The sequence below is a fragment of the Python bivittatus genome, unplaced genomic scaffold, assembly GCF_059951505.1.
Source record: "Python bivittatus isolate LINGU-HERP-01145 unplaced genomic scaffold, Pbiv_v1 ctg000450_np1212, whole genome shotgun sequence".
In the NCBI taxonomy this organism is placed as follows: Eukaryota; Metazoa; Chordata; class Lepidosauria; order Squamata; family Pythonidae; genus Python; species Python bivittatus.
This window is the reverse complement of record NW_028277072.1, coordinates 234-72,322: the sequence shown is the minus strand read 5'-3', so window position 1 is coordinate 72,322 and position 72,089 is coordinate 234. Positions and strand designations below refer to the sequence as shown.

General features: G+C 40.1%; 7 protein-coding genes across 8 annotated transcripts; 5 read left to right on the top strand and 2 right to left on the bottom strand.

Moving 5' to 3' along the window:
* Positions 1-3,192: 3,192 nt before the first annotated feature.
* On the top strand, positions 3,193-4,107 carry LOC112541860 (olfactory receptor 14A2-like). Its single transcript, XM_088144245.1, has one exon. It carries the CDS (start codon positions 3,193-3,195, stop codon positions 4,105-4,107), a length of 915 nt encoding a protein of 304 aa, XP_088000371.1.
* Positions 4,108-12,878: 8,771 nt separating this feature from the next.
* LOC148215189 (olfactory receptor 14C36-like) lies at positions 12,879-13,709 on the bottom strand. The gene has a single exon (XM_088144247.1). The coding sequence runs from the start codon at positions 13,707-13,709 to the stop codon at positions 12,879-12,881; it is 831 nt and encodes a 276-aa protein (XP_088000373.1).
* A 14,335-nt stretch (positions 13,710-28,044) lies between these two features.
* LOC148215188 (olfactory receptor 14A2-like) lies at positions 28,045-31,914 on the top strand. 2 transcript variants are annotated; one of them, XM_088144244.1, is made up of 2 exons: positions 28,045-28,057; positions 30,998-31,914. In XM_088144244.1, exon 2 carries the CDS (start codon positions 31,000-31,002, stop codon positions 31,912-31,914), a length of 915 nt encoding a protein of 304 aa, XP_088000370.1. In that variant the 5' UTR covers positions 28,045-28,057; positions 30,998-30,999. The 2 variants fall into 2 exon arrangements, with proteins under 2 accessions (XP_088000370.1, XP_088000369.1); XM_088144243.1 differs by lacking the exon at positions 28,045-28,057 and having other exon boundaries at positions 30,982-31,914.
* A 6,128-nt stretch (positions 31,915-38,042) lies between these two features.
* Positions 38,043-38,957, top strand: LOC103054452 (olfactory receptor 14J1-like). The gene has a single exon (XM_007441890.2). The coding sequence runs from the start codon at positions 38,043-38,045 to the stop codon at positions 38,955-38,957; it is 915 nt and encodes a 304-aa protein (XP_007441952.2).
* Positions 38,958-44,178: 5,221 nt separating this feature from the next.
* Positions 44,179-45,006, bottom strand: LOC148215187 (olfactory receptor 14C36-like). Its single transcript, XM_088144240.1, has one exon. It carries the CDS (start codon positions 45,004-45,006, stop codon positions 44,179-44,181), a length of 828 nt encoding a protein of 275 aa, XP_088000366.1.
* An 8,330-nt stretch (positions 45,007-53,336) lies between these two features.
* Positions 53,337-54,251, top strand: LOC148215186 (olfactory receptor 14J1-like). The gene has a single exon (XM_088144242.1). It carries the CDS (start codon positions 53,337-53,339, stop codon positions 54,249-54,251), a length of 915 nt encoding a protein of 304 aa, XP_088000368.1.
* A 15,560-nt stretch (positions 54,252-69,811) lies between these two features.
* LOC148215185 (olfactory receptor 14C36-like) lies at positions 69,812-70,726 on the top strand. The gene has a single exon (XM_088144241.1). It carries the CDS (start codon positions 69,812-69,814, stop codon positions 70,724-70,726), a length of 915 nt encoding a protein of 304 aa, XP_088000367.1.
* Positions 70,727-72,089: the final 1,363 nt, after the last annotated feature.

Below are 72,089 nucleotides of genomic sequence, written 5' to 3'. Positions count from 1 at the left end.
ATAGTACAGTTCCCCACTCAGTGCATAGACTTAAATTATTGTATCTTTGGCAGATGGCTGTCCAGACTCTTCATGAAAACAGCCAGTAAAGACAAATCCTCACGGTTTTTGGTTAGTGGTTCCCCATCAAGCTGTTCTTCCTTTTAGAAACTTTTTTTGACATTCAGTCTGGTGAAATGTTATGTGCAGAATTTTGATTCCTACTACTTTTATGACAAAGAAGCTGCTAATGTGTGGTGGGGTGGATAGGTTTGGCCACATAGATCAAAGTGTAGTGAGCTAAGAAGAAGCCACATAAAGAAGAAGGTAACGTCTGAATGGATGCTTTAGAAACTTTGCATGATGTTTGGAAAGACTGAAGACAGAGAGTGGGAGAAAGCCAACTTCATCCTAGCTGCACCTTCCATTAAGACTAAAGTTACTGTGACATGGAACAAGTCCCTTTTAATATTATTCTTATTTCCTGTAGCTACTAGGATTACAGTACACTGGGTTTCACTGAAGGGACCAGGGCTGGATTGAGGCCAACTGGTACCCTAAGCATAGCCCAGCAATGCTCTCCTTTGGTCCATCCATAAGAAATTAAGATTCCATAAGTGCTGAAAGTAAAATAATAGATTAAAAACTCAGTTTTCTTCCAGGCCAACCCCCAGGCTGGACCCCACAACTATATTAAATATAAACTTAAAAAGAATATTTAACACTAAATAGCAGTAAGTATCATAAGCAAACTATTTACTTATAACTAGGGCAATAGAAAAAATGCAAATTTTCAACACGATTTTATGCATTTTTCATAAAATTATTATCAGGAAAAAGTGTAATCTAATTGCAGTATTCATACGAAAGCAAAGTGTGACAGTGGAAGAGATTAGGGCAAGCTAGGGGAGAAAAACTGGTGCCTCTCTTCCCTTGGTGCCCAAAGCATGTCTTTATTTTAAATAATGGTTCATCCAGGGTAGGAAAGCACCCCACTTTTTTTCAAAGTGCGGTCTGTTCTGGGACTTCTAAATCTTAAGCACTACTATAGTATTTTATGAGTTTCATAGCTTTCTTTCCTGTCTTTCCTCCAGGTGATCAAGACACTACTTATAGTACCCCTTCCTCCAACTCCTCACCAACAACACAATCCTATCAAAGTGCTGAGAACCTGGACAGCCTAAATTCTCCCAGTGCAATTCCATGGCTAAAGATGGACCTGGCAAGCTCTTCCAAATTCTAAGTAACATTTTAACCACTGTAACAAGGAAAAGGACTAGGATGGGAGAAGGGGGAAAAAAGGAGGTTTCTGTTTGGTTCTTAGTAAGTGATGGATTGCAATATATAGATAGTGCTCTGATTGGACATGTTGTTTGTCCATTGTTGTCAATGAAGACCTTGACACCATGTTTTTTGTTTGTTTTTATCACATTAAGACTAGATGTGGTGTATCTGAAGATGACTAATCAGCCAATTTGGGTATAGAAAGTTCTCACACATGTTGGCAGATGTATATAGGCACTGTAGTTGTTGTACTAAAGGTTCTGGCCTTACCTAGCTCATGCTTATGTTGTGCTTCAGCAATGTACCTTGCTTCGTCAACTTGACAGCCCTTGTGGATGAGGTCACACCAGGAAGGGCAGTTTTGCACTAGTGTTTCTCAGGTGGTCATGTTTATCTCAAGCAACTTCAGGGAATCCTTTAGCGTGTCTTTGAAATGTTTCTTCTGCCCTCCATACAAGCATCTTCCAGAAGAGGGTTCCCTAAAAAGGAGCTGCTTAGGTATGCACTCTTCCAGCATATGAATGACATGAATGGCCCACTGGGTCTGTGCTCTCCTCAGCAGTGTGTGGACTGATAGTAGACATGCTCTTAATAAAGTTGTCAGGCACTTTGTCTTGTCATCTGATGCCTAATATCCTGTGAAGACAGGTCACATGGGAATGGTTTTGCTGGCTTGCATGCTTTCGATATGCAGTCTACATTTCACCATCTACAGAAGCATAATAAGTACCATGGCTCTGTAGATCTTCAGTTGTGTTACTGAGCTGATTCCTCAACATTCCCACACAGTGGAGCACAGTCTACCAAAAGCAGAACTTGTCTTTGCTATTCTTTTGCATCAATAGTCACTGCTCGGGAGAGGGTATTGCCAAGGTGATTAAATTGATCCACTGCCTGTCGTTTCTGCCCTTTGATTGTGATTTTGGGTTCTGTGTATGGTGCATGAGGAGCAGGCTGGTGCATGACTTTGGTCTTTGGGGGGTTGATAGTAACTCCAAAGTTGTCACAAGCTGTGGAGAATTTATCCATTCTGTCTTGCATCTCTGACTCTGAGCCAGCATTCAAAGCGCAGTCATCAGCAAAGAGTAAGTCTCTCAGAACAGTTTCCTTCACTTTGGTGATAGCTTGAAATTTCCTCAGGTTGAAGAACTGCCCATCCACTCTGTACCTGAGACTAATTCCAGGATCACTATCCTGGAAAGTATCATTCAGCATGACAGTAAACATCATGCTGAACAGTGTGGGTGCAAGCATACAACCCTGTTTGATGCCATTAGTGACTGGAAATGCCTTAGAAGATTCCCCACCATCCAGCACTCTGGCCATCATGCCATCATGGAATCGGTATACTATCTGAATGAATTTGGCAGGGCAGCCAAACTTCAACATGATCACCCACAGGCCCTGTTTGCTAACAGTGTCAAAGTCTTTCGTGAGATTAACAACAGTTGTGTAAAGTTCACAATTCTGCTCCTGATACTTCTCCTGAAGCTGGTGCATGGCATATATCATGTCAATAGCCCCACAGCCTTTATGGAAGCTGGACTGTGACTCTGGCAGCAGGCCCAACTCCAGATGAGTTAGCAAAAAACTTGAACAACTCAGCTAGTTTCTCTGTAGGTACAGGGCCAACAGCTTTGTAGATCTCTGCAGGTATGGCATCAGCCGCTAGAGCTTTATCTGGCTGGCAGCCTTTGTGACTTCAGCTACTACTGGAGGGTCATCCATGGCACTGTTGATGTCAACCTGATTGCACATAGACATTATTTCAATGGTGTACGCCTCTTCCTAACTGACATCATGTTTGTCTTATATTTTTCCTTTCTGTTCCTAGTATGTATCACCTCATAGTTTCACTGTTTTATCTAATAGTACCTCTTACCTCTGATTCCTCGTAGATGTAGCATTCATCATAGCCGTAACTTAAACATGGAGAATCAAACCACTGTGCCTTACTTCCTGCTCCTGGAATTCTCAAAAGATCGGCATCTGCAGCTTCTACATTTCTTCTTATTCTTCATATTATACCTGGCAACTGCAACAGCAAATCTGCTCATCATCTCTGTAGTAGCTTTTGACTGTCGACTACGCAGCCCCATGTACTTCTTTCTAGTGAATTTGGCAGTGCAGGACCTGGGCATTGTTTCAGTCATTCTCCCCAAATCCATGATGAATTCTCTCATGGACACCAGACACATCTCTTACTTTGGTTGTGTTGCTCAACTCTTTCTCTTCACCTCCTTCGAAGCTTCTGATTTCTTCCTCCTGACAGTCATGGCCTATGATCGATATGTTGCCATTTGCAATCCATTGCACTATGAGATGGTGATGAACTGGAAAGCCTGCACCAGAATAGTGATTCTGGTGTGGTTCACAAGTCTTCTCTATGGAATGTTGCATACCACTGGGACCTTTTCCACCCCTTTCTGTTCTAATGTTGTCAACCAGTTTTTCTGTGAAATTCCACAATTGCTAAAGCTATCCTGCTCTGGATTCAGTGAAACTGAAGTGGGATTTCTTGTGGCCAGTATTGCTGCAGAATTAGGTTGTTTTATTTTGATCATTATATCTTATACTATGATCTTCAAGGCAGTGTTGAGAATCCCTTCTGTCACAGGAAGGCAGAAGGCCTTCTCCACTTGTCTTCCCCACCTTATAGTTTTTTCCATGTTTTTGGTATCTGCATGCTTGGCTTATCTGAAACCTCCCTCTAAAACCTCGTCTTACTTAGATTTTGCATTAACTGTCCTATATTCTTTATTTCCACCCCTGTTCAATCCAATCATCTATAGCATAAGAAATAGGAGTATCAAATCTGTCCTGTCTAAATTATGGAGATTCTGATATTTTCTTTTGGTGATGTTTTCTATCCTGTTTTTCCTCACATTGAACGTACTGCATTTCTTGCCTTAGTGTTTCTGAGGAAATAAAAGATAGAAGAAATAGAAGTAGAGCCTTGCCACTCTGCACCAATGGCAGCACTTGAGAAGGTCCTGATCTACAATCCTGTATCCCTAGTTACTTATCCCGGTTTTTAAGATATTAGGAGTTGGTTTAGCAGCATGCTGGCTACCAAATTTTGACAAATGATGTTCCAGACTTCAGTTGATCTGGTGTCAGAATCAGATAAGACAATGAGCTCACAAGCCTAAAAATAAAAGTTAACATGAGCTCCTGGTTTCTGCTTAATGGAATCAGCCTGGCATTAAGAACAAAACTAAAGCAGAAATTTAGTTTGTGCAAATATCTGTAAGGATATATTTGTCATGCATTCCCAATGTCAAAGAATTTTAAGATCAAAAGGAGGGATTCAGTTTGGATATTGAATTACAGGAGTTTGTTTCATACATTACACTAAGCCATTGTTCATTTAACACCGGAGTGATGAATTAAGCACAGTTTCTAAGATATCAGTATATGAAAAGCCATGAATCAGGTTTATAAAAATATATTAAGTGGTCTAGCTAGTTCATCATCCGAACTGGACTGGCTGGATGGTTATCAGAACATGGTTCTGATAATAGAGCAAGGCTTTGATTACTTGTTCATTGTTAGAAGAATTGGAAAGCTATCTTTAATCATGATTTAAACCTGGTCTCAAAATTGTTAAAAGTAAAAAAAAGCAGACCTTCCTGCCAGACTTCATGCAGCATATGGCAATAAATTTTGACTCTTTAAACACTTAACCCCATGTCCAGAAACTTGCTTGTGGTTGAAGGTCACAGACATGAAGTGGGTAGATAATTGCCTTTTTGTAGACATTCATGTAAACACAGTCCATCTACCTTCTGCAGTACACCTAAAACTAACTTTACATAGACATCTATATTCCAAAGATGTAAGAGATAGAAGACGAGATGAGGCCATGCCATAGCTGTTGGGTGTTGTTTGGCTCTTTTTCACTCAATTTCCCCTGGGATAACAGTGGTTTAGGGAGTGGGAGGTGATCGGGTTCAGAGAAGGGAAGGGGCTGGTGGGTTGTACATAAAGTAGTGAGTGCTATATGCTAGTCCGAAGCTTCATGGTGCTCACTATCCAGTCTACTGTAAGTGTGCTAGGAGTGACTATGGATGAGGTGGGGGGTGAGATGGAAGAAGTTAAGTTTATTGGTTGGTTAGAGGGAGGCAGGAAAGTCACAGTTCTGATAGCCAATGGGAGGAATTCTGGGAGTCAAGGGCCAGGCCAGTCACAGAGAATGTGGGCCCAAAGTCATCATCCTCAATGCCCAGTCATCAAGCCTTTAGTGGTGTAATGGAATGTGAGAATGACCTCGAAAGTTGGAGGGAAGAGATGCTGCCCAGGGAATAATCAAATACAAGGGGGAGGTACCCTGAACTGAGTAACAGGCAGAGAAGGAAACTTAGAAAGGAACCTCCCTCACTGATCAGGTGGTAAATAGGGATGATGGGAGATTTGTATTTTGCAAGATTGTACTTGCAAGATTCTTTTAATGTAGCCTAACAATAAAGTAGAAGTAGATCTCATCATGTTTCCTGTCTGGTTTACCTGGGAGGGCTGACATCAATCTTGCAAGTCTCATACTCCCTTCCAAAGAAAGGAATTTCTATAATGGCATTCGATTCTCAAGGAACCCAACTATCTGCCAAGCATCTGGCAGCTGTGTTATTGAAGCACCAGCAGCAAGTAGATGCACAGATGATCAATTTCTAGAATGCCATTATACAATGAATGCAGCAACGGGGGGAGAATTTGCCTCAACTCACGGCAGCACAACAAATAGTGGCCCAACCCATGCTTCGCTGTTCCTATGGGAGCTTGCCATAGAAGGTTTGAGAGGACCAGGATCAATTCCAGACATTCATCACTCAGTGTCAAAAGTTTATGGCAGGCAGGCCAGTAGAGTTTCCTACTGATCACACCAAAGTGACTTTTGTGCTGAGTTTGCTCAAGGAAGCAGCAGCTAAGTAGGAGTATTATTCATTGAGGGAAACAATCTGGTGCTGAACAGCTATCAAGATGTTATGTGTAAACTCAAAGGACACTTTAGGAATTCCATACAGAGAATCACTGCTAGTCAAGAGATCTGGAAAGTCAAGTAGGGACAGAGGAGAGTAAGGTCATATATTTTCAACTTTAAATTGCTGGTGATGTAGCATAGAACAACTTAGCCCTGATTAACCAGTTCAGGGAATGACTGACTGATGACCTGAGCTGGTGAGACAAGGCACCCCAAGTACCCTGGAGGAACTATATCAGCATTGTGTAATTATAGGCGCCTGACTGGAAGAACTAAGGCAGGGAAGGAATGGGAAAGAAAAGAGATCCTACAGTCTATCTTCCCCCATACCACCCCTCCCAATGGCGTCCTCAGAATCCAGCACAGGAGAACCATGCAAATAAGAGCAGCCAAGAGTTTCCTGTCTTCAGGGGAAAAGCAAAGACAGGATCAGGGACTGTGCTTTTACTGTGGGGTCCCTGGACACATAGCCAGATCATGCCTGATAAAAGTACCAGCATCTGATAAAGCAATGAGATGAAGAACTTGGAAATCAACAGAGCACATAGCCAGCAAGTGCCCAGCTCGCTTCAACGTAGCACACCAGGGAAACTTCACAGGCCTCCCTCCCAGGAGCTCCAAAGAGGGGCCATCCACCATTTAAGGAGAGTTCAGGCAGCTGACAAAAGGCAAGCATACTTAATTACTTCTGTTATTGCTCCTTTAGATTCCAGGCAGAAGGTGGACCTTTCTCCTCTCATCAACTCTAGGGCAACTACTAATTTCATAGATGTAGAAACAGTACAGAAAGTAAAGTTGCCAGCCCAAGCTCTAGAAAATTGAATGATAGTCAAGTTTGACTATCAAGACTATTGATGGTCAGCCACTAAGGGCAGGACCGATTCTGCAGTGCATAGTACCTTTGCAACTGACAAAGATCACACCGTTCATAACACTCTATGTAAGTGCCTCCTTGCAAATGCCCATAATCTTGGGAATAGAATAGCTTCAGCTGCACAACCCAGTTATAAGTTGGGATCAAGGGTCACTCTCATTTCCTGGTCCTAAGTGCCAACAACATTGCTTACAAGAAGTGAAAGCTTGCCCAACCCCCACTCCATTGTAGGATAAGAGAGGATCAGCACTGCCAGAAAAATATGCAGATTATGCAGATGTGTTCAGGGAGAAAGAGGCAGCTGTCTTACCCCTGTACTGGGCGTGTGATTGCACCAACAATTTGAAGCCCGGGGCCCAAATCCTAGCAAAGAGACTGTATCCCATGTCTAGTTAGCCATCCTCAAGGAATATCTGGATGTCAACATCAAAAAAGGAATTACTTGCCCTTCACCCACATCAGCACTCATGTTCTTTGAGAAGAAGAAGAAGAAGAAGAAGAAGAAGAAGAAGAAGAAGAAGAAGAAGAAGAAGAAGAAGAAGAAGAAGAAGAAGAAGAAGAAGAAGAAGAAGAAGAAGAAACAGCAGCCATGCTGAAGACAAAGGGGGGAGCCCACATGTGTACTGTTCATGACTACAAAGACCTGAACAGAATGACAATGAGAGACCATTATCCACTCCTACTTATCTCCAATCTACTAGACTGGCTACAAAAGGCAAAAAATCTTTCCCAAACTAGACTTAAGGAGTGTATACAACCTAATCAGAATGAAAGAAGGGCATGAGCCTTTGATACAAGATATCAAAAGTGTGAATACACAGTGATACCTTTCGGCCTGGTTTAGTGTGGAGCTGTTTTTTCTAAACTCATGAACCAAATATTTGTGGACATTTTAGGTAAATATGTAGTCATATAGTTGGATGACGTATTAGTTTATTTGAAAGATCCCTCCTTGCATGTAACCCATGTCAAAAATGCATTGCAAAAAGTATAGGACAACAAGCTCTTTGCTAAACTAGAAAAATGCACATTTGATCTGTACCAACTGGACTATTTGGGTTACAGAATCTCCAAAGAAGGCATACAGATGAATCCAGCAAAGATACAGGCTATTCTGTCATGGTCCACACACACACACACCATAACTCAAAAGATGTGGAGTGCTTTCTGGGCTTTGCTAACTTCTACATCCCTAATTTTGCTGAGCTTGTGAAACTACTATTCCAGCTCCTAAGAAAGGGTTGGCAATGGTCAACCCAAGAGGAAGCGGTGTTTCAACAGTTAAAGCAGCTCTCTGCTTCTCAACCCCTCCTCTGCCACCTTGACCCCTCCCTCCCCTTTAAAATGCATACAGACACCTCAGATGTGGCAGTTGGAGTGGTTCAATTCCAGGCAGAGAAGTTGGGGGGCAGATTTACTCACATGTGCCCTTTACTCCAGAGTGCTCCTCCCAGCAGAAAGGAACTATGGCATTTTCAATAAAGAGTTACTAGAAGTAAAAAAATGCCTTTCAACAATGGAGACACACACTGGAAGGAGCAGCACACCCCATACAAGTACATGTAGACCACAACAATTTAGAGATTCTGCAAAACACCCGACCTCTCACCCCTCGGCAAATCAGGTGGGCACAATTTTTCTCCCACTTTTACATCTCATACATCCCAGGCTCCCAGAACAAGCTTTCGGAAACCTTCTCAAGCAAGTCAGAGTACAAGGTTCCCCAGTCACCCTGCCCCTACCCCCAAGCAACAATACTGCAGCCATGCAACTTTGAGTCACACTGAAAATCAGACCAACACAAAAGTCTGGGAGCAGGAAGACAAGCTGTTGATCGCTTTGATCAGCAGCAGAATGCATATACCACAGCCCAGATGAATGACCTTCAGGGAGCCCAACAAGATTCTGTTTCACCTTTCATAGTGGAGGGAAGGCAGCTGTTGCACAATGGACAATGTTTGTTTCTCTTCCCCTAAGGGAGGAAGTACTACAGCTATGCCATGACAACAAAACAGCAGGACACAGAGGAATACTTGGGGTTTTCAAGGTCCCTAATATCCATGGGATAGTTAAACAGATCATTTCCCAAAGTGATTAGAAAGTCAGTGCAGCTGGCTTAGTGTCCTTTTTAAGGGTTTTACCATGGCTGAGAGCAAGATGTCATCTCCCTCATCTCCTGGTGTTCAATCCCACAGAGGATCATTGTTCTATGATCCCTCGCAAGACGCTGCCCTTTGGAGTACTTGTGGGTAATCTCTCATCCTCTCCTTCTCCAGAGAGATTCCAAATGACTGGTCTACTTGCCAGTCCCTCATTCTTCACCACAATCATCATCTACCCTGTCTGCAGAGATGTCTTCGGTCCACCATAACTCACCCAGAAGCTCTTGCTCCATTTCAATTTCCTAAGCCATACAGTCCAAATACATTTTCCTTTTCCAGATTTCCAACTTTGACATTTCTGTCATCAATCACACGTAGCACATCTTGCTTGCATGTTCTGTTCATTTTGAATTGAACTTGATCCTAGAAGTCATCAACCTCCTCTTCTCCTGCATCAGTGGTTGGAACATAAACTTGAAGGATCCTCATATTAAATGGTTGTCTATTAAGTCTAATCGATATTATTCAGTCATTGACTGCAATGTAGCCAAGTCCTGTTCTTGCTATGCCCTTCCTAAATATAAAAGCAACAGCACCATTTCTTCTTTGGTTTTCATGTCCTGAGGAATAAACAGTCTTCTTAGTGAAAGTGTCCCATCCCAGTCCATCTCAGTTCGCTGATGCCTAAGATGTCCATTTGTGGTTGTTTCATTTCATATTTCACTGTGTTGAGCTTTCCTGTGTTCATACTTCTTATGTTCCATGCTCCTACTGTAATTCTATCTTTGCAGCTTCAGGTTTTCTTTTCTTGTAGGTAACATCAGCAACTAGATGCCCCAAAGGCTTTAATCTAGCCAGTGCTGAAGATGTTACCTAGCCAGGTAACGAAACATTTGCAAGAAAACAACCAAGCTCAGAGAACCCCAAGAACTTCACACCTCAGTGTTCTGGCTGTCTCAGCATCCCCATGGTCACATGATTGTGATCTTAGTGCTTGGCAACCCATTTGCACTTATGACCAATCAATCATGTTACCACCATTTGCAAAATTCTCTGCCAGCTTCCCTAGAAAATCAATGAGGAAGCCAGCAGGGAAGGTTGCAAGTTGCTTGGGTGAGTCTCCCCCACCTGTGCACTGTGTCCTTGTGCCGTGGCAGCTCCTTGAGCACCTCTGTGCACTCTCCCTGACCCACACTGCACCTCTCACACAAACCCTTGCAAATGTGCATACCCTCCCCAACCCTCCCTGACCAGCACCGAAACTCTCGTACACCACCTTGCACCCTCCTCACGCAGCTTCCTCAACATTCCCTGACCTATAGCATGCCACTTTGGCACCCTCATACACCCTCCCTGACCTGCACTGCACTTCTCCTGCACTACCTCACACCCTTGCAAACCATCCCCAAGCCATGCAGTACTTCTCATGACCACCTCGCACCCTTACGCACCCTCCCCAGCTCTCTCTGACCTGCACTGCACCTCTTAGACACCTTGATGCACTCATATACATTCCCTGCCCTCCCTGATCTGAACAGTGTCTCTCATGCACCCACTCACCAACCCTCATGCACACTCTCTGACTTATGCCAGGCCACTCACGCATTCCCTCATAACCTCGCGCACCCTCCCCAACCCTCCCTGACCTATGCTGCACCTCTCATATGCATTCCCTCACAATGCCTCACATCATCGCACATCCTCCCCAACCTGTGCAATGCCTCTTGCACAACTCCTTACACACTCTTACCCGCTCACACTGTCCCAACCATCCCTTGTAACCTCACACAGCTTTGTGCACCCTATCACACCACATTGAGCCTCTCAGGTACTCATGTACCCTCCTTGCCTCTCCCCCACCACCTCACACATCCCCCCACTTGCTCCCCAGACCTGCAGCAGCCATTTACCTCCCTGCAGGCCTGGGACTTGCAACTTCCTGTTGACTTCCCCACTGACTTTGGTTGACAGCATGAAGTTGCCTTACCTAATGACTGTGGGATTCTGGTCCCAACTGCCATCATAAGCCGAGGACTACCATAACTCAAGCCTGTCTTACTGTTAGAGACAAAACTGTTAATATCTTCACTGACTATAGGTATGCTTTTGATATTTCCCATGCTATTGGTTCCTTATGGAAACAGAGGAGGTTTTTGACCTTAGGAGCCAAGTTAAAGCATCATTATGAGAACAGCTACTTTAAGAACGATGGGATACCTTCATGCTTTAGTTAGAGGAACATGTTACTACTATGGTGGAAAGAAAATCAGAGTTAGTAAAGTTTATTTTCATTAACTAGGCAGATTTAACTTTACAAAGTACAGCAGCAACAACAACAACAACAACAACAAACATTCAGTAGATATAGATCAGAAATGTCTTGTTTTCTTCCAAGTTAATTTTGGGGATAGACAAAATAATTTAAATGCTACCATTCTAAAATGATAAACTGAGAATTCTGATAGTGAATGTTATCTTCTCTCTTAGCAGTTCTTCTCCAGCTAGCATGGGGATGGCATATCAATATATCCTGACACTCACTTATTCAGATATCATTATGAGCAATTAAAACTTTATTCTCCAACAATATTCTATGAACAATTAGTATAAGGTATAATTTCAAGGTACATCGACAAAACTCATGCTTATTCTCACAGTATTAGTTTAGTCTTTATGGACTACCAATGCTCAACTCTGCTCCTCTCCTCTCCTACTACTCTGCTCAGCTGTCACTGACTCACAAAACTTGACAGAAAGCCACAAAAGGGTCTACAAGACCCAAGAGGTCAAAAGAAGAGGTGAGGAATAATCAAGAGATAAGAGTTTCAACTTGCTGCCTATCTGGAGAAAAGAGAATGACCACTGTGTCAGACTGATGCTATGCTCTGAACAAGAAACCCAGCACTGTCAATCTTCCCTCTGAAGGTGAGAACTGGATACAGCAAGTTTATTCTGACATCCTCTGCTTGGATAGGACAGTACATACTCAGGCTGATCTAATAAGAATCAAAGTTTTCTTCTTCAGAAAGAAAGAATCTTTCTTCTTCTTTCTGAAGAGGAAAGACAAATTTCATGCTCAGTCTGTTTACAATAAAATAAAACTCATCTAAATGCTATCATCCAAATTCTGTCTGTGGAAGGAAAACATGATCTATGTGCCTTCTCCTAAAATCAAGAGCAAAAGAAACTGAAGAAATAACCCTTACTCACTTGTTACAGCTAACATCAAAATTGTCTTAATCCAACATCTTTCCAGAGGCTGATTAAGAGATTGTGTGAAGTAGCTCATCTATAATTTCTGAAACTGACTTCCAGTGTGAAGTGATCATTTGCCATTTAGAAGTAGCTGCTCTCCCCCTTTAATTAAAATACATGCATAAATCTGAAATGTATGAACTATGTCTGTGAAGCAAGCCCATTATTGAAATTCCTCACTGTAGCATATGGATACATAATAACTTGTAAACCCAATCTTCAATTCAGGTAGTTTTCCATAGAAAGCAGAATGCAAGAATCATAATTTAACTGCCCATTCTGGAACCATGTTTCATGTTGATAAAGCAGAATACGGCATCTAATCACAGATTTAATTCTGCATGTGAAACAAATCACAATTTAGAATAAATCGCATAAATAAGTTATACAGAAAAGCCCAATCTATCTATGAGTTGTCATTATGCTTAAATTCATAATTAGATGGAAGAATAAATTTACAGAGCTTTGGATTATTCTTCTTAAAATGCCCCCAGCGAAATAACTTCCAAAAAGCAGCTTTGACATCTTTGTTCTTCATGCTATAGATTATTGGATTCATCAGGGAAGGGACCAATGCATAGAGCACAGTAAACAATTCCTCCAGTTTGGGTGGAAAAGTTGGCATCAGGTAAGCCAAGTGAGCCAAGAGGCTATTGCCAACAAATAAGGAAACAACAATGAGGTGAGGGATGCATGTTGAAAAGGCCTTTTCCCTTCTCTCAACTGAGGGCATCCTCAGCACAGTGGTAAAGATCTGCACATAGGTCAAGAGAATGAATGAGAGGCAGCCAACCCCTAAGCATGAACCAAAGAGAAGAATCCAGGTTTCACTGAGGTAAGAATCAGAACAAACAAGCTTGATTAATTGTGGAAGTCCACAGAAGAACTGATTGATGATGTTTGAGCAGAAAGGCATTGAAAAAATATTCCCTGTGTGTAGCGCAGCGTGCAGAAATCCACCCACCCATGCCCCTCCAGCCATTTGGAGGCAAGTGGACCACTTCATTATGGATGCAAAGTGCAGTGGGTGACAGATGGCAATGTACCTGTCATAGGCCATGACAGTGAGAAGGAACAGGTTAGTTGTAAGGAAAAAAAGAATGAAAAACATTTGTGCTCCACATCCAGGGTATGATATCCATGTGGAGTTCATGAAGGTGTTAAGTACAGATTTTGGAATTATGATCGAGGTGGAACCAAGATCACCAATGGATAAGTTGATCAGAAAGAAATACATGGGGGTGTGCAGATCACTACTGAGCACTACCAAAAGAATAATCAGGAGATTCCCCACCAAAATAAAAAGATACATAATCAGAAAGACTATCATGTATAAAATCTGAACCTCTCGACTTCCAGAAAATCCAAGAAGTACAAAATCTCTTACATTTGTTCCATTAGAGAGGACTTTGTATTCTCTCCTGTGGGAAAATGAAATGCACATATTAATAATATAATGCAATATAATACAGTATAATATGATATAGTCTAATATTAATATAATGTCATATTGACAAATATCAGTATCAGTAGTTTACATTATTTGTAAACAGCATTCTGTGTCATTCTGATATGTTTAATATATGTGTTTTCTAAAAGTATGAAAAACACCTTTTACAAAACAATCTTTATAATTAATCAACATGTTTCTAAACTCTACCTAGAGAAACTTTATGTTCTCCTGTAAACAAAGTATATTATTTATCATTGAGTTCATCCCCCACCTTCATTTCCCACTTGATTCTTATTACACATCATACAGTTTCTAAATATACTTTTATACTAACACTAATCCTACCTTTCTTCACCTCTACTACCTGTCAGACCTTTCTTTTGACCCATCTCCCAAGTTCTCTTCTCAGTTCCCACCTTCCCATCTCTAAGGTGGATTCCACCTGAGAGGAGATCACATTACTATAGATTTGCTGTGCTGTACATTAGTGTTAAACATGCTTTAATAATGACACTGGAAATACAATGTCCCCTGATTATGGAGATACAGAAATGTTAAGTTTCTAAATTTTCAGTTTAAAGTGCCTTCTTTCTGCACAGTACTCTAGATGCTTTAGGGGCAGGAAAAAACTAGGTCTTACAACCACACCCAAAATTATTTCTTTTAAACAAGAATTTCTTTAAAATGCAGAATTAAGCTAAGCAATTCCAAATTTCTTGGAGAAGTATATGGCAGTAAACTATCATAATACAATAATAGAAAGATACATTTAATGAAATGTCAATGCATTAAATACATCTTTCCACTCATATATTTTAAGTGGACTTTAACTAAACACCTTAAAAGAAATATTGATGGAAAACAGTAGACACGGCAGCAGAAACCGCTGTGGAAATAACAAGTAGAAATGCCAATATTTGAGGATAACTGACTGAAAATAATGTAGCACCAATGCCCATAATTATATAAAGTAAAATTGAAAGAATTATTTATTTTTTAAAATTTGAAAGAAATCAATAGAAAGATTTAAAAAGCGGAACAGAGAACCAAAGGGGGGGAAATAAGGTTTGAAGATACAAATAGAATATTTACTGTTTGATTTTTCTCTAGATTGAATCAAGCTGATATGGACAGATCAATTTTGAGTTATCTGGCACAGTCTGAAGAGTTCCACATTATTCCCTTCAATCTTTAATAAAGTAGAAGTAAAATGTTACCTGATATCTTCCATTGCCTTTTTCTCTTCTCCAATCCTTTCTATTTCTTACACTTCTAACACATCCTCTCACCTTCTTCTTGCCGTGCTTGTGACTTCATAGGCACACCTGGAGAAGAAGCTGCTTTTGAGCAGAATGAGAGGAGAGGAACATAAAGTAGGAGGGAGATCTGGCTGACCTTGGCATCCAGAGATTTTCTATCGTTTCTCCAAGTGCCTCAGCACTAATAGGTTACAGTTAAAATCAAAAAAAGAGAAAAAGCTTGATTTTGCTCATTCTAATGCACCATATTGAAAATTTACATTTTATGATGACTTTCATGCCTAGATTTATTCTCTGTATTTATTATGTTGCAAAATTGGTGAGGCTCAGACACAGTTTCCTTAATGTTACCAAATCACTCTCATATGAAATAGCGAGGCATTCCTGAAGTCACCCATGCACAAGGGACTCATTGCACAATAGTAAGTTTTGAAGACTGATGCAATCTTTCAGTTTCATTCCTAATCATTTCCCCCATCATAATTAAGAAATTGTCATCGATGAACAAAAATAACTGAGAGTTGGCATCATGCAAGTGCATCAAAGATGTTTAAAACTATGCATATCTATATATTTCCAGAGTTTACCACATGGGATTGTAGCATCAGAATGAGGCTCTCATGGTCTGCCTTGTTTCTAATGTAATTTGCAGGTAGCTCTCAATTAGAATCATATTGTGGATTCATATCAGGAAGTGGAATTTTTGGTATTACAAACCAAGAAAATAATGCTTATTTTTTCATGAGGTGCTATCATAAAGAATTCAGAAATGCAAGCTATTCATTGGAACTCATTTGGCTGCAAGACAAAAGGGGATTGAACTACTTTTGTATTTTTGTTTAATTTGTCCAGCAATTTTGTTTGTCTCTGGATTCTGGGCTAAAGACGTTTCTTGGTCTGGAAACTCAGAAGTGGTTTTTGGTCCAGGAAGGAGTCACAGTCCTTTTATGTATGTTTAATATTTTACATATTTTTTAAAGATGGAAATAGGCCACTCTGGCTTGTGGGCAATTCCTGCACTGTTTTTCAAGATGCCTTTTCTTGAAATCCTTGTAGTAGCTCCTCCTCCCTCCATTTCCTTTATTGATTTTGTTCTATATTTTCTTATTGTTTCAAAAGTTTATCTCCGGCAAATTATTATTTTTCTATTTCCCTGATTAATGAAAATATTGGTTTTTCCATTTACTGTTTTTAAACTATATTGTTTTTAGTTGCTTCCTGGAATGTCAAAGGCTTTTGATGTACTATGACAGATTTTTACAGAATTAGCTAATAAAAAACCTGAATTTGTGGAGTTGTTTACAAGAAACTTATATTTGTCCATAATAAATGGGAATATTAAAAATGTATTAGTGGCAATTCAAAAACTGCTGGGGACATAGTAATCTTGATTAATAGGTCTTCAAAATTTGTACTGGCACAAGAAATGCAACTCAGAATTATCTATTTTTCTTTTCAATAAATGTGATTAGATGTTTTCATAACCACACTGCATTTATCCATTTCTATGGTTCCCCTAAGAATTATTCAGCTATTTTACATAGAAACTTTGAGCATCTTTTATTTTAGCAGTGGATCAGACATTTATGGGTAACTTAAACAAGTTTTATATTTTTTTTGTTAGATCATGAAAATTATCTTAGATCATGAAAATGATCTTAGAAAGTTACCCCACATCTAGAAAGTATTACAAGTTTGATGTGGTGGACATACAACAATTTGTAAGTCTATCATATAGAGTATACTTTCTCCCCCCCCCCCCCCACGCACCCCAGTTCTACAGCAGAGCTCTCCTCGATTATTTTGATAGTACCTTGATCTTCAGTTGCTAATATAGGGAATTGGCTGATCAGTTATTTTTTTAAAACATTCATTTAAGTGCATTTTTGAACTTTAGAAGTATTGATCCTCCATTGCTGGTCCCAATCTTTATTCCATTTGTCTTTTAGTTTTTATCTGTTTATGGAAAGCAAACTTTAAGGAGAGTAACAGCTATTCAGACTCACAACATTCTCCAAGTTAATTAAAACAAAAACTTACATACTAATTCACTTGTTATCTGATTGGGTCCTACTGCTCTCAAAGTCTGCCTCTGAATTTGACTTGAGCCTTGAATAAGCTTAATATTATTAAGCCAACTGTGATGGAATGTATCTATTGGGAGGAAAGTGATGTGGGAGATCAAGGCTATCAGGAAGGAGGGGGTGCATTCCAGCAGGGGCAAGGAGACAAAAGACAACACGGTCTGCTGGGGGAGTGTGGGAAGAGTAAGATGTTCAGGGTAGCCACTTCCTAGAATCTCCCAGGGTATATCCACTAGTTTCTGTACTATAGATTTAGTTTGGCAAGATTCTATCTTTGAGGTGTAAGCAAATAAAGGAACAATACTTGACTAGACCATTTCATCGTTGCTCTTGGACTGGGCCTGACATCAAGAAGTCAAAGATGCTAATTGCAGGAAACGGTTCCCTTCTATACTAAAACTGATACCTTCATACCAGGTATGACAAGTTAGACCCCAGATGTAGCAGAAATTACCCACATAAGGTAATATTGCCAGAGCCATGAACTCTTCATAAGCCATTCTTTCGTTAGTCAAAACAACAGGCATATGCTTTTCTGTGATTCATCTGGTCTTCCTTGGACCTCTTTTGTTAATCAGAAGAAATAGCCTGGGAAATGTTTTCAGAACCATCAATCATTTAATATTCCCCCTTTTTCTCTTTTAATAAGTTTTTTTTTCCCTTGTGAGTTTTATTTCTTTTGATCCCCATTTTTCTAAGGTGAACCTACCTGGACTAGCAATATTTTTGCTTCAGGACAGAAATCTCCTCTAAAAGGCATGTTCTTTAGAATGAAAAAGGTAAGAAATGCCCACTTCATGTCATTCTCTCCATCAAAACTTGAAATCACCCAGGGGAACTGTGTATAATGGCAGCCCGTTCTGATTGCACCAACACACACATACTCACATTTGCCAGTCTTTTGTTTAACTGTGAAAGAAACTTCCTTGAGCTGTCTGCAGTCAGAACTCCCACATGGAATGATCTTGATGTCAGTCAGTTCAACCACCAAGTGACAAGTCCTGTCACAGCAATATACTGGGCCTTATCCTAACCCTAACTCTGACCTTCCTCCTTCCCCACGCCCAGGTATATTGCCTTCCTAGGGATCAGAATCACAGTTTTCCTGGGTCCCTGAAGCTTCCTTGTTGAGTTGGGCTTCACAACCTGGAAGAGCTGGTTGGGTTCATTGAGTCAGCTGGATCCAGAAGCAGGAAACAGAGTAATATACAAATGCTCACCCATTGAAGTGGTCTGAGCCCCCACCTCCAGGAGCACTGTGGCTTTGGGAAGTCACTAAACACATAAATAAAGCAATAATTGGTATTGATTGTTTCTTAATTATAGTTCCTTATTTATATACCCAGCATTCATTCCCAGAATCTAGCAGTGAAAGTATAACATATACTAGCACCTATCTATAGCATATGGATATATAAGCACTTCTAATCCCAGTTTCAGACAGTTCTCTATAGAAAGCAGGATGCAAGAACCATAATTCAACTATACATCTTGGTACCATGTTTCATGTTAGTAAAACACAATATGGTATAAAATGACTAATTTAATTCTGCATATGTAACAAATCACAATTCAGAGTAAATCTCCTAAACAAACAAGTTATATGGAGAAACCCCAAAATAGGAACCCTCATCTGTTTACAAGTTGTCATTACGCTTAAATTCATAATTTGATGGAGGAATAAAGTGACAGAGCTTTGCATTTTTCTTGCTAAGATGCCCCCAACCAAGGGATTTCCAAAAGGCAGCTTTGACATTGTTGTTCCTCATGCTGTAGGTTACTGGATTCATCAGTGAAGGGACCAAAGTATAGAGTAAATGATTCCTCCAGTTTGGGTGGAAAGGTTGGCATTAGGTAAGCCAAGTGAGCCAAGAGGCTATTGCCAACAAATAGGGAAACAACAGTGAGGTGTGGGATGCATGTTGAAAAGACCTTTTTCCTCTTCTCAGCTGAGGACATTCTCAGTACAGTGGTAAAGATCCACACATAGGTCAAGAGAATGAATGAGAGGCACCCAACTCCTAAGCATGAACCAAAGACAAGAATACAGGTTTCACTGAGATAAGAATCAGAACAACAAAGCAAAATCCAACCATCCATGCCCCTCCAGCCATTTGGAGGCAAGTGGCCCACTTCATTATGGATGCAAAGTGCAATGGGTGACAGATGGCAATGTATCTGTCATAGGCCATGACAGTGAGCAGGAACAAATTTGATGAGAGGAAAGAAGCATAGAAAAACACTTGTGTCACACATTCAGAATATGAAATCCATTTGGAGTTCATCAGGGCATTGACTATAGATTTGGAAGTAATTGCAGAGGTGATAGCAAGGTCACCAATGGATAAATTGATTAGAAAAAAATTCATTGGGCTATGCAAATTTCTATTATTTTGCTACTAAAATAATAATCAGAAGATTTCCCACCAGGACAAAAAGATACATTAACAAGAAGGCTGTGATGTGTAAAGTCTGGACGTCTTGATTTCCAGTAAATCCCAGAAGCACAAAACCTGCTATGCTTGTTCTATTCGACATGGCATTCTGAGGTCTCCTGTAGGAAGTTGAAACATAAATCAGAGGTAGATTTATTTCACACCGAGAAGTTCTGTTTCTCCCTAAAAGTACCAATGTCTTATATTGCAGCAGTTATAACAGTTTTTCACAGTCTCTGCACTGGACTTTCTGATATGTTATATTTTTAGAAGATACAGCTTTAAGAAGTAGCTGATACTATCCTGAAATTAATATATTTTTTTATAAATATACAACATGCACCAACACTAACCTTACCTTTTTTTCCTCTACTATGTGTCAGAATTCCTTTCCTAAGGTAGATTTAACCTGAGAGCAGATGATGTAAATGTCATGCTTTGTTAAATGTTTAATTGCACATCATGGTAAGTGTCACCTTCACCAGTATTTTAACAGTGAAAACTTAACCAATCCTCTGATCCCCCCCCCGAAAACAAAGTATTTTTCTCAGGACCTAGTGATCACTGCCATCATGTAAACTAACAAAAGAAATAGACTAATGGCAGTAAATATAAAATAGTTGAGATGCAGGATCTCAAACACACTTTTAAAGTCACATTTTTTAAAACTGTCCAAAGTATCTAGAAAGAGATGCTGCTCGAAAAAACCAGATACTTTAAAAAACATTCAAAGCCTTAGAATGAAGTAGTAGAAAGTTTTAAAGGGGAAAATAAGATTTGAGGCTGTAGATTGAGTGTATATGGTTTTATTTCTTTTCCCCCTAAACTAAATCAAATTGATGGCAAACAAATCAATTTAATGGCAGACAAATTTCTACTTTTCTTGCATGGTCCATGTTTCCTTTACATCCTTCCCTTCAGCTTTTACTCAACAAACTCTAAGAAATACGTTACCTCACATCTTCCATTCCTTTCTTCTTCTCCCTTTCAGACATTGTGATTCTTTCTTATCTAACACATCCCCTCCTCTTCTTATTGCAGACTCAGACTTCACACTTGTGACTCTATAGCTGTGCATTTAGGAACCCTGGTTTTGAGCAGCAGTGAATGACAGAAGAATATGATGGTCGCCTGACTGATCTTGGCATCCAGAGATTTTCTTTCATTTCCTCAAGTAGCTCTGTCTAAGATTTGCCCCGTTCGACAGAGAAACTCCCGTGACACGTGTGGTTCACAAAAGAGGTTTACTCATGCGTAACGTAGCAGTCACAAGCAAAGCCAGGACTGGCTTGGTACAATTGCATCACTCGTTATATTCCCCCCTTCCCGCGCTTTTTTCCGCCCCGCGATCGCGTTACCGCTGCGGATTATCGGCCCCCCAATAATCCCTCTTGATTGTCCATGATGGCAGGTTCGGTCAGGGTCCATTGTCCTTGATTGGCAGTTCCCTCCGGCTTGGGTTGGTCCCTCCCCGTTACGTACAAGCCCGAGGGTTCTGTGCTGCACGGCAATCTTGTTTCGCTGCCTGCGGCCCCGTTCATTGTTGGCTCGCGCCGTTATCAGTGTATAGTTAAAGCTTCCGCTGCGGTTTTCCTGTTTGGCTGGGCGCAGGTGGCCCATTAATTAGCGGCGCTTTCAGTTCCTCTTTTCCTCACTAGCTACCGCCGGTGGAGTTCGCGTGGTCTGCCTGTGAGCTTCCCCGAAGCCCCGTGCTGACTGAACCTGACATACCGCCCCCCTGAAGACAACTCCCCCCCGACTTTATTTCGGTTTCCCGGGGTATTTATTGTAAAAGTCCCGCACTAGGTCCGGCGCTCTTATGTGGGTTTTACTTACCCTTTCGCTGTGGGACTTGGGAAAATGTTTCCATTGCACTAGGAGCTGGACCTGCCCCTTGTGCCTCCTGGCGTCCAGTATCTGGTTGATCTCAAAATGCTGCTCCCCACCGACCATGATGGGTGGTGGCACCCCCTCTGCCTTGTGCCAGGCGTTCCCCGGCTGGTGCAGCTTTAGCAGGCTGCAATGGAACACTGGGTGGATCTTCCCGAGGCTTTTCGGGAGCGTCAGCCTGACGGTTACTGGATTGATGACCTCTACAATGGGGAACGGCCCCACAAACCTCGGGCTGAGTTTTTTCGATGTCTGGTGCGTCTTTAGGTTTTTGGTTGACAGATACACCTGGTCCCCCACTTTCCACTGCCCCTCGGGGAGTCTCTTGCAGTCCGCGTGTTTTTTGTAATCGGCTTTGGCTCTTTGCAATTCCGCGTGCGCTGCTCGCCGGGTGGCGTCGATTTGGGCGAACCAGGCGTCCAGGGAGTTGATTTGGGATTCCGGCTGAGGCAACTCCGGCATGGGGACGAAGTCTCTCCCGGTGGCTACTTTGAATGGAGAAAAGCCGGTACTCTTGTGGATGGCGTTATTGTATGCTACTTTCGCGAATGGCAGTAGCTCCGCCCAATCATCCTGTTGGTGCCCCACGTAGCAGCGCAGGTACTGTTCGAGCCCCCCGTTCAGGCGTTCCGTGGCTCCGTCCGTCTGCGGATGCGCCGCGGAGGAAAGGGCTTGCTTCGTCCCCACCCGCTTCAGGAACTCCCTCCAGAACCGTGCGATGAAGTTGCCACCCCGATCACTGATGACCCGTCGGGGGGCGCCGTGCAGCCGGTAAATATGTTGCACGAACAGCCTCGCCAACCTCTCTGCCGTGGGGACTCGCCGGCACGCTAAAAAGTGCGCTTGTTTGGAGAATAAGTCCGTAACCACCCATATGGCGGTCTTCCCCTTACTCTCCGGGAGCTCTACTATAAAGTCCATGGCAATCTCTTGCCATGGGCCGTCGGGCTCCGCTACCGACTGGAGTAACCCCCTAGGCTTGCCTTTGGCCCCTTTCGCCGTCGCGCACACCGGGCAACCCCCCGAGTATGCCTCCACGTTCTTCTGGAGCATTGGCCACCAGAACTGCCGCCGAATTAAGTGGAGTGTCTTCACGAAGCAGTAATGCCCCGCGTTCCGGCTGTCGTGGTCTCTTTCCATGACCTCCCGTCGGCACCCCTCGGGCATGTACAACTTCCCTTCGTGACACCACAAACCCTCTTGGCTGGTTAGCGCTTCTCGGTTTTGCTTGAGCCAAGCATCCCGCTCCGCCGCCTCCGCGAACCCTTGCTTTACCTCAGGCGCCGCGTCCCGTCGCTCCCCCTTGGTCTGGCTCCGGGTCACCGCCTTTGCAGCCAGCCTGCTGGCAGGGATGATGTCGTCCACGATCTCCTCTCGTAGGCTGGCGTACTGGGGCATGCAAGACAACCCGTCTGCTAGGAAGTTGCGCTTCCCGGGGATGTGTTTTAGGGTGAACCTGAACCTCCCGAAGTATTGGGACCACCGCGCCTGTTTGGGGGATAGCTTACGCGGGGCCTTCAGGGCCTCGAGGTTCTTGTGGTCCGTCCACACCTCGAATGGTTCAGCTGCCCCCTCCAATAGATGCCTCCACGTGGCTAGCGCCCACTTGACGGCGTACGCCTCTTTCTCCCACACCATCCACCTTCTCTCTGTCTCTGTGAATTTGCAGGAGGCGTAGGCTCATGGGTGGATGGCCCCCTCTGGACTGGGCTGGAGCAGGACGGCCCCCGTTGCCACGTCTGATGCATCTACTTGGATGATAAACCGCTGATCTGGGTCGGGATGGCGCAGGATCGGCTCCGCTGTAAACCGCCGTTTTAGCTCCACAAATGCCCCCTGGCATTCTGCAGTCCACGCAAGTGTCATGCTGGGCTTGGGGGTTTTTCCAGTGCCCTTGGTTTTTAGCAAGTCTGTTAGGGGAAGGGCGATTTGGGCGAAGTTTGGGATAAACTGTCTGTAGAAGTTCGCAAACCCCAAGAAGCTTTGAAGCTGCCTCCGGGTTCGCGGCGCTTCCCAGCCCAGAACATCCTTTACTTTCGCCGGGTCCGTCTCAATTCCCCGACTAGATATCCGGTAGCCGAGGTAGTCCAGCTGCTCCTGATGAAACTCGCATTTTGATAGCTTCGCGTACAGTTGCGCCTTCAGCAGTCTCTGGAGCACCATGCGCACCAGGCTCATGTGCTCCGCCAGGGTTTCGGTGTAGATGAGGATGTCGTCCAGGTAGACCAGGACGCCCTGGTAGAGTAGGTCGTGCAGCACCTCGTTTATTAGCTGCATAAACACCCCCGGGGCCCCTTTTAATCCGAACGGCATCACGGAAAATTGGTAGCTTCCGAGCGGCATGTTGAACGCCGTTTTCCACTGATCTTTAGCACGGATCCTGACCCTAAAGTAAGCTTCGCGCAAGTCCAGTTTTGTGAACACCCTCCCCTTAGATAGGTGCGACATTAAGTCCTTCATCGGGGGAGGGGGTATTTGTACTCGGTGCTGATTGCGTTCAGCCCCCGGTAGTCCACGCACATCCGGAGCGAGCCATCCTTCTTCTCCCGGAATAGTACCGGGGCCGCTAATGGTGACTTCGCGGGTTGGATGAATCCCCGCGCTAGGTTCTTGTCTATGAACTCCCGCAGAGCCCCCATCTCCCTCATTGACAGGGAGTACATTTTCGGTTTGGGCAGCGTTGCCCCTGGCTCTAACTCGATGGCGCAATCACTGGGTCAGTGTGGAGGGAGCTGGTCGGACTCCTTCTTCCTGAACGCCGCCGCCAGGTCTCAATATTGCCTCGGGATTCCGCCGCTCGTCGTGGGTTCCCCGGACTCTGTCTCTCGTTTTGCAGTTGTTCCGCCAGTCGCCGCTGCCTCCCCACGCCTCGGGATCGTTGCGAGTCTCCGGGGTTCCGGCGCTGCTGTTGCTGCTGTTGCCGCCCGGGTCTCGGGCTCCGTCTGCTCTTGCCCTGCCTCTCTGTGCCTCGGATCCTCCACTTGCCCGTCTGTGGTTGCGGTCGCGCCCGTTGCCATGGCCCGGTCCCCTCTGCTCTCGCACTCCGCTGGCCTGTCGACCCCGAATCTCACTGCCTCTGCCGTCCAGTCGACCCGTGGGTTCCGTCGCCGCAGCCACGCCAAGCCGAGCACCACCGCGTAGTCAGCCACCGGGACCACCACAAATCTTAGTTCTTCCCGGTGGCTCCCGATCGTCATCTGGACCAGCTCGGTGTAATACTGAGCTGCCTCCCCCCCCGCCAGCGTGCCGTCTAGCTGGCTGAATGCAATGGGCTCCCGGAGGCGCCTCAGCTTTAGTCTGAGTCCCGAGACCACAGCTGGGTACATCAAGCAGTGGGTGCAGCCTGAATCCAGCAGCGCCCGCAGCTGTGCCTCCCCTCCGGATCTCACCCCCCGGATGTGTATCCTCACCCGGAACGGAGGGCAGTCCTCATCCCAGATTGGGTCCGCGCGCCTCGGTTCCCCTGCTCGCACTGGGACGCCGTTCAGTGTGAGCGTGCCTCGTTTCCCGCCAGCTCCGAGTCCACTCCGGAGGACGCCGTCTCTGGGGTCGACCACCCCCTCCATCCTCTTTCGGTCACCGCCGCCACTGCACTCTTCCGTGGTCAGTCGCCGGCCCTTTTCCCGGCAGGACGCGGGGGCTTGACTTCGGGCCGTGGTGAGGCTCCTTCCCGCTCCGTTGGGCACTGCGCCACTTGGTGGCCTCTGCCTCCGCACCGGAAGCACAGGTTCGGGGTTCTGGTCGCCTCTCGCCCCCCGGTGGACTGCCGCCGACTGCTCCGCCTTTCCTCTGGGGGTCTCTCCCTCGGCCGGTCCCTCGTTTGGTCCCGTCACCTCGCGCTTTGTTGAATCTGCCGCCACGCCGATTCCGCCGTTCCGGCCAGCCAGATCCAATCTTTCACTGTGGACGGGTCATCCCGTCCCAGTGCCCGCTCCAGGATCTCTGGATTGAGCCCCCTCTTAAAATACTTCACCCTCAGGGACTCCGGCCAGTCCGTGAGCTTCTCTACCAAACTCCGGAACTCCAGGGCATACTCCGATACCGACTTGTCCCGCTGTCTGAACTGCAGGATGTCGTCCTCAGCCCGCTTGGTGCTCAATGTGTCCTCGAATCTGTCCTGGAGCGCCTGCATGAAGTCCGGGAAACTCCGCAGTTCCGCCGCGTTGGCATCGTATAGTCCGATCACCCAGCTAGCCGCTTGGCCATCTAACAGCTCGGCCACGTAGGATACTCTATCCTCATCCCTAGCGAATAGGTGACCACCCCTCTGCATAAAACCCCTGACGTGTGTCAAAAAGTGCGGCAGCTGTTCAGGGTCCCCTGAGAACTTCCCGGTGATGCCTCGAAGTCTCAGGGCGTCCGCCGCCCGTCGGTCCACCGACCGGGGCATCGTGGGCAGTGCCAGCTGGGGTGCCAGACTGCCACCCCTGTTGCTCGTGCCATCGCTCACCGCCGATGGTCCCACTCTCTGTAGCAAGGTCTGGAGCATCGCCTCCACGGCGTCTAGGCGCCGCTCGACCCTCTCCTCTAGTCGGGCGAGCTTCTCGTCCCACTCGCGGTTCCGGGGCCCCGAACCCCGGGTCATCGTGACGCCTGAGCTGTCTGGCCCTTGGTTCACGCAGATTGACCACCGCTCGGTTGGAGGGTACCCGGCCCTGGCCACTGTCCCGTCGCTCCCGGGTGGCTCCCTAACCGGGTAGCGCTAACGGTGAGTCCTGGCTTTATGTAAGATTTGCCCCGTTCAACAGAGAAACTCCCGTGACACATGTGGTTCACAAAAGAGGTTTACTCATGCGTAACGTAGCAGTCACAAGCAAAGCCAGGACTGGCTTGGTACAATTGCATCACTCGTTATATTCCCCCCTTCCCGCGCTTTTTTCCGCCCCGCGATCGCGTTACCGCTGCGGATTATTGGCCCCCCAATAATCCCTCTTGATTGTCCATGATGGCAGGTTCGGTCAGGGTCCATTGTCCTTGATTGGCAGTCCCCTTCGGCTTGGGTTGGTCCCTCCCCGTTACGTGCAAGCCCGAGGGTTCTGTGCTGCGCGGCAATCTTGTTTCGCTGCCTGTGGCCCCATTCATTGTTGGCTCGCGCTGTTATCAGTGTATAGTTAAAGCTTCCGCTGCGGTTTTCCTGTTTGGCTGGGCGCAGGTGGCCCATTAATTAGCGGCGCTTTCAGTTCCTCTTTTCCTCGCTAGCTACCGCCGGTGGAGTTCGCGTGGTCTGGCTGCGAGCTTCCCCGAAGCCCCGTACTGACCGAACCTGACACTCTGCACTAAAAGAGCACAGTTAAAACCAAAAGAAAAGAAAAGGGTTGATTTTATTAACTGTAACACACCATCTTCAGAATCTGAATTCTAAGGTTACCTTTCATGTCTAGATCAGTGTTGGTCCAATTGGAATGACACATAAAGCCCAAATAAATACAGACAGACAGACAAAACCACTTCCAGGGGGAATAATAAGGCAGTGTTAAATATATCTACGCACAAGTGAACAATGGCACAGTAGCAATTTTGATAGAGTCTGATGCAATTCTTCAACTTTATTGCCAAAAATGTTGTGTTTCCTTTAATTGTTAGGAAGATGTTATAGATGCACAAAACCTGAATGCCTCTGGGCATCTTCCAGGATTGAGCATACCTCTTTATTTCCAATGTCCATCACAGCCCTAAAATGAGTCTCTCATGTAGTCTGCTGCATTTCTAAAGGATGCCTAATTTTGTCGTCATTACTTTCATTAGGAAATTGTAACTTTTTTTTTCTGCAGGATTGTATGGACCACAATATAATAATATTCTAATATAATAATATGATAATAAACAGAAGACACAGACAATCTGTTTTGGTCTCAGCTTATTAAACTTAGAGGTGTTACATGAAATTATTCCTTCTTAATAAAATAGCAGGTAAATAAACCCTACAAACAGAAACTAGATATTTATGATTATGACTCCTATTCTGAACGTTTACCCAAAATTTATTGAGGCTGCAGTGCTGAAAAATGGCTAAAATTTTGTCCTAACTCAATAAATTCAGGCTTCTCTAGATATTTTTTCCTGCTGGCTGCCATCTTTAAAACTCCAAAATGCAAGATGACACCATGACATAGGACTCATTCTGAAAGATATTTGACATCCATATTATATGGTGGTCCCTAGAAGAAAAGCATTTAGGTTTATAACATGGGTTGGATGATTTATAAAACTGGTGTGACATACTTTACAAACAGTAAAGCAAAACTTTAGAGAAATATGGTTGCATTTATTGGATAATAGAAAATAAAATGAATGCGGGTGGCCTGGAAATCTGAGTAAATGGGATATTATTAACTGCAGCAGGTCATCTTTGCAATAGGAGCAATAAAAAAGGACATGGTTTTCAGTATTTCAGAGACTCTTTCATCAAAGGGGCAAAGTCTTTGTACAAATGGAATACCCCCTACTTTTCCTGCTAAAACAGCTGTTGGGAGGGCATTGAATGGAACCAAATTTAGGGCTCTCCTGAATTTGGGAACTGATATTTGACTTCAATACTCACACAGCTTTAAAAAAAGGTGACTGGATGCCCAAGAACACATTTCTCGGTATGGTAGCCAGACCTAATTGAACTTCCAAATCCTTGGCATGCTGTTTAATGCTGTCTCTGATCCAACCATCAGAATTGCGCTACGTATAGAAAATCATAGCACTTCCACTTCTCATGCATCATCCTAACCCAAGATAAAGCAGGGTAGGCAGTGGGGGATATCCTGAAAAATACAATTAGAAGGAGTAGACAGAACCAAACTCAAATATTTATGGGCTGATAAATAGACACTAATACATAGCTGAAAACATGCATCCATGCCCCAAACGTCTGAGGGCTCCTAATCTACTTCATGGTGTAGACTCATTTTGAATACTACATAGCATTCTGGTTCTCAGCAATGCCAGAAATACTAACATTGCAGATTGGGGACATTCAACTGAATGGGTAGAAAACCCAGAATTCATGCTGAAAAGGACTTTACACTATTCATAACTGATTAACGGAACTCATAGCTATCACAAAATAGCCCACAGATAGCATTGAGATGGACCATGCAATTGCTTCAATTCTGGATGCAAAATAGAATCCCAGGTGATGAGAACATACGCCATGAAAGTCTTCTCACTTAATCCACATCTGAGCATGGATAGCAGTAGCTGCTAATTGCTAATTATCTTAAAAATACAGAAATTCATTATAATATTTTGCTAGTTTTGTTTGTATGGTCTAGAGGGAAACAAAATGATTGCCAAATGTGAAGTCAACTCATATTTAAGCTTGCCAAATATAAAGTTAAAGGCTTCCAATGATGATATATGTTTTCCATGACTGAACAAGAATTCAACAGCATGTATGCATCACTGGACAATAATTTTGTGAAGAAAAATAGTAAGTGATTAGCATAGTGACATTTGCTGCTTTTTGGGGCAAATTGGCACTTATTTACAGCGACATGACTTGACACTGTATTAGACTCACTTCTATACTTTTGACATTGGGGAGAGGATTTCATAAAATGAAGTTATAACCTAGTGCTTTGTTACAACTGAAAAATATTTTAGGGTTAGGAGGACAACAAAGATAGATTTATGTTCAGAAATGTGTACCCTAAAAGGTAGAGTAAGAATATTATGAAGCAGAATATTGGGAATCGATTGCAGGAGAGGGGGTGGTCAATCTGTTCTTACTGTTGGAAACTTTTCTTAACATTCAGTCTGGAGAATGTTGACTCCTGCTACTTTTATGACAAAGAAGCTGCTATTATGTGGTGGGTGGATGGGTTGGTCACACAGATCAAAGTGTAGTGAGCTAAAGAGAAGCAACCTAAAGAAGAAGGCAAAGTCTGATTGGATGTTTAGCTCCACTCTTAACATCTTCATATGATTCTTGGAAAGATGGGAGACAGAGTGTGGGAGAAAGCCAGCTTCATCCTAGCTGCCCCTTTCATTAAGACTAAAGTTGATTGGGAGAGGGGAATAGCTTCCTTATTCCTCATTTGTCCTGCTAAAATGTACTTTAACCATATATTTTTAAAAACTATCCAGTGAATATGGAGATAAGAGTTATAATCTATTCACTAATATTTGAGATAAATGCTATAAAGCAGCTGACAATTTGGGGGGAAATATAGCATGTATAATATTTAAAGCTAGATGCAAAGTGGCAAAAATCTGTGAGAATGTAATGCATTATTCCCTTCCATAAGAAAAAGTAAAGGAATTTAGAGAGTAACTAGCTTAATTTACTTAGAGAAAGGCATGAAGATTGGAGAGCTACACATTCATTTCTATAGGAAATAGGACTGGAGTTAGAAAATCAGTGGACCAGGGACTGGAGATCATTGAGTAGCATAAGGAATTCAAAGAGAGATGAAGGCATGGATTTCAGACGGCAGCAGCAGAACTGGGGGAAGTTTGAATAAGTTATTCAGCTGGTGTTTAGGCAGAAAGAGAAAGATATAAGCTCTTGCTACTAGGGGATTCTACTAGGAATTGTGGAAGTTTGGTGCTACAGCAAGGAGAGAGATAAGTGTGCAAGATATCACTTTCACACCTGCACGGACAAAGGGGTGGGGGGCAACTTTTCACACACATCCCACTTTAATTGGGAATGGTGAAATAAATGCCATGTTTCTGGACTGAGGTGGTGGTGGGAGAACCTATTTCCTTTGCATGTTTTGGATTGACCATAGTGTTGAGCAAACTTTGAGCCAAATTGTAATACAGCTTAAAAGATGTAATGGATATCTTAAGTAAATTTGATTTTTTCTTCTTTAAATGAGTATGTCATTAGAGAGATAATACTCAATGAATATTTGTTTGTTTGTTTAAAGCATTATCTTATTTTTCAACCAAAAATCTCCTAGAGTACCTAACAAACTAATTCTCTTTCTCTCTCTCTCCCTCTCTATCTTTGGGTGTCTTTGTATCCTGCATTTCCTCCAGGAGATCAAGGCACTCTATATACAACCCCCCTCCTCCCATTCTTCACTAGCCCCACAATCCTATAAAAGTGCTACGAAACTGACCAATGTAAATTCTCCCACTGCTAAAGTTATACTTCACAGGCACTTTGGAGTTTTACACAATCATTTTAACCATAACAACAAGGAAGAAATTGGAATAGAAAAAAAAAGAAAAGAGTTTCTGGTTGGTACTTGTCAATGGTGAATTGAAATATATGCAGTGTGCTCTGATTGGACATAAGCATTCTTTCAATCCTGCAGTCCTCTTTTAATTTATGTAGCATTTGCCTTGTATTTTTCCTTTTTGTGCCCAGTATGCATCAAGCCATAATTTCACTATTTTTTTATAATGGTATCTCTCACCTCTGATTCCTTGCAGATGTGGCATTCATCTTACTCATAAGTTAAACATGGGTAATGAAAGCACCGTGGCTTACTTTCTGCTCCTGGAATTCTCAAGAGATCAGCATCTGCAGCTACTACATTTCTTCTTATTCTTCATATTATACCTGGCAACTGCCACAGCAAATCTGCTCATCATCTCTGTAGTAGCTTTTGACCACCAACTACGTAGCCCCATGTATTTTTTTCTAATGAATTTGGCAGTGCAGGACCTGGGGATTGTTTCAGCCATTGTCCCCAAATCCATGATGAATTCTCTCATGGACACCAGACACATCTCTTACTTTGGTTGTGTTGCTCAACTCTTTCTCTTTACCTCCTTCGAAGCTTCTGATTTCTCCCTCCTGACAGTCATGGCCTATGATCGGTATGTTGCCATTTGCAATCCACTGCACTATGAGATGGTGATGAACTGGAAAGCCTGCACCAGAATAGTGATTCTGGTGTGGGTCATCAGTCTTCTCTATGGGATGTTGCATACCACTGGGACCTTTTCCATCCCTTTCTGTTCTAATGTTATCAACCAGTTTTTCTGTGAAATTCCACAATTGTTAAACCTATCCTGCTCTGGATTCACTCTAACTGAAGTGGGATTTCTTGTGGTCAGTGTCATAGCAGGAGTGGGTTGCTTTATTTTTATCATTGTCTCTTACACCATGATCTTCAAAGCAGTGTTGAGAATCCCTTCTGTGAAAGGAAGGCAAAAGACCTTCTCCACTTGTCTTCCCCACCTGATAGTCTTTTCCATGTTTTTGGTAACTGGATTCTTGGCGTATCTGCGACCCCCTTCTAACACCCCAACTTATTTAGATTTAGCATTAACAGCCCTATATTCTTTACTTCCACCCCTGTTCAATCCAATCATCTACAGTATAAGAAATAAGAATATCAAATCTGTCCTGTCTAAATTATGGAGATTCTGATATTTTCTTTTGACAATATTTCCTGTCCTATTTTCCTCACCCTGAACTTTCTCTGTCTTTTACCTTTCTTTTGCTGAGGAAAGGAGAGAAATTTCAAAGGGAGACACAGCTGAGATAGAAGTAGAGCCTTTCCACTCTGGATCAATGGTAGCACTTGAGAAGGTGATGACCTACAATCCCATATCCCTAGTTACCAGCCCTGCTTTTCAGGTTGCTATGAGTTGCTTTAGCAGCATCCTGAGTGCCACAAGTTGAAAACCACCATTCCAGGCTTTACTATGAAGAACGGATATAATGAAGAGCTGACACTCAAAATTTTCCAAGAATTTTTAGAATTCAATTTGAGGTCTTGTTTCTGCTGAATAAAGGCAGTCTTTCATTAGGAGAAAACCAAATTAAAATTATCTTTGTACAAATGACTATAAGGATTTTGTTCCCATGGATACCCAGGATCTTTTAAGATCAGAATGAGGAATAATAATAATAAATCATAGTTCATTTAACAATTGATTATTGAGTAAGCCACAATATCATGAGATGCCACATCACACTGGGGCATAAATTCTGATTATATAAAGTGTATATTAACTAGAGTCATGCAATTTATAAACCAAAACCAAAGTAACTACAGTATATGACTTAGCAAGATATTTAAACAAGGCCATAATGTTTTGTAAAATTGTTACTAAGGAGTGAAATGTGTGCCTTCCATTGTTGTAGAAGGGAGACAGCACTGATAAAAAGAGAATGGAGGGCATGTTTATATATGCTCAGATGTTGGCTAAAAGCCCACTATCAAACTCAAGGTTTGATACATGTTATCCTGATAGACAAATATTTCAGCTCTTGAAAACATCAAGTAAAAGACACATTATGAAAATTGGGATTTTCAAGTGAGATGCTACTCTTCTTGTGAAGAGGTCAAGAGATGATGGTTCTCAGGTAAAGGATTTTAAAGAACTTCAAATAGAATTGCTTCAAGGTGCCACTCAGAGCTCACATGGGTCACAGAAAATTTTATTTCAAGCCAGCACTCTACTTGGATCAATATAGGCATGATTCTTCATTAGAATCATGGACCGCCTCAAACACAGAAAGAAAACAAAGTGTAAGACATAAAGTAAAAATAAAACACAACATTAAACAAAAACCAGATTAAAACCCAACAATAATAGAAGTGATGTAGTCAAGGTGTGACATATTTTACAAACAGTAAAATAAAACATAGCCACGTTAAGAGAAATATATTTGCGTTGATTGGATAATAGTAACTTTAAATAAAATAAATCCGGGTGGCTTGGAAATCTGTGTAAACGGGATATTATTAACTGTAGCAGGTCATTGCTGTAACAGAAGCAATAAAAAAGGGCATGGTTTTTAGTGTTTCAGAGACTCTTTCATCAGAGGGGCAAAGTTTTGTTCAAATGGAAAGCCCCATACTTTTCCTGCAGTAACAGCTGTTGGGAGGGCCTTGAATGGTATCAGAGTTAAAGCTGTCCTGAATTTGGGAATTGATATTTGGCTTTGATACCCACCCAGTTTGAAAAAAGGTGAATGACTGCCCAAGAACTCATCTCTGGATATAGTGCCCAGACCTAATTGGACTTCCAAAACCTTGACATGCTGTTTAAGGCTGCCTCTGAAACCATCATCAGAATTGCATTAAGTATAGAAAAGCATAGTGCTTCCATATCTCATGCAATATCCTACCCCAAGTCATTACCTAAAATGAGAGGTGTTAATCCCACAAGGGGGGGGGAAACATTAACCACTAAGAGAAACCAAATCTAAGTCATACCTGAGTGGTCTAGTGGTTTTCCCTACATTCTTCAATTTAAGCCTAAATTTTGCAGTAAGAAGCTCATGATCTGAGCCACAGTCAGCTCCTGGTCTTGTTTTTGCTGTCTGTATAGAGCTTCTCCATCTTTGGCTGCAAAGTATATAATCAATCTGGTTTCGGTATTGACCATCTGGTGAGGTCCATGTGTAGAGTCGTCTCTTGTGTTGTTGGAAAAGAGTGTTTGCTATGACTAGCTTGTTCTCTTGACAGAACTCTATTAGCCTTTGCCCTGCTTCATTTTGTACTCCAAGGCCAAACTTGCCTGTTATTCCGATTACTCCTTGACTTCCTACTTTAGCATTCCAATCCCCTATGATGAAAAGAACATCTTTTTGGTGCTAGTTCTAGAAGGTGTTGTAGGTCTTCATAGAAGCGGTCAACTTCAGCTTCTTCAGCATCAGTGGTTGGGGCATAGACTTGGATGACTGTGATATTGAATGGTTTGCCTTGGATACGCACTGAGATCATTCTGTCGTTTTTGAGGTTGTACCCCATTACTACCTTTCCCACTCTCTTATTGACTATGAGTGCAACTCCATTTCTTCTAAGGGTTTCTTGCCCACAGTAGTAGATATAATGGTCACCCGAATTAAATTCACCCATTCCCGTCCATTTCAGTTCGCTGATTCCCAAGATGTCGATGTTCAATCTTGTCATCTCATGTTTGACCACATCCAGCTTGCCTTGGTTCATAGATCTTACATTCCAGGTACCTATACAATATTGTTCTTTACAGCATCGGACCTTCTTTTCGCTTCCAGATACATCCACAGCTGAACGTCCTTTCGGCTTTGGCCCAGCCGCTTCACTCTTTCTGGAGCTACTTGGAATTGCCCTCTGCTCTTCCCCAGTAGCATATTGGACACCTTCCGACCTGAGGGGCTCATCTTCCGGCGTCATATCTTTTAGCCTTTTAACATTGTCCATGGGGTTTTCTTGGCAAGGATACTGGAGTGGGTTGCCATTTCCTTCTCCAGTGGACCACATTTTGTCAGAACTCTCTGTCATGACCTGTCCGTCTTGGGTGGCCCTGCATGGTATAGCTCATGGCTTCACTGAACATGCCTCCATGCCCTGAAAGTTTGGGGGCCCCTAATCTACTTCATGATGCTGCCCCATTTTGAATATTACATGGCATTCTGGTTCTCAGCAATGGCAGAAATACTAACACTGCAGATTGGGGACATTCAGTTAAGTGAATAGAAAACCCAGAATTCATGCCTAAAAGAACTTATTGACATTATTCATAAATAATTAACAGAACTCATAGCTATCACAAGATAGCCCACAACTTAGATAGCTTTGACATGGAGCATGGCATCACTTCAAAACTGAATGTAAAATAGAATCCCAGGTGATGAGACCGGTAACAACACATATGTCATGAAAGTCCTCTCATTTAATTCTCATTTGAACATGGAAAGCAGTGGCTGCTAATTGCTAATTATGTTAAAAATGCAGAAGCTCATTATAATATTTTGCTAGTTTTGATTGTATGATCTAGAGGAAACAAAATGATTGCCTGATGTAAAATCAATGTGTAATTAAGTTTTCCAAATATAAAGTCAAAGGTTCCCAGTGATGATGCGCCTTTTTCATAACTGAACAAGAACAGCATTTATTACTGGACCAATATTGAACATGCTAAAGAGCAGACATCAACAGAGACAATAACTCTGTGAAGAAAAATTGTAAGTGATTTTTATATTCATTGATTATAGAAAAGCGATTTCTAGGTGTCTGGGGCAAATTGGCCCTTATTTACATATCCATGACTTGACTCTGTGTTAGACTCACTTCTATACTTCTGACATTAGGGAGAAGATTTAATGAAAGGAAATTAGAATCTAGTGTTTGCTCTAATAGAAAAAGGCTTTAGGGTTGTGAGGATAACAAGGACAGATTTGTTTTCATAAATTAGACTTTAAAGGTAGGTTAAAAGTATTATGAATCATAATAATGCAAATTTATTGCAGGGGACCGGGTGGTACCTATGCTCCTTAAATAAAAAAACAAGTGCATACTTAACATGATGGCATATCTTCCACATTGGATATTAAAAAGAGATATATTTTACAGTTTGCAAAAATTTAGCCTCCATTGGGTAACCTTATCACTAATTGGTGAATTTACCATCATTTCAAGGTCCATCTGCACATAAGTGGTTTTTTTTTTAAAAAAAAAATCTGGTTAAATGTTTGATTCACGTACTTTAAAAGGGTGCTGAACTTTAACACTTCATTATTAGGGTAGGATGTGTTTACACTGTAGTAAAAAAGGTGGGACAAAAAGTCCCTCTTCTATATTATTTGGTGGGAAAATTCAACTCTGTTTTTCAAGTCAGCTTTAAATTAGCTTCTATATTGAATTATAGAATGATATAATGTATGAAAAAATTCAAGAAATGGTACCTCCAACACTATACTTATCAATCAGTGGAAAGATCCATTTGAATACACCATTAGGGTGGCACATTATTGTATTAACCACACAAAAATAATATAATAAACTGTGAGAAAAATATGGGTGGTGAGAAAGAATTACACAAACATAACATAGAATGGAGGAGATGATTGAGGCTATAAAATATAATTCCCCACTCAGTGCATGGACCCACAGTAAAGTATCTTTGATAGATGGATGTCCAGACCCTTCATGAAAACATCTAATGAAGACAAATCATCACATTCTTCAGTTATTGGTCCCCCATCAAGCTGTTCTTACTGTTAGAAACTTTTCTTAACATTTAACCTGAGAAATGTTAACTGGAGAATTTTGAGTTCTGCTACTTTTATGACAAAGAAGCAGCTAATGTGTGGTGGGTGGATAGGTTTGGAGACATAAATCAAAGTGCAGTGAGGTAAGCAGAAGCAACCGAAAGAAGAGGGTAAAGTCTGAATGGATGCTTTAGAAAATTTGTGTGATGCTTGGAAGACTGAAGACAGAGAGTGGGAGAAAGCCAACTTCATCCTAGCTGCACCTTCCTGTTGACTAGGAGAGAGGACTTATTAATATGCTTTCCTTATTCCTCATTTGTCCTGCTAAAATGTACTTTTACCATATATTTTTAAATAGTACCCAGTGAGTATGGAGATGAGAGTTATAATCTTGTATCATGAACTGGGGTCTGCCAGAGCACCAATTGTGTTGTGATTTTTACACTATATTTTACTAAATTGGCTTATTCATTCCAGAAGCACAAAATGAAATTATAATCAATAAATAAGCAAATTATCTATTCACTAAGAGATGAGAAAAGTGGTATAAAGACAAACATAATAAGCAGTTGAAAATTTATGGGGAATACAGCATGGATAATACTTAAAGTCACAGCAATCAGCAATGCAAATGGGAAAAGTTGAAGGAGAATGTCTGCCCAGTCTCACTGTGACATGGAACAAGTCCCTCTTAATATTATTTTTATCTCCTGTAGCTTCTAGGATTAGATTCTCTGGATTTCACTGAAGGGACTGTTGGAGACATCAGGGGTGAATTAAGGCCAACTGGGACCCTAAGCACAGCCCAGCAAAATTCTCCTTTGGTCCCTCCATTGCTTAACTGACAAGAAGTTAAGATTCAATAAGTACTGAAAGGGAAATAATAGATTAAAAACTCAGTTATCTTCCAGGCCATCCCCCATCTGGACCACACATTATTTTAAAATTATTATTATCTAATACAAAAGAACAGTAAGCAATATAAGCAAAGTATTTACTTATATCTAGGGCAATAGAAAAATGAAAATGTTCAAGATTTTTTCCACATTTTTAATAAAATTAGTATCAGGAAAAAAAATGTAATCTAATTGCTGTATTCAAAACTAAAGCCAAGTGTGACAGTGGAAGAGATCAGGGCATGCTAGGGAGAAAAAACTGTGGTGCCCCTCTTCCCTTGATGCTCGAAGTATTTTTTATTTTGAATAATGGTTAATCCAGGGTAAGGAGGCACCCTGCTTTTCTTCAAAGTGGGGTCTCTTCTGGGACTTCTAAAGCTTAAGGATAGAATACAAGAATGAAAAGGATCAGGATGGGCAAAGGGGAAAAAAAAGAAAAGTGTGTCTGGCTGGTTCTTTAGTAAGTGATGGTTTGAAATATGTGGAGAGTGCTTCAATTGGACATAGACATTCTTTCAATCATGTAGTCCTCTTTTAATTGATGTCACGTTTGTCTTATAGTTTTCCTTTTTGTACCCAGTATGTACCAAGGCATAGCTTCACTGTTTTAATCTAATGGTATATTTCAGCTTGATTCCTCACAGATGCGGCATTTATCTTAGTCATAATTTAAACATGGAGAATGAAACCACACTGACTTACTTTCTGCTCCTGGAATTCTCAAAAGATCGACATCTGCAGCTTCTACATTTCTTCTTATTCTTCATGTTATACCTGGCAACTGCCACAGCAAATCTGCTCATCATCTCTGTAGTAGCTTTTGACCGTCGACTGCACAACCCCATGTACTTCTTTCTAGTGAATTTGGCACTGCAGGACATGGGCATTGTTTCAGTCATTCTCCCCAAGTCCATGATAAATTCTCTCATGGATACCAGACACATCTCTTACTTTGGTTGTTTTGCACAAGTCTTTATCTTTGCCTGTTTTGAAGCTTCTGATTTCTCCCTCCTCACAGTCATGGCATATGATCGATATGTTGCCATTTGCAATCCATTGCACTATGAGATGGTGATGAATTGGAAAGCCTGCACAAAAATAGTGATTCTGGTGTGGGTCGCCAGTCTCCTCTATGGAATGATGCATACCACTGGGACCTTTTCCATCCCTTTCTGTTCTAATGTTGTCAACCAGTTTTTCTGTGAAATTCCACAATTGCTAAAGCTATCCTGCTCTGCATTCAGTCTAATGGAAGTTGTAGTTCTTGTGGCTAGTATCACTGTGGGGTTCGGTTGCTTTATTTTTATCATTTTCTCTTACACCATGATCTTCAAGGCAGTGTTGAGAATTCCTTCTTTGAAAGGAAGGCAGAAGACCTTCTCCACTTGTCTTCCACACCTGATAGTCTTTTCTGTGTTTTTCGTAACAGCGTGCTTGGCCTATCTGAGACCCCCCTCTAGCACTCCAAGTTACTTCAATTTCACATTAACGGCCCTATATTGTTTACTTCCACCCCTGCTCAATCCAATCATCTATAGCATAAGAAATAAGAATATCAAATCTGTCTTGTCTAAATTATGGAGATTCTGATATTTTCTTTTGGTAATGTTTTCTATCCTCTTTTTCCTCACATTGAACTTACTGCATTTCTTGCCTTGGTTTTTCTGAGGAAATAAAAGAAGATAGAAGATATTGAAGTAGAGCCTTGCCACTCTGGACCAATGGTAGTGCTTGAGAAGGTCCTGACCTACAATCCTATATCCCTAGTTCCTGATCCCGATTTTTAAGATATTAGGAGCTGGTTTGGCAAACCATATTTTGACAAATACTGTTCCAGACTTCAGTTGATCTGGTGTCAGAATCAGATAAAATGAATGAGCCCAGAAATCTAAAAATCTTCCTAACTGGTCTGGGATAAGTTAATAAGAGCTTTGGTTTCTGCTTAATGGAAGCAGCCTCCCATTACGAACAAAACTAAAGCAGAAACTAACTTTGTGCAAAAGTCTATAAGGATATTTTTTTGTGATACTTTCCTAATGTCAAAAGAGTTTAAGATCAAAAGAAGGGATTCAGCTGGGTTATTGAATTACTGGAGTGTTTTCCTCCTTTACACTAAGCGATTGTTCATTTAACAGTGGAGTGATGAATTAAGCACAATTTCTAAGATATCAGTATATGAAAAGCCATGAATCAGGTTTATAAAAATATATTAAGAGGTCTAGCTAGTTCATCATCCAAACTGGTCTGCCTGGATGGTTATCAGAACAGGGTTGGTGAAATTGATCATTGTTAGAAGAACTGGAAAACTTTCTGTAACCATGATTTACACTTGGTCTCACAAATTGTTTAAAGTAGAAAAATGCAACCCTTCCTGCCAGACTTCATGCAGCATATGGCAATAAATTTTGTCTCTTCAAAAACTTAACCCCATATTCAGAAATTTGCTTGTGGTTTAAGGTCACAGTCATGAAGTGGGTAGAAATTAGCTTTTTTGTAGACATTCTTGTAAACACAGTCCATCTACCTTCTGCAGTACACAGAAATCAAACTCTACATAGACATCTATATTCCAAGGACGTAGTGGTTTTGGGGGGGAGGTGAACAAGTTCAGGAGAGAGAAGGGGCTGATGGGTTGTTCTTAGAGTGCTGAGCGCTCAATACCGATGAAAAACTTCCTGCTGCTTACTTTCCTGTCTACTGTGAGTGTACTAGGAGTGACTGTGGATGAGGTGGGAGGTACATTGGCAGGGGGGCGGTGGAATTTAGTGTATTAGCTGGGTCAGGCAGGCAAGAAAATCCTGGTGCTCATGGGCAATGGGATGAACTGTGGGAGTCAAAAGACAGGGCATTCACCGAGAATGTGGGCCCAGTGTCATCATTCTCAATGCCCAGTCCCCAAGCCTTAGGTGGCCTGAGGGTGCAACTCTTGCTACTTAATGCCAGGTCTCTCTCTAAGGCTCATCCATTGCACAAAAGGGTGAGTTTTGATTGATTGATTGATTGATTGATTGATTGATTATGGCCATCAAGTCATTTTCAACTCCTAGCGGCCACATAGAATTTCTCCAAGACAATCTGTCTCTAACCTGTTATTTCATGTCTCCCAACGGTGCACTTATTGCCTCTCTGAGTCCATCCACCTTGCTCCTGTCTGTCCTCTTCTTCTTTTACCTTCTATAGCATTACAGCCTTTTCCAGAGAGCTGAGTCTTCATGTAATGGATTCATAGCAGGATAAATTGAGCCTGCTCATTTGTGCATCAAGTGATAATTCTGGGTTTACTTGTACAATGATTCATTGGTTTGTTTTCTTGACTGTCCGTGATACTCTCAGGAGTCTTCTACAATGTCAAAGTTCAAAAGCATCAATACTCTTCCTATCCTACTTCTTTAAAGTCCAACTTTCACTTCCATAGAGTGTCACAGGGAACACCATGGCTTGCAAGAGTCTGTTCCTTGTAGGTATCGACACAACACGGCATTTGAATATCTTTTCCAAGGCCTTCATGGGTGCTGTACCAAGTGCTAGTCTGCAGTGTATTTCTTGACTCCTTTCCTTTCCTTTCCTTTCCTTTCCTTTCCTTTCCTTTCCTTTCCTTTCCTTTCCTTTCCTTTCCTTTCCTTTCCTTTCCTTTCCTTTCCTTTCCTTTCCTTTCCTTTCCTTTCCTGTTGATAGTTGATCCTAAAAGGCAGAAGCTATTCACCACTTCAATATCTTCATTGTCAATTCAAAGGTTGGTTGTTCTACCTGTTGTCATTAATTTGGTCTTCTTTATATTTAACTTTAGTCCCAATGTTTAACTGTGCTCCTCGACTTTTAGTAGGGAGGCATTTGATCCAGAGTTAAACCTGGAGGTAACAGAGTTGTTTGACAATAGAAACTCTTTCTCACTAAGTTTCAGTCTTAGCCTGAATCTTTCCATCTGGGCCCACCCAACTTCTGAACACCAGATTGAAACTTCAACAGCATTTCTGGCCCAGCCTAGGATGGAGGTAGACAACTAATTTTCATCACTATATTGATAATACCTCACCCAGGAGGTGACCATTTCCAGATGTTAAATGCAAATGGTAACATGTAGGGGAAAACCTGCAGTAAGAGACATTCATTTCTTTCTCATTGTTACAATAGGTTCTCCCCACTCCCACCCCACAAAGAATCAAGGAAGAGAACTTTCAGCATCAACTACTTTTTGTTTTATATTTGGGTTACAGTAAATTTCTCCTCACTTCCCCCACTTTTTTTGTATTAATTTTGTCTGTAAATATAATTTTGATACTAATGTTTGTTTAATGAACTCAAAATATATCTAGAAAAGTTTCTTTCCATTTGAAATGTGAATTCATGTTTATTAAATTTCAGATCTTTTAATAATTGAAAAACTAATAGGGATGGGTCTTCCTTTATGGTTGACGGAATCTGCTTTACAGGAGCTTCAGTTGTCTCCCTAAATGATATTTGCTGGGTGGAACCCTTCGCACCTTCCTTGGGAGCTGAAGTAGCTGAATGTATAGATAGACGTCAACCTATGACCATGCAGTCAGCTACCATTCCAAGTTATGATGGCACTAAAGAAATGGTGGTTATGACCGATCCTCAGAGTTCCGGCCATTTCAGCATCCCCGTGGTCACGTGATTGTGATCTTGGTGCTTGGCAATCAGTTTCCACTTTATGACTGGTTAGTGCCCCCCCCAATCATGTGATCACCATTTGCAACCTTCCCTAGAGGCTTCCCCAGAAAGTCAATGAGGAAGTTAGCAGGGAAGGTCGCAAGTTGGTGAAGTAAGTCTCCCGCAGTCCCTCTGCACTCATGCTGTGTTGGCCACTCACGTGGTGCATCTTGTGCACCCCCTCCCTCCCTCCCCTATCCAGCAGCAGCCTTTTACATGCCTGCGGGCCTAGGACTTCCTGTCAGCTTCTCCACTAACTTTGGTTACAGGAAGTGAGCAGGACGTTGCCTTGCCTAATGACCATGGGTTTCATTTAATGATGGCAACTGGGACTACAGAGATTGCCACCACTAAGCAATGTAGTTGTGCTTTACAGCCACGTCGCTTAGAGATGGAAATTCCAGTCCCAATTGCTGTCATAAGCTGAGGACTACCTTAACTCAAGCTTGTCATATTGCTATGGATAAACCTGCTAATATCTTCACTGACTATAAGAATACTTTGGAATTTGTCATGCTATTAGCGCCTTATGGAAATAGAGGAGGATTTTGACCTCAGGCAGTCAGGTTCAAGGCAGATTAGTAAAGTTTATTGTTACAGACCAGGCAGATATAACTTTACAAAGTACAACAAAAACAGCACACCTATAGATCAGAAATGCCTTATTTTCTTCCAAGTTAATTTTGGGGATAGATCAAGATAATTTAAATGCCACCATTCTAAAATGATGGACTGAGCATTCTGAGAGTGAATGGTATCTCCTCTCTTATCAGTTCTTCTCCAGTTAGCCTGGGGATGGCATATTAATATATTCTGACACTTACTTATTCAGACATGATTATGAACAATTAAATCTTTATTTTCCAAGAATATTCTATGAACAATTAGTATAGGGTAAAAGTTCGAGGTACATCCAAATGGCTCATGCTTAATCTCACAGTGTTAGTATACTTTTTATGGGCTACCAATGCTCCTTTCCTTTCCTTTCCTTTCCTTTCCTTTCCTTTCCTTTCCTTTCCTTTCCTTTCCTTTCCTTTCCTTTCCTTTCCTTTCCTTTCCTTTCCTTTCCTTTCCTTTCCTTTCCTTTCCTCTCCTCTCCTCTCCTCTCCTCTCCTCTCCTCTCCTCTCCTCTCCTCTCCACTCCTCTTTCCTTTCCTTTCCTTTCCTTTCCTTTCCTTTCCTTTCCTTTCCTTTCCTTTCCTTTCCTTTCCTTTCCTTTCCCTTACTCTATTCTACTCTACTCTACTCTACTCTACTCTGCTCAGCTGTCACTGACTCACACAAAATTTTACCCAAAACCACAAAAGGGTCTACAAGAACTAAGTGGTCAGAGGAAGAGGTGAGGGATAATCTAGAGATAAGAGTTTTGACTGGTTTCCTATCTGGAGAAGAGAGAACTGTGACTGTGTTAGTCTGATGCTACGCACTGAACAAGAAATGTCAGCGTTGTCAATCTTCTCTCTGAAGGTGAGAACTGGATAGAGCAACTTTATTCTGACAACCCCTGCTTGGAGAAGACAGTACATCCTCAGGTTGATCTAATAAACTGAAGACCAACTTCATGCTCACTCTCTCTACAATAAAACTGACTGATCTCTATGCTGTCACCCAAATTCTGTCTGTTGAAGGTAAAACTGATCAATACAGTTTTAAAATCAAGAACAAAAGAAACTGAAGAGATAAACCCTACTTACTTGTTACACCTAATATCAAACTTGTCTTAATATATAACATCTTTCCAGAGGCTGATTAAGAGATTGTGTGAATTATCTCATCTATTATTTCTGAAACTGACTTCCAGTGTGAAATCATTATTTCCCATACAGAAGTAGCTGCACTCCCCTTTTACTTAAAACACATACATAAATCTGAAATGTATTCACTACATCTCTGAAGAACTTTCATGATTGGAATTCCTCACTGTAGCATATAGATACATAATGACTTCTAATCCCAATCTTCATTTTAGTTAGTTCTCTGGATGCAAGTATCATAACTTACCTGTCCATTTATTACCATGTTTCATGCTAATAAAAAACAGTATGTTATATAATGACACATTTATTTCTACATATGTAACAAATCACAATTTAGAATAAATCACATAAATAAGCACGTTTTACAGAAAACCCCAATCTATCTATGAGTTGTCATTATGCTTAATACAATTAGATGGAGGAATAAAGTGACAGAGCTTTGCATTATGCTTGCTAAGATGCCCCCAACCAAAGAATTTCCAAAAAGCAGCTTTGACAACTTTGTTCCTCATGCTATAGATTATTGGATTCACCAGGGAAGGGGCCAATGCATAGAGCACAGTAAATGATTCCTCCAATTTGGGCGGAAAGGCTGGCATCAGGTAAGCCAAGTGAGCCAAGAGGCTATTGCCAACAAATACAGAAACAACAATGAGGTGAGGGATGCATGTTGAAAACGCCTTTTCCCTTCCCTCAACTGAGGGCATTCTCAGCACGGTGCTAAAGATCTGCACATAGGTCAAGATAATGAATGAGAGGCAGCCAACTCCTAAGCATGAACCAAAGAGAAGAATCCAGGTTTCACTGAGGTAAGAATCAGAACAAACAAGTTTGATTAATTGTGGAAGTCCACAGAAGAACTGATTGATGATCCTGGAGCAGAAAGGCATTGAAAAAATATTCCCTGTGTGTAGCGCAGTGTGCAGAAATCCACCCACCCATGCCCCTCCAGCCATTTGGAGGCAAGTAGACCACTTCATTATGGATGCAAAGTGCAGTGGGTGACAGATGGCAATGTATCTGTCATAGGCCATGACAGTGAGAAGGAACAGGTTAGTTGTAAGGAAAAAAAGAATGAAAAACATTTGTGTTCCACATCCAGGGTTTGATATCCATGTGGAGTTCATGAAGGTGTTAAATACAGATTTTGGAATTATGATGGAAGTAGAACCAAGATCACCAATGGATAAGTTGATCAGAAAGAAATACATGGGGATGTATAGATCACTATTGAGCACTACCAAAAGAATAATCAGGAGATTTCCCACCAAAATAAAAAGATACGTAATCAGAAAGACTATCATGTATAAAAGCTGAACCTCTTGACTTCCAAAAAATCCAAGAAGTACAAAACCTGTTACATTTGTTCCATTAGGTAGGACTTTGTACTCTGTCCTGTAGGAAAATGAAATGCACATATTAATACTATAATGCAATATAATAGAATATAATATGATATAGTGTAATATTAATATAATTAAGATAAGATAAGATATAATCATATTGACAAAGTCTGTTATTGCATGAGACTACCTATTGGTTTTATTATTTGTAACAGCATTGTGTGTCATTCTGATATGTTTAATATGTTTTGTAAAGGTATGAAAAATAAACTTTACAAAACAATTAATAGAATCTTTATAATTAATCAACATGTTTCCAAACTCTACCTAGAGAAACTATACAATCTCATTAAGCAAAATATATTCTTTATCATTGAGTTCACGCCCTCCTCATTTCTCACTTGATTCTCATTACACCATCATATATTTTCTAAATATACTTTTATACTAACACTAATCTGATCTTTCTTCACCTTTACTACCTGTCAGACTTATTTCTTTTGACCCATCCCCCAAGTTTTCTTCTCAGTTCACACCTTACCATTTCTAAGGTGGATTCCATCTGAGAAGAAATCACATTACTGCACTTTTATTATGCTGTATCTTAGTGTTCAACATGCTTTAATAATGACCCTGGAAATACAATGTCCCCTGGTTATGGAGACATGGAAATGTTAATTTTCTAAATTTTCAGTTTAAAGTGCCTTCCTTTTGCAAAATACCATAGGGGCTTTAAGGTTAGGAAAAAACTAGGTGTTACAACCACACCCAAAATTATTTCTGTTAATCAATGGCTTCTTTAAAATGCAGGATTAAGCTAGGCATTTCCAAATTTCTTAGAGAAATATATGACAGTAAACCATGATAATGTCATGAAAATACAAATATGTATTTCATGAAATGTCAATGCATTAAATGTATCTTTCCAGTCATATGTTTTAAGTTGACTGTAACTAAACACCCTAAAAGAAATATTAATGGAATAATAAGTAGAATTGCCGATATTTGTGGACAACTGACTGAAAATAATGTACCAACAATGTGTATAATAATATATGATGTAAGTGAAAGAATTACTTATTTTTTTAAACTTGAAAAAACTAGTTGAGCCGAGAACTAAGAGGTGGGAAATACAGTAAGGTTTGATGATATAAATAGAATATTTGCTGTCTGATTTTTCTCTAGGCTGGATCAGACTGATCTGGGCAGATCAATTTTGAGTTATCTGGTACTGCTTGAAGAGTTCCACATTATTCCTTTCAATTTTTAAGAAAGTAGGAGTAAAATGTTACCTGATATCTTCCATTGCCTTTTTCTCTTCTTAAAATCTTTCTCTTTCCTACACATCTAACACCTTCTTCTTGCCATGCTTGTGACTTCATAGGCATGCTTGGAGAAGAAGCTGCTTTTGAACAGAATGAAAGGAGAGAGACGTAGGAAGGATACCTGGCTGATCTTGGAATCCAGAGATTTTCTCTCATTTCTCCAAGTGCCTCGGCACTAATAGATCACACTGAAAACTCAACTAAAGGGAAAAGCTTGATTTTGCTAATGCACTGTATTCAAAATTCAAAAATTATATTTTAGGATGACCTTTCATATTTATATTTGTTGTCTGTATGTATCATGCTGCAAAACTGGTGAAGCTCAGATAGAGTTTCCTCAATATTACCAAATTACTCTCATATGAAACAGTGAGGGGTCCCTAATCTCATGTGTACACAAGGGAGTCATTACACAACAGTACATTTTGAAGACTGATGCAATATTTCAGTTTCATTCCTGATAATTTTCTCCTTCATAATTAAGAAATTGTTGTTGATGAACAAAAATCACTGAGAGTTGGTACCATGCAAGTGCAGCAAAGATTTCTATCATTGAGCATATCTGTATATTTCCAGAGTTTGCCATATAGGATTATTGCATCAGAATGAGTTTCCCATAATCTGCCTTGTTTTTAAAAGCAATTGAAGGTAGTTCTCAATTAGTACGGTTAATCATTCCCACAATATTGTTGTATTATTTGAATTCACACTACTTGAATGATACTTCTATAGAAAATATGTTAATTGGCTCCAGCTCGATGGAAATAGGCAATGAAAAATTTTAAACATAATCTTCATATGTATATTAATGAAATATTATAGGAAAGGATAAAAAGAATATACTTATAATTTAAATTTATGGTTAACGAAATCACAGAATAGTTAAAAAAAAAATTCTACCTTGGTTCAGGCCTTCCAACATTTCATCCTATGTCACTGTTGCTATGACTATGTTCATGTTGTTCCATTGCATTAAATTTTTGCTCTAATATAAAAATGAGCCTCTTCTTTTTTAAACTTGTACTATTTTCCTCTGACGGAATCTTCCTTTTCTCCATTTTGCACGGATGAAGATTAGCAGCGTCTAAAACCGCAACTGCAACTGCAGATGCACTAGCTTCAATTACGTACACGGTAGCCTCGCATTATCTACATTTTGGATCACATTAAACATGACCTGGTATCAATTTATAATTCACACTAAATCAAATATTGTTTCATTCGAACTCACACAAAACAAAATCTACCCGTACATAATCTAAGATTTTGATTTATATTCTGAAAGTTCGCCTGGATTTATTGAGATATCTGCAGTATAGAAAGGGCTAAAACTTTGCTCTCTCTTTTTCATTTTGGTAAATATGTGGCAACATTTACAAAAGTTTGAGATTCTTTCCATTACTCTCTACTCCTATGTGCCATCTTTAAATTCCCATAATGCAAAATGATAATGTAGTCCTTGTTCTAAGGGGTACTTGGGTTAGATATGGTGGCCTGAAGGTGACAAACCTTTTCAGTCAAGACACAGTGTTCTCCTGGTGGCATTGTGGAGAATTAAAAATAGCCTTCTGCAAATCTCCTCTACACTGGGAGAGACAATACTCTGCTCCCTTATTTTTCTGTCTCCATTTGAAGAGTAGCAATTTCTTGGAATAAGCTCATGCCACTTGAGCAATTATCTTGGCAAAAAAGTCAAATAGGCCTTCTGCATGCTATCGGTTTATGCTTTTCTGACAAGAGACAGTGAGGAGGTGGGAAGAACAGCATTTTTACCTCTCGGTTTCTACTTGAAAGGACAGATATTGATTTACATTAATCAGTACTTTAATCCTGTAGAAAGGTAACCTACAGCTAATTTGATACTGGTTGTTTTGCTAATGTGTTATTTAGATGTCTCTTTATGGACTTCTATTGATGTCATTGATTTATTGGTGTACTATTCAGTTTTGTCATTTTTTGGTCATATGGTGTTGCTCCAATTTGCACCAGTTTTACACCTGCTTAAGGGGTTATCTCCTCATCCTTTGACTGTTCTATTACTTCCCTGGTAAGCAGAAATCTCCTCTTGTTTTCCTTCATTTGCTTCTTGCTTTGTGGGGAAAATTTCTTGATCTAAAGCGAAGAGGACAGAAAAAAGGGGAATCATTCCCGCAGCTGTATCTGAAGAGAAAGCTGAAGTTGAAGAATAACCTAAATTCATTCTTGACTCACAAGAGAAACTAATGAAGGAGAAATAAAATGATCTGCATCTGCTTGTCATGTTAAACTCTCTTCATTATGATTTACCATTTTAAAAATGATGGCGTTTCTGCTGATTAAAACTGCTACGGATGAAGTCAAATGAAAGAATTTGGAGATGAGGCAGGGACTGGATGCTCTTGATCAGAAAATGTCTGCAGTAGAGCTTTAGTTATTAATTCATATGAAAAAGCAATCACCTATACTGAAGATCATGATCAGCATTTTGCTACAGATATTCTATCTAGCTTCCAGAGAAAGGCTTCTTAGGTTTTCTTTCTCTAACACCATTGTGGCCTTCTTTCAAATTTCGTTACAACCTTTAACCTTAATTGCAGGAATGAATTTATATCTCCTGATCTTTATTAATCACTTGTCGATATAGTTTTTGTCTCTCTACATAAAGAAAATACTACAAAGAGTAAGAGGCAGAAATGGTGGCACAGCAACCAGAACAAGAGGAGAGTGGAGTTTGAGCCAGTAGAACAGCTCTCAATCAGGCACGATAGGATGGTGCCACCTAAAGGTTTTATGCTGTCAGAACGAGAAGAAGAGACATTAAGTTATTCCACAAGGCAACAAATTGAAGGGGTACCACACACACATACACACACACAAACACACAAACACACATACACAAAATGTGTTGCTACAAGCTAATAGAAAAGTGATTTAATCTCTTCACAGGAATAAAACAAAGTTTCACAAAGTTCCAAAAAGGGGGAAATCCATTGGATGCTAATGGTCCTATTAAATGGGATGCAAAGTGGACATCAAATGCTATAAACTCAGATTCGTCACCAAAAGATACTTCCAAAAGTCTGTCAAGGACTATGATGAAATCTTTCCACCTGTCATAAGGAGATGATTTTTGAAAACCTTTTATGATGGTGCCATGGTATGAGGAGTGTGAGAGTAAACCCATAATCAAGTATTCTGTGGCACTTTTTTTCCAACCTGGAGCAAGCATGAAGAGCAATCATTGATAGTTTTGGCTTTCTCAGTTCTGACTTCTTCTGGGGTGGATGAGTATCTGCCAAGCTCCCTGTTCTATTTGACTTCATTTATTTTAACAAAATGCTTTGCTTACCAAAAGAAACAAATACTTGAATAAAGAAAATGGAATGCAAAAAAGCAGTTTCTAGAACCGGGAATATTTAATATGTATTAGAGCTCATAGGCATTTTTAGAAAATAAAAATCGTGGGCACCCGGGGATTCCCTACAAAATACAGTAGAAAGAGTATCGAGAACCAAAGTCAAACGTTTATCTGTTTATAAATAGGCATTAACACCAAGCTGCAAACATGCCTGCATGCCCCCGAAGGTTGGAAGCCCCTAATCTACTTCATGATGCTGCCCCATTTTGAATATTACATAGCATTCTGGTTCTCAGCAATGGCAGAAATACCAACATTGCAGATTGGGAAATTCAATTAAGTGGATAGAAAACCCGGAATACATGCCTAAAAGAACTTATTGACGTTATTCATAACTAATTAACAGAATACATAGCTATCACAAGATAGCCCACAGCTTAGATAGCTTTGAGATGGAGCATGGAATGACTGCAAACTGGGATGTAAAACTGAATCCCGGGTGATGAGACCTGTTATAAAATATACGTCATGAAAGTCTTCTCACTTAATCCTCATTTGAACATGGAAAGCAGTAGCTGCAAATTGCTAATTATGTTAAAAGTACAGACTCTCATTATAATATTTTGCTAGTTTTGATTGTATAGTCTACAGGGAAATAAAATGATTGCCTGATGTAAAATCAATGTGTAATTAAGCTTTCCAAATATAAAGTCAAAGGTTCCCACTGATGATGCATCTTTTTCATGACTGAACAAGAATAGTATTTATCTATTACTGGACCAATATTGAACATGCTAAAGAGCAGACATCAACAGAGACAATAACTCTATGAAGAAAAATTGTAAGTCATTTTTATATTCATTGATTATAGAAAAGCGATTTCCAGGTGTCTGGGGCAAATTGGCCCTTATTTACATATCCATGACTTGACTCTGAATTAGACTCACTCTATACTTCAGACATTAGAGAGAGGATTTAATGAAAGGAAATTAGAATCTAGTGCTTTGCTATAATAGAAAAAGATTTTAGGGTTCTGAGGATAACAAAGACAGATTTGTTTTCAGAAATTAGACTGTAAAAGGTAGGTTAATCAGAATAATGAGAATTTATTGCAGGGGACAGGGTGGTACCTATGCTTCAGGAATAAAAAAACAAGTGCATACTTAACATGATGGCATATCTTCCACAATGGATATTAAAAAGAGATATATTTTAGAGTTTGCAGAAATTTAGCCTCCATTGGGGAACCTTATCACTAATTGCTGAATTTAGAGTCCCTTACATCATTTCTAGGTCCATCTGCACAGAAGAGGTTTTTTTTTAAAAAAAAAAATCTGGTTAAATGTTTGATTCACATACTTTAAAAGGGTGCTGAACTTTAACACATCATTGTTAGGGTAGGGTCTGTTTGCACTGTAGTAAAAAAGGTGGGACAAAAAGTCCCTCTTCTATATTATTTGGTGGGGAAATTCAACTCTGTTTTTCAAGTTAGCTTTAAATTAGCTTCTGAATTGAATTATAGAAAAATATAATGTGTATGAAAATTTTCAAGAAACTGTACCTCCAACACTACACTTATCAATCAGTGGAAAGATCCATTTGAATACACCATTTGGGTGGCACATTATTGTATTAACTACACTAAAATAATATAATAAACTAAGAGAAAACTGTGGGTGGTAACAAAAAATTATCAAAACCTATCATAGAATGGAGGAGGTGATTGACTCTATAAAAGACAATTCCCTATTCAGTGCATTGATCAAAGTTAAAGCATCTTTCATAGATTGATGTCCAAACACTTCATGAAAACATCCAATGAACACAAATCAACACATTCTTCAGTTATTTGTCTCTCATCATGCTGTTCTTGCCATAAGAAATTAGAGATGATAAAAGTGGTATAAAGACAAACATAATAAGCAGTTGAAAATTTATGGGGAATACAGCATGGATAATATTTAAAGTCACAGCAATCAGCAATGCAAATGGGAAACGTTGAAGGAGAACATCTGCCCAATCTTACTGTGACATGGAACCAGTCCCTCTTAATATTATTTTTATCTCCTGTAGCTTCTAGGATTAGATACTCCAGATTTCACTGAAGGGACTGTTGGAGACATCACGGCTGGATTAAGGCCAACTGGTACCCTAAGCACAGCACAGCAAAATTCTCCTTTGGTCCATCCATTGCTTAACTGACAAAAAGTTAAGATTTAATATATACTGAAAGGGAAATAATAGATTAAAAACTCAGTTCTCTTTCAGGCCATCCCCCATCTGGACCGCACAAATATATTAAATATTATTTAAAATTATTATTATTATTATTATTATTATTATTATTATTATTATTATTTAACACAAAAGAACAGTAAGCGATATAAGCAAAGTATTTACTTATATCTAGGGCAATAGAAAAATGAAAATCTTCAACACAATTTTACACATTTTTAATAAAATTAGTATCAGGAAAAAAATGTAATCTAATTGCAGTATTGAAAACTAAAGCCAAGTGTGACAGTGGAAAGGATCAGGGCATGCTGGGGGAAAAAACTGTGGTGCCCCTCTTCCCTTGATGCCCCAAGCATGTCTTTATTTTGAATAATGGTTAATCCAGGGTAAGGAGGCACCCTGCTTTTCTTCAAAGTGGGGTCTCTTCTGGGACTTCTAAAGCTTAAGGATAGAAGTTCTGGATTAAAAAGGGAACTAATATCTGCAAACAATTTTTCAAAAACCTCTTCACATATTGAGCAAAGTTGAGCAAACTTTGAGCCAGATTCGGATACAGTTGAAAAAGGAAGAGAAGCAAATGATGTAATAGATGTCTTAACTTCAAATTTTCCTTCATTAAATGAGTATGTCATTAGGTAGAAGAGTATTCAGCTAATATTTATTTGTTTACGTTTGTTTGTTCGAAGCATTATTATCTTATTTTTCAGTCCAAAAATCCCACAGAGCATGTCACAAAACAGTTCTGTCTCTGTCTCTGTATGTTTGTGTACATTACACACATTCAGACTTTAAAGAGTTTCTGCTCCCAAGCACTACTGTAATAATTTCCTTATGAGTTTCATAATTTTCTTTCCTATCTTTCCTCCAGTGATCAAGGAACTATATGTAGCACCTTCTTTCAACAACACAATCCTATCAAAGTGCTAAGAATCTGGATGGTCTAAATTCTCCCAGTGCAATTCCATGGCTAAACATGGATTTGGCAAGCTCTCCCAAATTCTAGGTAACCATTTTAATCAATACAACAAGGAAAAGGATTGGGATGGGAAAGGGGGAAAAAACAGGAAGTTTCTGGCTGGTTCTTTAGTAAGTGATGGATTGAAATATATGGAGAATATTCTGATTGGACATAGACATTCTTCAAACATGTAGTCCTCTGTTAATTGATGTCACATTTGTCTTACATTTTTTACTTTCTGTGCCCAGCATGTATCAAGACATGGCTTCGCTGTTTTATCTAATGGTGTATCTCACCTCTGATTCCTCGCAGATGTGGCTTTTATCTTGATCATAACTTAAATATGGTTAATGAAACCACACTGACTTACTTTCTGCTCCTGGAATTCTCAAAAGATCGGCACCTGCAGCTTCTCCATTTCTTCTCATTCTTCATATTATACCTGGCAACTGCAACAACAAATCTGCTCATCATCTCTGTAGTAGCTTTTGACCGTCGACTGCACAACCCCATGTACTTCTTTCTATTGAATTTGGCAGTGCAGGATGTGGGAATTGTTTCAATCATTGTCCCCAAATCCATGATAAATTCTCTCATGGATACCAGACACATCTCTTACTTTGGTTGCCTTGCACAAGTCTTTATCTTTGCCTGTTTTGAAGCTTCTGATTTCTCCCTCCTAACAGTCATGGCATATGATCAATATGTTGCCATTTGGAATCCACTGCACTATGAGATGGTGATGAACTGGAAAGCCTGCACCAAAACAGTGATTCTGGTGTGGCTCACAAGTCTTCTCTATGGAATGATGCATACCAGTGGCACCTTTTCCATCCCTTTCTGTTCTAATGTTGTCAACCAGTTTTTCTGTGAAATTCCACAATTGCTAAAGCTATCCTGCTCTGCATTCAGTCTAATGGAAGTTGGATTTCTTCTGGCTAGTATCACTGCAGGGTTCGGTTGCTTTATTTTTATCATCATCTCTTACACCATGATCTTCAAGGCAGTGTTGAGAATCCCTTCTGTGAAAGGAAGGCAGAAGATCTTCTCCACTTGTCTTCCCCACCTGATAGTCTTTTCTGTGTTTTTGGTAACAGTGTGCTTAGCCTATCTGAGACCCCCCTCTAACACTCCAACTTACTTAGATTTAGCATTAACTGCCCTATATTCTTTACTTCCACCCCTGCTCAATCCAATCATCTATAGCATAAGAAATAAGAATATCAAATCTGTCCTGTTTAAATTACGGAGATTCTGACATTTTCTTTTGGTGATGTTTTCTATCCTGTTTTTCCTCACATTGAACTTTCTGTATTTCTTGCCTTGGTTTTTCTGAGGAAATAAAAGAAGATATAGGAGAGAGCCTTGCCATCTGGACCAATGGCAGCATTTGAGAAGGTGATATCCTACAAACCTATATCCCTAGTTACTGACCCCTCTTTTTAAGATATTAGGAGTTTATTTAGCAGCATCCTGGCTACCATATTTTGACAAATGCTGTTCCAGACTTTAGTTGATCTGATGTCAGAATCAGATAAGATGAATGAATTCAGAAATCTAAAAATCTTCCTAATTGTTCTGGGAGAAGTTAATGAGAGCTCCTGGTTTCTGCTTAATGGAAGCAGTCTCCCATTAAGAATAAAACTAAAACAGAAATTAACTTTGTGGAAATTTCTATAAGGATATTTTTGTCCTGCATTCCCAATGTCAAAAGATTCTAATATCAAAGGAAGGAATTCAATTGGGAGATGGAATTACTGGAGGTTTTTTCATACATTACACTATGCCATTGTTCATTTAACAATGGAGTGATGACTAAAACACAATTTCTGCAATCTCAGTATATCATAAGCCATGAATCAGGTTTATAAAAATATATTAAGTGGTCTAGCTAGTTCATCATCCAAACTAACTGATCTGTGTGGATCACTACATCGTTCTGATAATGGAGCAAGGTTTTGGTGACTTGACCATTTTTAGAAGAATTGGAAAACTCTCTGTGACCATAATTTAATTTTTTTCTCAAATTGTTGAAAGTAGAAAAATGCAGACCTTCCTGCTAGACTTCATGCAGCATATGGCAATAAATCTTGACTCTTCAAACACTTAACGCCATATTCAGAACTTGCTTGTATTTGAATGTGATAGTCATGAAGTAGATAGATTATACCTTTATTGTAGACATTCTTGTAAACACAGTCCACCTGTCTTCTGCAGTATACAGAAACCAACTCTATGTAGAAATCTATATTCTGTAGATGTACAAGACAGAAGAGGGGATGAGGGCTTACCATAGCTGTTAGGTGTTTGTTTGGCTGTCTTTAACTCAATTTCCCCTGGGATAAGCTGTGGTTTGGAGGGGGAGGTGAACTAGTTCAGAGGAGGGAAGGGGCTGGCGGGTTGTGCTTAGGGTGCTGAGGGCTCAATACTGGTCTGAAGCTTCCTGGGGCTTACTATCCAGTCTACTGTATGTGTGCTAGGATTGACCGCGGATGAGGTGGGAGGTGAGTTGGTGCGGGGGGGGCAGTTGCTGTTGGAAGTTAGTGTATTGGCTGGGTCAGAGGCAGGCAGGGAAATCATGGTGCTGATGGGTAATGGTAGGAACTGCGGGAGTCAAAGGCTAGGCCATTCACAGAGAATGTGGGCCCGATGTCTTCATCCTCAACGCCACTCATCAAGCAGTCATCCTCTTCTTTTTTCTTCTCCCTTTCCCAGCACTGGAGCCTCCTCCAGAGAGCTGGGTCTTCACATAATATGTCCAAAGAGATGTGGGTAGCATCTCTTTTTCCATGTAGGGCTCTAATTGGTGTTGGATAATACTAAGTGTTTGATATCCTGAGCGTATGAAATTAAGTATATTGTATGATAGTTTGCCCAGTCTCTTAAGTGTCCTTTTTTTTCCTTCTGGTACCAGAATGCAGACTGACCTCTTCCAATTGATTGACCATTCTCCAGATTTGCTGGCATAGTTTGGTTAGAACCTTAACTGATTTTTCTTCTCTTGCTTGACATATTTCAGTGGGTATTCGATCAGTTCCTGTAGCTTTCCAACTTGGTAATGACTGGAATGTTGATCTAACTTCATCTTCTAGTACTAGAGGTTATTGTAACAACAGAATATCTTCTAAGGTATCTTGGATGTTGACATCTCTACTTTATCATGTTTTAGTATACTCCTTCCATCTTCCTTTGAACTCCTTTGAATCGGTTGCTATCTGTCCACTGGAGTCCTTTAGCATATCAGTGAAAGGTTGGCACCTCCTTCTGAGTTCAGAGATCTTTTGAAATTTTCCTTATTTTTCCATGTTTGTTTCCATCTTCAATGTTTTTACAGATGTTGTTGTAATACTACTTCTTGTCTCTTCTATCAGCTCTATGAAACTCTTTGTTAAGTTCCTTTCTGAGATATTTGTCTTTCTTGACTTTGTCTTCTCTTCTTGACAATTTCCATGTTTTGTTCTGACATCCAGTTTGCTTTCTTCTCTTCATATTTGGCAGTCTCTTTTCACATTCATTCTTAAACACTCCTTTAAATTCACTCCATAATTCCCCTGGCTCTCTATTAATGAGGTTCAGGACTTCAAAGTGATTCTTGATGTTCTCCTTGACAATGCTGGGTATATGTTCAAAATCATATCATGGAATCTTACTGGCTTTCTTCTTCTTTAGTTTAATTTGGAGCTTGCACATCAACAGTTTGTGATCTGTTCCACAGTCAGCACCTGGCCATGTCTTTGATGCTATAATTGAGATCCTCCACCTCCTTTTAGCAATAATATAGACAATTTAATTTCTATATACTCCATCTGGTGATGGAGAAGCCATGTGTGAAAAACTAAGTACACCTTATGATTCAATAGCTTGTAGAACCACCTTTAGAAGCAATAACTTGAAGAAATCATTTTCTGTACGAATTTATGAGTCTCTCACATCATTGTGGAGGAATTTGGCCCACTCTTCTTTACAACATTGCTTCAGTTCATTAAGGTTTGTGGGCATTTGATTATGCACAGCTCTCTTGAGGTCCCGCCACAGCATTTCAATCGGGTTGAGGTCTGGACTTTGACTGGGCCATTGCAATACCTTATTTTCTTTTTCAGTGATTCTGTTGTAGATTTGTTGGTATGCTTGGGATCATTCTCTTGTTGCATGACCCAATGTTGGCCAAGCTTTAGCTCTCAGACAGATGGTCTCACATTTGACTCTAGAATACTTTGGTATACAGAGGAGTTCAAGGTCGATTCAATGACTGCAAGGTGCCCAGGTTCTGCGACTGCAAAACAAGCCCAAATCATCACCCCTCCACCACTGTGTTTGATGGTTGGTGTGAGATGTTTGTGTTGATATGCTGTATTTGGTGCTTGCCAAACGTGGCACTATGCATTATGTCCAAACATCTCCACTTTGGTCTCGTCTGTCCAAAGGACAGTGTTCCAGAAGTCTTGGGATTTGTTCAGATGCAACTTTGCAAACCTAAGCTGTGCTGCCATGTTCTTTTTAGAGAGAAGAGGCTTTCTCCTGGCAACCCTTCCAAACAAACCATACTTGTTCAGTCTTGTTCTAAGTGTACTGTCATGAACTTGAACATTTAACATGGTAACTGAGGCCTGTAGAGTCTGAGATGTAACTCTTGGATTTTTTTGCAATTTCTCTGAGCATTGCATGGTCTGACCGTGGGGTGAATTTGCTGGGACGTCCACTCCTGGGGAGATTGGCAACTGTCTTGAATGTTCTCCACTTGTGAAGAATCTTCCCCACTGCAGAATGATGGATTTTAAATTGTTTGGAAATGGCCTTATAACCCTTCCCAGATTGATGGGCAGCAACAATAGCTTCTCTAAGATCATTTCTGATGTCTTTACTCTTTGGCATTGTGTTAACACACCTCAATGCTCGAGACCAGCAAACTCCTAAAACTTCTGCTTTTCTAGAGGTAATCACATTTGCTGATGATCAATTGATCAAGGGCATTTGATTACCAGCTACTGGCTGCTACTTAGCCTCTTCATACCTATGGAAGTAGTAAGGGTGTAGTTAGTTTTTCACACATGGCTTCTCCATTCTGGCTTTCTTTTTGTAAAAAAAAATGATGACATGGTATAATATGTCATGCGTTGTTGTTCGTCTGAGGTTGCATTTACCTACTTTTAACAACTGCTAAGGAACAGATGATTTTTATTATGTCCTGATACATAAAACCATAGAACTCAAAGAGAGTGTACTTTCTTTTTCACACGACTGTATATGGCAGTAAACCACCATAATACAATAATACAAAGATACATTTAATGAAATGTCAATGCATTAAATACATTTTTCCACTCATGTTTTAAGTGGACTGTAACTAAACATCCTAAAAGAAATATTGATGGAAAACAGTAGACACGGCAGCAGAAACATCTGTGGAAATAACAAGTAGAAATGCCAATATCTGAGGACAACTGACTGAAAATAATGTAGTGACAATGCCCATAATTATATACAGTAAAATTGAAAGAATTGCTTATTTTTTAAAATTTGGAAGAAATCAATAGAAAGATTTAAAAAGTAGAACAGAGAACCAAAGGGGGAAAATAAGGTTTGAAGATACAAATAGAATATTTACTGTTTAATTTTTCTCTAGGCTGAATCAGACTGATCTGGGCAGATCAATTTGAGTTATCTGGCACAGTTTGAAGAGTTCCACATTATTCCCTTCACATTTTAATAAAGTAAAATGTTACCTGATATCTTCCATTGCCTTTTTCTCTTCTCCAATTCTTTCTATTTCTCACACATCCTCTCACCTTCTTCTTGCCATGCTTGTGACTTCACAGGGGCCCCTGGAGAAGAAGCTGCTTTTGAGCAGAATGAGAGGAGAGAGACATAGGAGGGATAACTGGCTATCCTTGGCATCCAGAGATTTTCTCTCATTTCTCCAAGTGCCTCAGCACTAATAGGTCACAGTAAAAACCCAAAAAAGAGGGGAGAAAATGATTTTGCTAATTGTAATACACCTTGTGTATTGTCGAAGGCTTTCACGGCCGGCATACGATGGCTGGTGTGGGTCTTCCGGGCTGTGTGGCCGTGTTCTGGAAGTTTTGTTTCCTAACGTTTCACCAGCACCTGTGACCAGCATCTTCAGAGTGCAGGAGCACAGACAGGAGCAGTTCTCTCTGTGCCCAGGGTGATGTGACCCTTTTGTGGGTATTTATAGAGATCTGGGGGGAAGGGGGGATTGGGTGTGGGGGGGGTTGAGTTACTGAGTGGCTGCTTGTTTTGGTGTCTGCATCTGTGTGTATCTTCCTGGGGATTAGGCAGGGTTTTTTCTTCTATTGAATTGTTAACGAGGGGCTGCTGAGGGTGATTAGCAAGTTCATTGTGTGAACTGTTCACATGTCCTGGTGGTTGAGCTGAGTTCATTGACCTTTTGCAGGCTGTATTTTTCAGGATTGGTAGCCAGGTTTTGTTGATTTTTAGACTCCTCTTTTTTATTGAAACTGTGCTGGTGTTTGTGAATCTCAATGGCTTCCCAGTATAGCCTGGTATAGTGGCTGTTGGTGTTGTCCAGTATCTCTGTGTTTTCAAATAGGATTTTGTGTCCAGTGTGCTTGAGAGCATGTTCAGCTACTGCAGATTCTTCAGTCTTCAAATCCACCAGAAAAGTACAAGAAGTGCTAAAATCAGCAAAAGACAAAAGGGATCTCCTCACCGCCGCAGGAGTATACCGCATACCATGCAGTTGCGGGCAAGTATACATCGGGACCACAAAACGCAGCATCCATACCAGGATAAAAGAACATGAAAGACACTGCAGACTACAGCAACCAGAAAAATCTGCACAAAAGGGTCAAATCACCCTGGGCACAGAGAGAACTGCTCCTGTCTGTGCTCCTGCACTCTGAAGATGCCGGTCACAGGTGCTGGCTAAACGTTAGGAAACAAAACTTCCAGAACACGGCCACACAGCCCGGAAGACCCACACCAGCCATTGTAATACACCTTAATCAAAAATCATATTTTAGGATGACCTTTCATGCCTAGATTTATTCTCTGTGTTTATCATGCTGCAAAATTGGTGAGACTCAGACAGTGTCCTTAATATTACCAAATCGCTCTCATAAGAAAAAGCAAGGCATCCCTAAAGGCACCTGTGCACAAGGAACTTGTTTCACAATAGTAAGTTTTGAAGGCTGAAATTCCCATAATGCAAAATCCATAATGTAGTTCTAAGGCACACTTGGGATAGATATGGTGGAACAGAAGTGACAAACATTTTCAGTCAAAACATAGTGTTCTCCAGGAGGTACTCTGGAGAATTCAAAGTACTGTAGTCTTCTGCAAATCTCCTCTATATTGGGAAAGAGAATACTCTGCTCCCTTATTTTTCTATCTCCATTTGAAGAGTAGCATTTTCTTGGAATAAACTCATGCCAGTTGAGCAATTATCTTGGCAGATGAGTAAAATAGGCCTTCTGCGTATTTTATGACATGAGATAGTGAGGAGATGGGAATACCAGCATTTTTATCTCCTGGTGTTCACTTGAAGGGACATTTATTGATTTGCATTAATAAGTACTTAAAAACCTATAGAACAGTAACATACAGCTAACATGATACTAGTTAATTTGCAAACTTTTTATTTATATGGCTCTTTATGAACATCTATTGATGTCATTGATTTATTGGTGTACTATTCAGTTTTGTCATTTTTTGGTCATGTGGTGTTGCTCCAATTTGCAAGTCCATGTTTTACACTTCCTTAAGGGATTATCTCCTCATCCTTTGACTGTTTTATTACTTAATTGATAAGCAGAAATCTCTTATTTTCCTTGTTTGCTTCTTGCTTTGTGGGGAAAATTTGTTGGTCTAAAGCTAAGAGGACAGAGAAAAGAATCATCTGAAGGGAAAAGTGAAGTTGAAGAATAAGCAAAAGCTGAATTCATTCCTGACTCACAAGAGAAACTAATAATGGTCTTCATTTGCTGGTCATGTTAAACTCTTTTCATTATGATTTACCATTTTAAAAAATGATGGAGTTTCTGCTGATTAAAACTGCAATGGATGAGGTCAAATTAAAGAATTTGAGATGAGGCAGGGACTGGATGCTCTTGATGAGAAAATGCCCACATTAAAAGCTTTTGTTATTAATTCATGTGAAAAACTAATCACCTATCCTGAAGATTATGATCAGCAATTTGCTGCAGATATTGAAACAGTTGAAACTGAATAAACATATTTGAAATGAAATGCCCCATGTGTGGCATCTGCTTCGTATAAACAGTTTATTATTTTTACACCTCACTTTCAATACTGAATCACATCATGCTAAAGCAGTTTTCTGGACCAATTCATATCTGAGATATTTTCAATGAAGTCAGAAAAAAAGTGGGAAATGAAACCAGCATATCAGGTGGGTTTCCTTTTCCATCTCATAGAACAGATCCAGTGCCATCATTAAATTTGTTAGATCAAAACATAGAATCATATTGTGGCTTTTTCTCTGGAAGCAGAATTTTTGAAATCACATATCAAGAAAATAACATTTATTTTTTTCAAGATCTGCCTCCATAAACAATTCAGAAATGCAAGCAATTTATTGGAGCTCATCTGGCTGCAAGACAAGAACCAGTTTGGTATAGGGGTTAAAGCCTGAGGTGAGAAACCAGGAGACTCTGAGGTCTAGTCCTGCTTTGGGCATGAAAGCCAGCTGGGTGACTTTGGGCTGCTCACTCTCTCTCAGCCCAACTCATCTCACAGGGTTGTTGTTGTGGGGAAGATGAGAGGAAGAAGAAATATTAGGTATGTTTGCTGCTTTGAGTTATTTATGAAAATAATAAAGGTGAGATAAAAATATTTTTAAAAATACAAAAGGAGTGAATTACTGTTGTGTTTTCTTTTATTCTGTCAAGCAATATTTGTTTGCCTCTGGATTCTGGGCTAAGGAACTTTTTTGATCTGGAAACTCAGAAGTCGTTTTTGGTCTGAGAAGTCACAGCCCTTTTATATATGTTTAATATTTTTTCATATTTCTTTAAGATGGAAATTGGACACATTCTCTTGTGGGGGAATTCCTACACTGTTTTTCAAGATGCCCGTTCTTGAAATCCTTGTAGTAGTTCTTCCTACTCCCCTTCCTACTCCCCCTCCTCCTCCTTCTCTTCCTCTATTTCCTTTATTGATTTTGTTCAGTATTTTGTTATTGTTTTAAAAGTTTATCTCAGGCAAATTATTATTTTTCTTTTTCCTTAACCTTTGGAAACATTGTTTTTTCCATTTACAGTTTTTAGTGCTTTTAGTTGCTTCCTGGAACGTCAAAGGGTTTTGATATACTACTAAAATGTGACAGATTTTTACAGAATTAGCTAATATAAAACCTGAATTTCTGGAGTTGTTTACAAGAAACTTATATTTGTCCATAAAAAATGGGAATATCAAAAATATATTAGTGGCAATTCAAAAACTGCTGGGGATGTAGTAATTTTGATTAATGGGTCTTAAAAATTTATAGTGGCACAACAAATGTAACCTACAAGAATCTTAATTTATCCATCTCAGGCCCATGTTTCTTGTTAATAAAAATGGTATATAATGACAAATTTAATTCTGCACATGTAACAAATCACAATTTAGAGTAAATCACATAAATAAGCAAGTTATACAGAAAACCCCAAATTAGGAACCTTCATCTCTTTACAAGTTGTCATTATGCTTAATATCATAATTAGATGAAGGAATAAATTTAGAGAGCTTTACATTTTTCTTGCTAAGATGCCGCCAATCAAGGAATTTCCAAAAGGCAGCTTTGACATCTTTGTTCCTCATGCTGTAGATTACCAGATTCATCAGTGAAGGGACCAACGTATAGAGCACAGTAAATATTTCATCCAACCTAGATGGAGAATTAGCAGGTAGTATCAGGTGAGCCAAGAGGCTACTGCCAATGAATACAGAAACAATGATGAGGTGAGGGATGCATGTTGAAAATGCCTTTTCCCTTCTCTCGACTGAGGGCATTCTCAGCATGGTGCTAAAGATCCGCACATAGCTCAAGATAATGAATGAGAGGCAGCCAACTCCCAAGGATGAACCAAAGACAAGAGCCCAGGTTTCACCAAGATAAGAATCAGAACAAAAGAGCTTGATTAACCGTGGAACTTCACAGAAGAACTAATTGATGATGTTGGATCAGAAAGGCATTGAAAATTCCCTGCGTGTAGAGCTGCATGCAGAAATCCAGCCACCCATGCCCCTCCAGCCATTTGGAGGCAAGTGGACTCCTTCATTATGGATGCAAAGTGCAGTGGGCAGCAGATGGCAATGTATCTGTCATAGGCCATGACAGTAAGAACGAAGAAATTTGATGACAGGAAAGAAACATAGAAAAACGATTGTGCCACACATTCAGAATACGAAATCCATTTGGAGTTCATCAGGGCATTAATTATAGATTTGGGTATAATTGTGGTGGTGATAGCAAGGTCACCAATAGATAAATTAATTAGAAAAAAATGCATTGGGGTATCCAGATATCTATTGATTCCTACTAAAACAATAATCAGAAGATTTCCCACCAGGACAAAAAGATACATTAACAAGAAGGCTGTGATGTGTAAAGTTTCGACCTCTTGATTTCCAGTAAATCCCAGAAGCACAAAACCTGCTATGCTTGTTCTATTCAACATGGCATTATGAGGTCTCTGTGGGAAGATGAAATGATAAATAGACATAGGTTTATTTCACACTGAGAAGTTCTGTTTCTCCCTAAAAGTCCCAATGTCTTATACTGCAGCAGTTATAACAGTTTTTCACAGTCTCTGCACTGTACTTTTCTGATATGATATATTTTTAGAAAATATTGCTTTAAGAAATAGCTAATACTATCCTGAAATTAATATTTTTTAATAATTACTGTATACAACATGCACCAACACTAAGCTTACCTTTTTTTTCTCACTCTACTATGTGTCAGAATTCTCTTTTTTCATTTATCTCCCAAATTTTGATCTCATCTCCCATCATGCCTCCTTGCATGGTCCATGTTTCCTTACATGCTTCCCTTCAGCTTTATTTCAACAAATTATAAGGAAGGCATTTCTTCTTCTCTTCTGACTTCATGTTTCTTTCTTATCTAACACATCCCCTCCTCTTCTTATTGCGGATTCAGACTCCACACTTCTGACTCCACAGCTCTGCACTTAGGAACCCTGCTTCTGAGCTGCAGTGAATGATAGAAGAATATGATGGCTACCTGGCTAAGCTTGGTATTCAGAGATTTTCTTCCATTTCCCCAAGTAGCTCAGCAATAATTGACCACAGTTAAAAGCAAAAAGAAGGGAAAGGGTTGATTTTTATAACTGTAACAGACCATCTTCAGAATCTGAACTCTAAAGTTATCTTTCATGTCTACATCACAGTTGGTCTAATTGGAATGAGACATAATCCCAAATAAAGACAGACAGTCAGACAGACAGAGCTTCTTCAACTTTTGAAAATCAGTTCCATGGGGAATAATAAGGCAGTGCTAAATATATCTATCCACAAGTGAACAATGGCACAATAGCACTTTTGGTAGCGTCTGATGCAATTCTTCAACTTTATTGCCAAAAATATTGTGTTTCCTTTAGTTGTTAGGAAAATGTTATAGATGCATGAAACTTCCCTGCCTCTGGGCATCATCCAGGATTGAGTGTACCTCTGTACTCCCAATGTCCATCACAGCCCTAAAATGAAGCTCGCATCTACTCTGCTGCATTTCTAAAGGATGCCTAATTTTGTCATCACTACTTTCATTAGGAAATCTTAACATTTTTTTCTGCAGGACTGTATGGAATTCTTAAGGAGGAAATGCTACTAATAAATATATTTGTAAGACACAGAAGACATAGGCAAACTGTTTTGGTCTCAGCTTATTAAACTTGGAGGTGTTACATGGAATTATTCCTTATTAAAATAGCATATAAATAAACCATACAAACAGAAATTATGAATTTATGATTATGATTCCTACTCTGAAAGTTTACCCAAAATTTATTGAGATTGCAGTGCTGAAAAATGCCTAAAAATTTTTCTAAATCAATAAATTCATGCTTCTCTAGATATTTTCTCCTGCTGGCTGCCATCGTTAAAACTCCAAAATGCAAGATGACATCATGATATAGCACTCATTCTGAAAGATACTTGACATACATACTGTATGGTGGTCCCATAGTGAAAATCGTTCTTGTTTATAACATGGGCTGGATGCATTATAAAACTGGTGTGGTTAAGGTGTGATGTATTTTAAAATTATTGTATACAATTATAATTACAATTACAAACATTGGGAGTTTAACTGAGATGCTATTGTCCTTGGGAAGAGATCAAGAGATGATGCTGCTCAAATAAAGGATTTTCAAGAACATTTAACAGAATTGCAGCAAGATGTCATTAAGAGCTAAAATGGATCACAGAAAAATTTATTTAAAGCCAGGACTATACTTGGATCAATATAAAAGGCAAGGCAAGATACTTTATTACAGTCATGGTACCAGCTCAAAAATAAAAATTAAATTTAGCATTAATAAAAACCACATTAAACCCAATAATTATAAAGCTGGTATGGTTAAGGTACTCTACAAAGAGTGAAACAAAACTTAGCCATGTTAAGATAGATATGATTGCATTGATTGGATAATGGTAACTGTAAATAAAATGAATCTGGATGGCCCCGGAAATCTGAGTAGATAGGGTATTATATAATATAATTAGATAATTAGATAGGGTATTATATAAACCACCCAGAGTGACCCCACAGTGAGATGGGTGGTGACAAATTTGAAATATAAATAAATAAAAAATAATAAAAATATTAATTGCAGTAGGTCATCTTTGTAATGGGAGCAATAGAAAGGACATGGTATTTAGTGTTTCAGAGACTCTTTCATCACAAGGGCAAAGTCTTTGTTCAATAGAATACCCCATAATTTTCCTGCAAAATCAGCTGTTGGGATGGCACTGAATGGTACCAGAGTTAAGGCTCTCCTGAATTTGGGAACTGATATTTGGCTTCGATAGCCTGCCAGCTTGAAAAAGGTTGAATGAACACATGTCTGGATATGGCAGCCAGACTTAATTGGCCTTCCAAATCTTTGGCATGCTGTTTACGGCTGCCTCTGATCCCACCATCAGAACAGTGTTAAGTAAAAAAATAAAATAAAAATTGCAACATTTCCATTTCTCATGCAATATCCTACCCCAAGATGAAACAAAGTCTTAAAATTAGAGGTGCAAGGCCCAAAGGGGAAAAACTAAATTTAATCAATAAGGGAGGATGCATATCCAAATATGGATTTTAGTTTTCATTACACCAGCCTCATGGTGTCAGACTACATATGGAACAGATTGTGCGAGAGGCCAAAATTTGTTGTTGTCATGATCCTCTGGGGGTCTGGCTCTTCTTGGACCGGGGTAAATGTTTCTATTGTTTTTTTCAAAGATAATAGATGTTGGGCCATGTTTGAAAGAGGGTTACCATTATATATTTTTAAAACAATATTAGTGAATGGTGTTTTAGGAGCCACTTGTGTTAGCTGGTTGGGATAGGATTTTTTATATTGCATTTTTTAATATATATTGTATTTTAATTCTGTTAGCTGTCCATTGTTGCACCAGCAAGACATAGAAATTGATGTGTTTGTATGTACATATGATTTATTCAGATTCATGGGGATCTTCTTACACAATTGTCTAACTAGACCTGGAATCCCACTTCTTATCAAATACTCTCCCTTCTCTTTCTTCTTCTAGCAGGTGCTCAAGGTCTGCCCACTTGCCTTGGCCAACTGTTCACAAGCGACAGTGACCATCTTGAAGGAGATAATTTTGCACAGCTGAGATTGGGAAAGCAGGGTTTTATGATGAGATATCATGCCCAGATCATTTGGTAGGACTCTTTTCTTGAATTTCCCTAAAGCACTAGCTAGCAGAGTGGCTAGAATCTTTCTGCAAGCTGTGAGCACAGAGAGTGTGTCCTGCAGGCTACAAAGCTTTATTGGAAAAGAACATCCTTTGCCCTCATTATCACCCATACACACATTCCTTCCTTCATTCACCTAGCTGTTGCAGTTCAAAATTGGCCAAGCATCTACTGATAGACTTGACATTCTTAATTTCGTCTTATTCTGTGATATGTGAGCATTTGCCAAACTCTCTGCACTATATGATTTCAGAGAGAGAGAGACAGAAGAAAGAAAGAAAGAAAGAAAGAAAGAAAGAAAGAAAGAAAGAAAGAAAGAAAGAAAGGAAGGAAGGAAGGAAGGAAGGAAGGAAGGAAGGAAGGAAGGAAGGAAGGAAGGAAGGAAGGAAGGAAGGAAGGAAAAGAAAAAAACATGATGGTACATGATTCTATTTCTAGAATCACCAATATTTAATATGTATTAGACCTCATAAGCATTTTTAGAAAATAAAAATGGTAGGAAATGGGGAAAATCCTAGAGAATAGGAGTAGGAGAAGTAGCAAGAAACAAACTCCTAAGTTTATCTGCTGCAATATAGGCAATAGCACAACATGGAAAAGATGCCTGCATGACCCAAAAGGTTTGGGGGGCCCTAATCTGCTTCATGGTGCTGCCCCATTTCGAATACTACATAGCATCCTGGTTCTCAGCAATATAGAAATACTAGCATTGCAGATTGGGGGCATTCAATTCAATGATAGAACACCCAGAATTCTTGCCTAAAAGAATGTATTTACACTATTCATAACAAATTAATGGGACTCATAGCAGTCAAAAGATAGCCCACAGCTTAGATAGCTTTGAGATGGAGGGTCCAATCCCTTCAAAGCTGACTGTAACATTTAATCCCAGGTGCTGAGGCTTGTTATAGACTATGCATCCTGAAAGTCTGCTCACTTAATCCACAGTTGGGCATGGATAGCAGTAGCTGTTAATTGCTAATTATATTAAAAATACAGACTCTCATTATAATATTTTGCGAGTTTTTATTGTATAGTCTATAGGGAAACAAAAGGATTGCCAGATGCAAAGTCAACTTATTATTAAGCTTGCCAAATATAAACTCAAAGGTTCCCATGGATAATACATCTTTTTCATGACTGAACAAGAATTCAGTAGCATTTATGCATTATTGGACAATAATTCTGTGAAGAAAAATGGTAAGTGATTATCATATTGATTATTCTACAGAAAAGCCATTTCCTGCTTTCTCAGCCAAATTGGCTCTTACTTACATGTGCATAGCTTGACTCTGTATTAGACTCATTTCTATACTTTTGACATTGGGGAGAGGACTTAATAAAGTGAAATTATAACCTAGTGCTTTGCTATAATAGCAAAACATTTTAGGGTAAGGATGACAACAAAGACAGATTTGTTTGCACTCTAAAAGGTAGACTAAGAGTATTATGAATCAAAATAATGGGAATCTATTGCAGGAGAGGGGTGGTCCATAAGCTGCCTAAATAATAAAACAAATGCATGCTTAACATGATGGCTTATCTTCTACATGCAGATACTGGATATTAAAAATAGATATTCTACAGCTTGAACAAATTTAGAGCACCCTGGGTGAACTGATCACTAATTGCTGAATTAGATCCCTAACATCATTTCTTGATCCATCTGTAGATAGGAGATAATGTGTTGGGTTTCTTTTTCTCGTTCTAGTTAAAAATTTGATTCACATTGTTCAAAGGATGCTGAACCTTAACATGTCATGTTTATGGCAGGGTGTGTTCATTTTTTACTGCAGCAAAAACAGGACAAACAATTCCTCCTTGATATTATTTGGTGGGAACATTCAGCTACATATTTTTCTGGAGACACATAAATTGCAGAGCAATATAATGTGTGTGAAAAATGTCAAGAACGTGTGTCTCCAGTCCAACACTTATCAATCAGTGCAATGATCTGCTTAAACACACCATTAAGGTGGCACATTACTGTATGACACTAAAATAGTATAAGTAGTAAATTGTGAGAAAAGTATCAGTGATAATTAAGAATTAAAAAAAAAACATATAGTAGAATGGAGGGTGTGACTGAGGCTATAAAATACAATTCTCTGCTCCATTCACAGATCCAAATTAAAGTATTTTTGACAGATGGTTGTCCAGACCTTTCTTGAAACATCCGGTGAAGAAAAATCATCATGTTCGTTGGTTATTGGTCCCCCATCAACCTGTTCTTCCTGTTAGAAACTTTTCTTAATGTTCAATCTGAGAAATGTTAACTGGAGAATTTTGACTCTTGCTATTTTTATGACACATAAGCTGCGAATGTGTGGTGGGTGGTTAGACTGCATTGTTTAATGTTTAAAGCGTTATTATCTTATTTTTCAACCAAACATCTCCCAGAGATCCTGACAAAACAATTCCCCTTCTCCCTCTCTATCTTTGAGCATATTTGTATCCTGCATTTCCTGCAGGAGTTCAGGGTACTGTATAAGCCACCCCCTCCTCCCTTTCCCACCACCACCACCATCTTATAAAAGTGCTCCAAAACTGACTGATGTAGATTCTCCCAGTGCTAAAGGTGTATTTGGCAGATGTTTAAAGTGTTAGGCAAACATTTTAGCCATAGCAATATGGAAAAGATTTGGGATAGATGGGGGGGGGGGAAGAAAAGGGTTTTTGTTTTTGTTTTGCAGAGTGCTCTGATTCGATATAAGCATTTTTTCAATGGTGTAGTCATCTTTTATTGTTGTCACATTTTCTTGTATTTTTTCCCTTTCTGTTCCCCATATGTAACAAGCTGTAGCTTCACTGTTTTTATCTAATGGTATCTCTCACCTCTGATTCCTCACAGATGTGGCATTAATCTTAGTCATAATTTAAACATGGAGAATCAAACCACCGTGCCTTATTTTCTGCTCCTGGAATTCTCAAAAGATCGGCACCTGCAGCTTCTACATTTCTTCTTATTCTTCATTTTATACCTGGCAACTGCCACAACAAATCTGCTCATCATCTCTGTAGTAGCTTTTGACCACCAACTACGCAGCCCCATGTACTTCTTTCTAATGAATCTGGCAGTGCAGGACCTGGGCATTGTTTCAGCCATTGTCCCCAAATCCATGATAAATTCTCTCATGGATACCAGACACATCTCTTACTTTGGTTGCTTTGCACAAGTCTTTATCTTTGTCTGCTTTGAAGCGTCTGACTTCTCTCTCCTGACAGTCATGGCATATGATCGGTATGTTGCCATTTGCAATCCACTGCACTATGAGATGGTGATGAATTGGAAAGCCTGCACCAGAATAGTGATTCTGGTGTGGTTCACAAGTCTTCTCTATGGAATGTTGCATACCACTGGGACCTTTTCCACCCCTTTCTGTTCTAATGTTGTCAACCAGTTTTTCTGTGAAATTCCACAATTGCTAAAGCTATCCTGCTCTGGATTCAGTGAAACTGAAGATGGATTTCTGGTGGCCAGTGTCCCAGCAGGAGTGGGTTGCTTTATTTTTATCATTTTCTCTTACACCATGATCTTCAAGGCAGTGTTGAGAATCCCTTCTGTGAAAGGAAGGCAGAAGACCTTCTCCACTTGTCTTCCCCACCTGATAGTCTTTTCTGTGTTTTTGGTAACCACATGCTTGGCTTATCTGAGACCCCCCTCTAACACTCCAACTTACTTAGATTTTGCATTAACTGCCCTATATTCTTTACTTCCACCCCTGTTCAATCCAATCATCTATAGTATAAGAAATAAGAGTATCAAATCTGTCCTGCCTAAATTATGGAGATTCTGATATTTTATTTTGAACATGTTTTCCAACCTTTCCCCCCCCCCCATATTGAATGTTCAGTGTCTTTTGCCCTCTTTTTTCTGAGGAAAGTAAAGAAATTTCAAAGGGAGACACAACTGAGATAGAAGTAGAGCCTTCCCACTCTGGACCAGTGGTAGCACTTGAGAAGGTCATGACCTACAATCCCATATCCCTAGTTACCAGCCCTGCTTTTCAGGATGCTATGAGTTGCTTTAGCAGCATCTTGACTGCCACAACTTGAAAAGCATCATTCCAGGCTTTATTATCAAAAACAGATATAATGATGATCTGACACCCCCCAAATTTTCCTAATTGGAGTCCTCTTTGGAGAATTAAGTTTGAACTCTTTTTTCTGTTGAATAAAGGCAGTCTTACATTAGGGAAAAAACAAATTAGATATTTTCATTGTGCAAATGGCCAAAGATTCTTGTGCAAATCTTTGTGCAAATAAGGATTTTTTCCCATGTATTCCCAGGATCTTTTAAAATCAGAAAGAGGAATTTTGTTGGGAAATGTATTGCAAGGGCTGGATTTATATATCACACTAAGCCATAGTTCGTTTAACAATTATTGAATAAGCCAATTTACTGAGATCCCAGATCAGGGTAAGACATAAATCAGGATTATACAAACTGTATTTTAACTAGATTTACACAATTTACAAACCAAAGCCAAAGAAACCATATGACGTAGCAAGTGGTTCAAATAAGGCCATAAACCTGATAAACACTACTCTTCTTGAAAACATCAAATAAAATACAAATTAAAACATTAGTTGCTTTTAATAATATTTGTATTAGAGTTTTACATAGTTAAAAGCTAATACAGAATTAGAAAAGATATACAAATGGAAAAGAAGAACAAGAACAAGAGAAAGGAAAAAGGAAAAAGGAAAAAGGAAAAGGAAAAAAGAAAGGAAAAAAGAAAAAAGAAAAAAAGATATAAATAGTATCTCTCCCTGCTTCCAAACAAGTATAAGCATTTTCAACAACTTAACACCTTCTCTAATATTACAGAAAAAAAACCTCTACTTTCTGTTTCTCATCACTAAACAATAACCAAATTATAGAAAGATTCATCAATCAGTCTTACTCAGCAAAAGCATTAAGAGTACCAGTAGTAATAACCTAGATGTTTTAAGCTTAGACAAATAAATCCATTTTGCATTTTGACTTATAACTTTCTCTAATAAGTCAGACATACAAGATTTATCCCCATAGGTATAAAGAATATCAATAATAGTAACATACAGTATATATTTTAAACTAGATCCAATAGCTCCCTTTTACATTCTAACCTGTATCTTTCTTTGACAAATAGAAGGTAAAAGATTTATTCCCATATG

Excerpts from the sequence above, each read along its gene's own strand:
- LOC148215187 (XM_088144240.1), bottom strand. The coding sequence starts at position 45,006 with ATGTATTTCTTTCTGATCAACTTATCCATTGGTGATCTTGGTTCTACT.
- LOC148215188 (XM_088144244.1), top strand. The coding sequence starts at position 31,000 with ATGGGTAATGAAAGCACCGTGGCTTACTTTCTGCTCCTGGAATTCTCA.
- LOC148215186 (XM_088144242.1), top strand. The coding sequence starts at position 53,337 with ATGGTTAATGAAACCACACTGACTTACTTTCTGCTCCTGGAATTCTCA.
- LOC148215185 (XM_088144241.1), top strand. The coding sequence starts at position 69,812 with ATGGAGAATCAAACCACCGTGCCTTATTTTCTGCTCCTGGAATTCTCA.
- LOC148215189 (XM_088144247.1), bottom strand. The coding sequence starts at position 13,709 with ATGTATTTCTTTCTGATCAACTTATCCATTGGTGATCTTGGTTCCACC.
- LOC103054452 (XM_007441890.2), top strand. The coding sequence starts at position 38,043 with ATGGAGAATGAAACCACACTGACTTACTTTCTGCTCCTGGAATTCTCA.
- LOC112541860 (XM_088144245.1), top strand. The coding sequence starts at position 3,193 with ATGGAGAATCAAACCACTGTGCCTTACTTCCTGCTCCTGGAATTCTCA.